The sequence below is a fragment of the Solanum dulcamara genome, chromosome 5 (assembly GCF_947179165.1).
Source record: "Solanum dulcamara chromosome 5, daSolDulc1.2, whole genome shotgun sequence".
NCBI classification, from domain to species: domain Eukaryota; kingdom Viridiplantae; phylum Streptophyta; class Magnoliopsida; order Solanales; family Solanaceae; genus Solanum; species Solanum dulcamara.
Window position 1 is genome coordinate 33,053,576 of NC_077241.1, and position 72,089 is coordinate 33,125,664.

The following is a 72,089-nucleotide window of genomic DNA, read 5'->3' on the forward strand; positions in this document are numbered from 1 at the left end:
AAATATTTCTTTCCTTTTGCTATGAATGAATCGGGTCCTATTATTAACCATCTATCTTATGAATATGACATTGTAATCTTCACTAGTGGCAACACTAAATTTATCCAGATGGTGATGAAGCAAATTCATTGGTCTGAAAGAAGCTCGAAATAAAAAATGAATAACAACAAATGCTTCTTCCTCACTACACCAAGAACTAGCCCAACCAAAATTAATAAGTTTAGAATGTCAACTAGTTTTATGGACAAGCAATTCCCTTTTGAATATTGGGGATGTCCCATATATATTGGAAAGAAGAAATGTGAATATTTTAAAATATTATTGTCTAAGATCATCAAAAGACTCAATGGATGGCAAAGTAAAATGGTTATCCTTGGGGGGGGTGTTCTTATTAAGCATGCCCTTCGGTCACTTCCAATATATTCTATGACAGCTCTTAGTACTCCCAAAGGTATTATCAAGCATATTGAGAGACACTTTGTTAATTTTTTCTGGGATCTAGTAATGCAAAAAAAATTATCACTGGAGTTTTTGGGAGAACTTGTGCTTCCCCAAAGAACAAGGTTGTGTGGGAATTAGGAATATGGCAGACATCTACAAAACTCTTAATATTAAGAAATGGAGGAGATTCAAATGTCAGGACACTCTATGGGCAAGATTTACTAAAGTAAATTATTGCATTAGAGCTCACCCAGTCAACAAAGTATGGGTCTTTGGAAATTCTCGTATTTGGAAGACTTTGACTAAGGTTAGAAGCAAAGCTGAGCCTAATATGATCTGAAAATTTCATAATGAAAGGAATAGTTTTTGGTGAGATAATTGGACTGGACTTAGGGCAATTGCTAACCATTGACCAGGACAGATTCATCCTACCATAACTATGATTAATAACTATATTAAAGATCAAATATGGAATATGGAGAGGCTAGGCAGAATCCTTCCAGATTGGATATATCAACATATTCAACACATCAACATAGGTGATCTAGAAAAAAAGTGATTATCTTACATAGAAGTTAGCTGCAGATGCAACTTTCTCTAACAAAGAAGTATGGAATGGGATCATAACTCAAAGACAATCTGATCATATGATCAACAGAGTTTGGCATAAAAATATCCCTTTTAAATTATCTTTTCTCTTTTAGAGATTAATTAAGAGTAAACTACCTTTTGTTAATAACTCTGTTTGCAGGTACGTTGAAAATATACCAACTGATTGTATTTGTTGTGTTGATCATGTGATAGAAACCATTCAACAGGTCTTCTTTGAAAGTGAAACTACACAAACTCTATGGAAGTTTTTTGGGCATCCCCTAGGCATCAAATATCATAGAAATTAGGCCTGAGTCTTCTTGCAAGATTAATGGCAGACTCCGATTAAGAATACAGTCCACAAAATGGTTGTCTAAGTATTACCATTTATTATATGTTGGGAATTATGGAGGGCCAGTTGCGCCTGCAGATATGGGAGGTAAAATAGATTCTACACAAGAAAAATAAAGCAACAAATACAATGGAATGTAAAAGCAACCATGAATCAATTTTTCCCTACTTGCAAATTGGATTATCATTGGCTACAACTATGTGATGTGATAGAAAATCTTAGGGAAAAAGTAATCTACAAGGCGATGACTTAGAGGTTGCCTCAAATAGGATCGATAAAGTTCAACATAGATAGCATCTCTATGAAGGAGACAGGAAAGCAGGCATTAGTGGTGTGGCCAGAGATGAACATGGAAATATTTTGTATGTATTTGTTGTTCCTGTTAAATATAATAACCATAATATTTCCGAAGTTATGGCTACTAGATATGCTGGACAATGGATCAAGAACAATAATGTCGGAAAATGCATCATTGAACTGGACTTTATTGTAACCACTGATATGCTGCAAGTAAAACAACTAGCAACCTTACTCTCAAGCCTTTCATTGAGTATACCATTGCATTTGTAGAGCACAGGGAAGTAACTATTACTCACTGCTATAGGGAAGCAAACATGGTGGCAGATTAATTAGCCAAGTTAGCCATTACTTTGGATAATCAACTTTGAATTCATAATATTAGTCAATTGCCAAGAGGTGCATTAGGATCTTATTTTTTTGGATAGAAGGAAAATTCCTAATGTGAGGCTACGATATGACAAATCCAACGTTTTTGTTAGCTAGAGTTATATTTCATTATAGTTAGAGAGGGTGTGAACACCTACCGTTAGACACTCATCTTTTTACCTTGATTGCTTGAAATTCTGTGATTGTATATCTGGGATAAGTTCTAGTCTCCCCCCCAACCGTCTTTTGTGCTCTCCATAAAATGATATATAATCCACCCAGGAATCTTCTTGAAATTTAAAAAAAAAATTATGCATTAATAAAACTAGCTTTGTTGGTTGTTAAAAATAAATCATCAAATTTAGTAGTTTAGAAGCATTAGTAGCATCATGATTGTCCTGTGTGATTATTTTTTATGAATTTTATGGTAATTTTTTAGTCATATATTTATCTCTATACTTGTTATCGCCTTATTGTTAGACAAGTACTTCAGTTTTCTAAAGACTTATCCCAAAAGTAAGTTGAGAGAAAGATATATGAACTTGTAGATTTTTTAATTCACACTTAATATTTTGTGTAGGACTTGGTGAAGGTGATCTACTTATCAATATGTGATATCCATTCCTATCTAGCAAAGGTGAACCACCACTCATAAGTGGATGTCATCTACCATCTTCCTTTCTATATTATTTTTGTTTTCGAGGTGTGTCTCATATTTTGTACTTAGATATTAATAGTTCCATGACTTAGCATACTTTGGGGTGTTATGGGTTATTTTTCACATTAAAAATCAACTTTGTTTCCACTCTTGTATCATATTAGACTACTTTAGCATTTCTTTTACCTAATTTATTTAATCGTTATGTCTATTGCTTAAAAGGGTTCGCCTAATAAAGGTAGTAGGTCATTTCACGACTTAAGTTGTAGATTTGGTTCATAATAATTCTACTATGTTCAAGAATTGATAAATTCATTATAAAATATATAAGTTACCTATTTTTATACTAACTAGTATTAGCCTATCTTTAACCCGATAAAAGAAACTATCTATATTATTATTTACACCAAATCAATGGTAGCATAACATGCATTTTTACATATTTTTATTATATAAATATGATTAATTAATGTTCAATTTTGCTTAATTATCATCAACAACAATAATATGCTCAATATAATCTCACAAAGTGGGGTCTGATAAAAGTAGAGCATATGTAGACCTCTAACTCATATAAAAAGGGTTTTTTTAATAGACACTTGATTTAAGATATAAAAAAAGAGTCCAAATAGATCATAAAATGAAGTTATATTGTAACAATCCTTCCTGTCATTACGGGTGAGCCAATGGTAAAAAGAATTGGGTTAGAAAACTTTTGTCGTAGTCGGTTGAAAATTTCAGGCTAGGCTTGGTTCAAACAACGTCTAAGAAAGATAAAGAGGACAATTGGGAAGGGATTGAGGATAATTTCTAAGCTTGAATTAGTTTTTCTATTAGCTACAACATTAAGGAGTCCATAGGACTTTTCAAAATTGGATTCGGGTGAGTAGAACTCCTGATATCGAACTTGGCATGAAAGGGTTGGTTCGGAATATCAAGGTTCAAGGTTTGTTGTGAAATAGACACTTTTTGGGAGATTTTCAATTTTATGTCCCATGCAAGATGCGATAGAAAGGGAATTAATTCCCTCTATAGCGGATAGTTCCGTTATAGGGATGCCGCTATAGCAAGATTAGTCGCAATTAATGTAGAAAAACCCCAAAATTGGTCATTATTCAATAGTTGCATTTTAGGGAACAGTAAGGGCGACTAGGGCGAAAACCATAAATTCTTCAGCAAAATCATTCGTAAAGATAAGCAAATCGCTCCCCTAACTTGGTACTTCGAATTCTAGGCCTTAGAGGTTGTAATTATGGTCTATGGGAGGGTTTATGTTCATCATAAGATGGGAAAATTTTGGTATAATGATATTTTTTGAGTAAAAGACCTTGGATTGTTTTTAAGAATGATTGTTCTTGATTCATTTACCATAATTCACTAGTGTAACATGAGATTGGTAGTTCTAGGTGACTTAATGGTAGGATAACCCTGAATTAGGCCGAAAAATCATGAGTTTGACCTGGGTTTGGAATTAAGTTATAATTCAGAAATAATTAGGTCAATTGTGATTTATTTTGTACTTGTAATTTTATGTTAGACCAAGAACAAACTAAAACTTCACAAAAAGAGTCAAAGGTTCGTGATCAGACTTCTGGAGTGACGGATTGGCTTCTAGCCATGCAAGGCTAAAATAAGTAGTTATACCTACATCTATTTCATAATATGCTTGTAGATTGATGAAAGAATTCATGCTTAGGCCTAAGGGCATGAAATCTGGATGATTAAAGTTGTTGATATTGTTGTTTAAGGCAAAAATAGATAATGACTAGTGGGTGGTTCTCTAGTTCTTGATTGTTAGCCTTAAACATTTTTGTTGACATGGTTTAGCGATAATTGTAAGGTCAAGTGTTGGGAAATTGTTGGGTTATAGCAAATTTCTGAGACTTTTGATAACCAAAGGGGAGCATAATGAACGCAAATAGTATTAATTCATGGGTTTAGAAAGGTAATTCGCGAGAATGAATGTGTACTCATAATGAGGTCCAATATTTAGCTATTGATGTATACATATGTGTGTGTGTGTATACATGTATATGTGTGTTCATGTTGACTATTTTATGTGAAATGTTAGTATAAATGCATGTCTATGGATTAAGGGATGAATGTGAATAGTATCTCATTGTCAATCTCATGCAGTGAACTTATATTGATTGATTATAGCTTACAAGTATGGTTGTATTCATAGTAATTGTGATTGTGTATGATATCTGTGATTGTTGGTTGGCTCGGGTACTATGCCTGGTATATATTATCTCTTGGCTCGGGAACCACGCCTGCTACAAAATATCTCTTTGTTAGCTCGCGTATCACATTTAGTGCATATTATCTGTTGGTTCGGGTACCACGCCTAGTAAAGAATATTTATTAGTTGACTCGGGTACCATGGTTAATACATATTATCAGTTGGCTCTAGTACCATGACTGATATGAGATATCTATTAATTGGCTCGAATACCACGCATGGCATAAATAACTCATTGATTGGCTTGGGTACTACACCTGATAAATTTTTGATTATCTTTATGTGTGTTGGTTCCTTGAGTGGACCAGATTGTTCTTGTGATGTGTTGGTCATGTTGATTTATGAGTGGATGGGTTGTTGTGTTTAAATTCTGGGATGATTTTTGCATAGACCTGAATTTGCATGTGAAATGTCATAGGCTATGTATTAAGGATCCTAAAGTGGTTCAAAATACTTGAAAGGTGAGTAGGACTTAGCTATGAATGAATGTGATGGTCTATTTATGTCTCATATGATGATTAAGTCACGTTGATGACTGGGGAATCTTATTCATATGTTAGTTACTTGAATTTTATATACCTAGTAGGTGTTTTAGAATATAGTTTGGCATAAATGGACAAACTTGGGAAGCCTTAAGTCGATGTAAAGGGTTAGGGTTGGAAAGCCTTGATGTGGTATAAGGGGTAGACTTGGAAAATACTTAGTATGATAGATGCTCAGGTTGATATCAGATACGAAGGGTGGGTTTCATATTTTATTTCTTGTTGTACATTTTTATGGTATTATGTGATGGATTCGGGTTGCCGATGATGTCTATCAGTTCATGTTGTTTGTATTGATACTATTCTTCCTGTGCTACTTGACATATTTCTTGATATGTCACTTGGCATAGTCTGATTGCAGAGTAAGTGATATTTCCTAGGTGAATACAATGATGATCTCCAACAGCTTTTACCTCTTTCTGCCTATGGTGAAAAGTTTTGTCTATTTTCTTTTATGTCATTTTATTCTTATAAGCTCTTGTACCTATTTTAAACTAGTTCCTTGGGAGGGTTTTCTTGGAATTCCAAAAATGATTTCATTAACTTATAAAAGATTTTCTATTGAAATTAATGTTGAAATCTATTCTTTATTTGTTAAAAAGGTGAAATATGGTGTTTTTATTTATTGTCGCATTAACTGTTTAGACCGGCTATGTTATATGGGGCGGAGTGTTGGCCAGTTAAGGTATCTCACGTTCAAAAGATGAAAGTTGCCGAGATGATAATGTTGAGATGGATGTGTGGGTATACCAGGAGAGACAAGATTAGAAATGAGGCTATTCGGGACAAGATAGGAGTGGCCTCGATGGAAGACAAGATGTGGGAAATGAGGCTAAGATAGTTTGGGCATGTGAAGAGGAGAGACAGAGATGCTCCAGTGCGGAGGTGTAATACCCCTTATTTTTCATTTGTTAACGTTTTAGTATATTGTACTCAGTGTGGAATATTCATACATATATGAGAAACCATGACTTGTAGGTGAATGTATTCGTTGGAAATGGATTGAAAGTGTGGCAATGGTTTGAAATTTTAAAAGGTGTCATGTGATTTTTTTTTAATTCTAAGAGGAGTAGTAAGTTGAGGTAAGAGGTATTAAGATTTGGACATGGTGTAAATTTAATGGTTGGTTATATGGTACTATTCAGCTAAGTAATGACTTATTATTGGGTCAATATAAGTGAATTGTGGAAAAACCCAATTCTGAAATTTTTCTGGCAGCCCATTATTGGTGAAATGGATGAGGATTTTGGGCTACCAAACTTCAATAATTTTTTTGGGACAAAAGCCTACTGTGTTTTCATCATAATAAACCATTTTAGTCCAAAAATTAACCCAGAAATTGATCCAAAAGAGCTCAATTAAAAGGGATAAAGATCAGACAATTTTCAGCATTTACACTTCACAAATATTTTTAGAATTCTCTCCCACTTCTCCCTTATCTCAAAACCTATCCAATAACGTCCCAACACTCTTTGAACTTCAAAAATCTCTCTAAGGTTAAGTTAAGGTTATTATTTATTGTTTTAACTTGATTATTCCATGGAATTCATTGGAATCATGCTATAGATGTTGGAAACATAAATCTGAAATTTTTGAAAAGTTGTCCAAAAATTTTGGTTTCTAATTTTTGAGAATTACTTTGATCTTTGGTATGTTTTGAGAAGAATGATTTATGATATTGTTGTATAAGTCTAAATAAGGGAATTAAAGATGTTAAAGGAAGGTTTATTGCTCATTTTTGGTATTTTTAAAGACGGAATTGAGAAGAGGTTTTATATGTTTTTGGTGTAAGGACTTTTGAGTTCAAATATTCTATTGTGTTGTGAAGTTATGTTGGGGCTGTTAGATGTTGTTTTTATGCATGATATGGTTAAGGTGTGTTTAAGGTGTAAACTACAAAGGATGTGTAAAATTTGGTTGAAGTAGAATAACATATTTGTATGGGTTAAATTGAAGTAATTACAAGAACTAATTGGAGATAGAAATCTGTCCGCTAATATTATTGTCGACATATATTGGTTGTGGGCTGTTTTAAGGTCATTTTTGAAGCAGTTGTGCAGGGATTTATTGGTATATAACTTGTGAATAAGGTGGTTGTTGTTGATAAGTAAATAGTGCTGAATATATGCATTGTTTGGGCTGTTTTGGAGTTAATCCAGAAGTACGAATTGTAGGAAAAATGCTGCCCAATTTTCGTTAGAATTCCTAATTATAGTGCTACTCTCTTATTTGTAGACTTATAAACATAAAGAGTATCCATAGCCGCTGGACATTAGTTAGATATCCAGGTATATAAAGCTAACCTTTCTTTCTTTTGTCATGATCTTATGTAACAAACAGACGACAAATGTATAGAATTTCAACGAAGCTCTTATTCTTAGAGATACTAGAATGGCGAATGTTCTTAATTTTCAGAATTTATATCGTTATGCCTTGACTCATATGTATGATTCCATCCACCCTAGTTGGTATAAGTCATATTTTAGTACAAGTCATACTTCGGTATAATTCATATTTGGCATAATTTATAATGGTAACCGAAGGTTACTTGAAATGACTACCATCTTAATTTTCAAATAATGGTTCATTTTGAGTATTTTATTAAGTCTTAAATAATGATTTAAATGCATATGGTTACTCACTATCAGGATAATTTCTTCCTAACAGGATTGTTATGTTTACAGAGATGCCTCCGAGGAAAGTGACAGCGGCCCAGAAGGGCAAGTCAGTAGCAGGGGAAACCAGCCAGACCTTGAGAGTTATGAGGGCCCGTGCCTAGTCTACGCCCGAGATTGTGCTCTAGTCGGCGAGCTCCACTACGTCGCCACCCCTAGAGGAGCTTATAGAAGCTACAGATCTTGAGGCCCCAGTACCTAAGCCTCCATCTCCCCGGCTAGGGGCGGAGGATTGGGCCATGAGAGATGCTGTTCAATTACTGACCAGATTAGCAGAAACACAGGCTCGCAGGAATGGATTAGGGGTTGATTATGCAGACAGACATGATAGTTTAAGGGTTCGTGACTTCTTGACTTGTAACCCCCCAGAGTTCTATGGGTAAAGCCCATGGAGGATCCGCAAGAGTTTATCCGACAGGTGCAGCATACGTTGAGGATAATTAGGGCTTTTGAAACTAAGTCTGTGGAGTAAGCTTTATATCGATTGCGTGATGTAGTTGTTAATTGGTATGAGTCTTGGGAGTTGTGTAGGGGTGAGGGTGCACCTCCAATGGTGTGGAACGAGTTTGTGGAGGCCTTCCTTGGCCACTTTCTACCTCCGGAGATGAGAAGAGCTAGAGTAGGTAGAATCTTACATTTAAGGCAGAATGGCAGAAGTGTTAAAGATTATAGCCTTGAGTTTGATTCATTGGCGAGACATGCGCCCACTATTATAGCTAATATGGTTGATAGGGTGCATCGTTATGTGATAGGGCTAGATCGTTATTTGATTTATAACTCTATGGCAATGGCTTCTCAGCCAGGTATGGATATTGCTCGGGTATAGGCATATGCACAAGGGGGTAGAGAATCGGCACAGAGGGCGTTAGCCCAATAGAGATCATGACCGAGGCTAGCGTAAGAGAGCTAGATCGGCTGGTTATTCTAGTGAGTTTTGAGGAGGGCAGCCTCAGCATTATAGTAGGTATCCTTCTCAGCCATCTCGAAGTACACCCCCACAGTTCACAGGTAAGAGATTTGATAGCACAGGGGATTTAGGAGCCGGTCAAAGCTCCAAGACATCAGGTTCACAGATGCCTAAGGGTTCAATTCGGTCGAGGCCACCTTTGCCTCGGTGTTCTCGGTGTGATAGGCCCCATTCTGGGGAGTGCCATCTCGCTACTGGTGCTTGTTTTTCTTATGGTCGTCAAGGTCATATTATGAGGGATTGTCCATTTAGGGGTAATCTAAGTAGTACAGCTCAGCCTACTGGGCCAGTTGTTGGTTCATCTTCTTTTGTAGCTATGCGCCCTGTGGGGCAGGGTATCTTGATATCAGCAGGTCATGGAAGAGACCACGGCAGAGTTTCTAGTTCTAGCAATCCTTCAAACTGCATATATGCATTAGCTAGTAGACAGGACCGGGAGCCGTCACCAAATGTAGTTACAAGTATACTATCGATCCTATCTCGAGATGTATATGCATTGATAGATCCAGGCTCCACCTTATTATATATATCTTCCTTTGTTGCTAATAGAATCGGAATAAAACCTAAATTGATAGAACCATTTGAGGTAGCTACACCGGTAGGAGATTTTATTATAGCCAAGCAAGTATATAGAGATTATTCAATGATATATATAGTTGTCATACCAAGGCCGATTTGATAGAGTTAGATATGATGGAATTTGATGTTAATATGTGTATGGATTGGTTAGCTTCTTGTTATGCTAATGTTGATTGTAGAGGAAAAGTAGTTCAATTTCAATTTCCAGGAGAGCCAATCATAGAATGGGTGGGCAACACAGCACCGCTGAGGGGTAAGTTTATTTCATACCTCAAGGCAAGGAAGATGGTTAGAAAGGGTTATATTTATCATCTGGTTTGTGTGCATGATTTCAAAGCAGAAGAACTGACTCTTCAGTCAATTCTAGTAGTTAATGAATTTTCAGATGTATTCCCAAATGAACTTCCAGGTCTTCCTCCTGAGCGGGAGATAGAGTCACTATAGATGTATTGCCAGATACTCAGCCCATATCCATTCCCCCTTACAGAATGGCACCCACGGAGTTAAAGGAGTTGAAGGAAAAACTGCGAGAGTTATTAGAAAAAATTTTCATTAGGCCTAGCACATCACCTTGGGGAGCACCGATATTATTTGTGAGAAAGAAAGATGGGTCACTGCGAATGTGTATTGATTATAGACAGCGGAACAAGGTGACAATAAAGAATAAGTATCCCCTCCCCAGGATTGATGATTTGTTTGACCAATTACAGGGTGCTAGGTGTTTTTCCAAGATAGACCTACGATCAGGTTATCACTAGGTGCGGGTAAAGGAGGCGGATATTCCAAAGACAGCATTCAGGACCCGATATGGGCATTATGAATTCAGAGTGATGTCATCTGGGCTAACTAATGCTCCAGCAGTGTTCATGGATCTAATGAACGGAGTGTTCAATCCATTCCTATACCTGTTCGTGATTGTATTTATTGATGATATTCTGATCTACTCACGATCGAAAGGGGAGCACATAGATTATTTGAGGACGGTAGTTGAGGCACTCCAGCACCAGAAGTTGTATGCTAAGTTCTCTAAATGTGAATTCTGGTTAACTTCAGTAGCATTCTTAGGGCATATTATTAGAGCTGATGGTATTCGAGTAGATGCATAGAAAATTGAAACCGTAAAGGCGTGGCCTAGACCTAGGACACCTACTGATGTACGTAGTTTTCTAGGGCTAGCAAGATATTACAAGAGATTCATAGAGAAGTTTGCTTCGATTTCAGCACCTTTAATAAGGCTAACTCAGAAGGAATTTAAGTTCCAGTAGACCGATGCTTATGAAAGAAGCTTTCAGTTACTGAAAGAAAAGTTGACTACGGCCCTAGTTCTAACTCTTCCTGAAAGACCAGATGGCTACGTTATTTATTGTGATGTTTCTAGTGTTGGTATAGGTTGTGTATTGATACAGCATGGTAGGGTCATAGCATATGCCTCCAGGCAGCTAAGAAAGCACGAAAGAAACTATCCAACTCATGATCTGGAGTTAGCAGCAGTAATTCATGCTTTAAAAATATGGAGGCATTATTTATATGGCGTACATGTTGATATCTATACGGATCACAAAAGTCTCCAATACCTTTTTAAATAGAAGGAGTTGAATTTGCATTAGAAAAGATGGCTAGAGTTGCTGAAAGATTATGATGTTGATATTCTATACCACCTAGAAAAAGCAAATATTATGGCAGATGCACTTAGCCATAAATCCATGGGTAGCTTAGCAGATGTACAACCAGAATGGGAAAACATAGTTTGTGAGATTTTCCAGTTAGTTAACCTTAGAGTCCGATTGGCTGATTCTAGTAATGGTGGAGTTTTTATTTGAGGAGTTGCTGAATCCTCTATCATGGAAAAGGTAAAGCAACGCTAGTATGAAGATCCTATTCTAGCATAGTACAGAGATGCAGTCCTTCAGAAGGAAAAGATCCCATTCGAGCTCACACCTGATGGAGTGCTAAGATATAAAGGAAGATTATGTGTACCTGGTATTGCAGGGCTACGGCAACAGGTTATGGGAGAGGCACACTATGTCCAATATTCTATTCATCCAGGGTCAACAAAGATGTATCATGACCTTAGATGTTTATACTGGTGGAATGGCATGAAGAAGGACATAGCAGAGTTTGTAGCCCAGTGCCCAAATTGCCAATAAGTTAAGATTGAGCATCAGAAGCCTGCAGACTATTATAGGATATAGAGATCCTGACTTGGAAATGGGAATCCATTAATATGGATTTCATTACAGGCTTACCTCGCACTCCACAGAAGTATGATTCCATATGGATTATTATAGATAGGCTAACAAAATCAGCCCATTTTCTTCCGGTCAGAACTATATACTCAGCTGAGGATTATGCCATAGTATATATCAAGGAGATAGTAAGACTTCATGGGGTCCCCACATCTATTCTTTCAGATAGAGGATCTCAATTTATAGCTAACTTCTGGAGATCATTCTAGAAGGGGCTAGGAACACAAGTGAATCTTAGTACGGCATTTCATCCTTAAACTGATGGACAAGCTGAGCGTATCATCCAGACACTAGAAGATATGCTACGTGATTGTATTATTGATTTCAAAGGTAGCTGGGATGATCATTTACCACTTATTGAATTTGCTTATAATAACAGCTACCATTCGAGTATACGGATGGCACTATATGAAGCTTTATATGGAAGAAAGTGTAAGTCACCTATTGGTTGGTTTGATATCGGTGAGACTAAACTAATATGCCCAGATATGATTCAGCAAGCTGTGGATAAAGTAAATCTCATTCAGGAGAGATTGTTAGCAGCCTAGAGTCGACATAAATCATATGCAGATAATCGACGTCGACCTTTAGAGTTTCAGGTTGATGATTGGGTATTCTTGAAGGTGTCACCCATGAAGGGGGTAATGAGATTAGGCAACAAAGGGAAGCTTAGCTCGAGATACATTGGCCCTTATCAGATTATTCGTAGAATAGGCAAGGTTGCCTATGAGTTAGACCTACCATCCAATTTGGAAGCAGTACATCTAGTTTTTCACATGTCAATGCTTCGCAAATGTATAGGCGACCCTTCCAGAATATTTCCCGTAGATGATGTCTAGGTAATAGAAGAGTTATCCTACTGGGAGAAACCTATCGACATCCTAGATCGACAGATTAGGAGGTTGCATACTAAGGACGTGACTTCCGTCAAAGTGTTGTGGAGAAATAATAATAGAGAAGATATGACCTGAAAAGCCGAGGAGGAGATGAAGAAAAAGAACCCTTACTTGTTCCATTGACCAACAGGTAACTTAAATTTTTAATTGGCTGAATTCGTAGAGAAATGAAATTTTCATATTGAATTTAACATTCGAGGACGAATGTTCTTATGGGGGGAGGATGTAATACTCCATATTTTTTATTTGCTAACATTTTAGTATGTTGTAGTCAGTGTGGAATATTCATACATATATGAGAAACCATGACTTGTAGGTGAATGTATTGGTAGGAAATGGATTGAAAGTGTGGCAATGGTTTGAAATTTTAAAAGGTGGCATGTGATTTCTTTTAATTCTAAGAGGAGTAGTAAGTTGAACTAAGAGGTATTAACATTTGGACATGATGTAAATTTAATGGTTGGTTATATGGTACTATTAAGCTAAGTAATGACTTATTGTTGGGCCAATATAAGTGAATTGTGGGAAAATCCAATTCTGAAATTTTTATGGCAGCCCATTGTTGGTGGAATGGATGAGGATTTTGGGCTACCAAACTTCAATAATTTTTTTGGGACAAAGGCCTAATATGTTTTCATCATAATAAACCATTTTTGGTCCAAAAGTTAACCCAAAAACCAATCCAAAAGAGCCCAATTAAAATGGACAAAGATCAGGCAATTTTCAGCATTACACTTCACAAACAATTTTAGAATTCTCTCCCACTTCTCCCTTATCTCAAAACCTATCCAATAACGTCCCAACACTCTTTGAACTTCAAAAATCTCTCCAAGGTTAAGTTAAGTTTATTATTTATTGTTTTAACTTGATTATTCCATGGAATTCATTGGAATCATGCTATAGATGTTGGAAACATAAATCTGAAATTTTTAGAAAGTTGTCCAAATATTTTAGTTTCTAACTTTTGAGAATTACTTTGATCTTTGGTATGTTTTGAGAAGAATGATTTATGATATTGTTGTATAAGTCTAAATAAGGGGATTAAAGATGTTAAAGTAAGGTATATTGCTCATTTTTGGTGTTTTTAAAGACGGAATTGAGAAGAGGTTTTATATGTTTTTCGTATAAGGACTTTTGAGTTCAAATATTCTATTATGTTGTGAAGTTATGTTAGGGCTGTTAGATGTTGTTTTTATGCATGATATGGTTAAGGTATGTTTAAGGTGTAAACTACAAAGGATGTGTAAAATTTGGTTGAAGTAGAATAACATATTTGTATGGGTTAAATTGAAGTAATTACAAGAACTAATTGGAGATAGAAATCTGTCCGCTAATATTATTGTCGACATGTATTGGTTGTGGGCTGTTTTAAGGTCATTTTTGAAGCAGTTGTGCAGGGATTTATTGGTATATAACTTGTGAATAAGGTGGTTGTTGTTGATAAGTAAATGTGCTGAATATATGCATTGTTTGGGCTGTTTTGGAGTTAATCCAGAAGTACGAATTGTAGGGAAAATGCTGCCCAATTTTCGTTAGAATTCCTAATTATAGTGCTACTCTCTTATTTGTAGACTTATAAACATAAAGAGTATCCATAGCCACTGGACATTAGTTAGATATCCAGGTATATAAAGCTAACCTTTCTTTCTTTTGTCATGATCTTATGTAAAAAACGGACGACAAATGTATAGAATTTCAACGAAGCTCTTATTCTTAGAGATACTAGAATGGCGAATGTTCTTAATTTTCAGAATTTATATCGTTATGCCTTGACTCATATGTATGATTCCAGCCACCCTAGTTGGTATAAGTCATATTTTAGTACAATTCATACTTCAGTATAATTCATATTTGGCATAATTTATAATGGTAACCAAAGGTTACTTGAAATGACTACCATCTTATTTTTTAAACAATGATTCATTTTGAGTATTACATTAAGTCTTAAATGATGATTTAAATTCATATGGTTACTCACTACTCTACTCGTGCATGTATTAATGTATCTTTCACCGAGTCCCGAGCCGGGTATGTATTCGTGCACAATTTCACTACATTGTTCGCTGAGTCCCTCACTAGAGGGCCGAGTATGATATATATATATATATGATGCTATGACCTGAGGACATGATGATGGCGCCGGGCCCATGATGGGCTGAATATGATATATATATATATATATATATATATATATATATATATATATATATATATATATGATGGATTCACCGAGTCCCTAAAGGGCCGAATATGATATATGATATAAGCATGCATGACTTTATTTCATAAGGCACAGGTACAGTGACTTCTTGAGTATCATACTTGTCTTTTGAAACCTCTACTTTAGCTATGATTTTTCTTACTGTATTTTATGCTTATATACTCAGTACATATGTCGTACTGACTCCTTTTTTATTCGGAGGGAGGGGGGCTGCGTTTCATACTCGCAAGTACAGATACTCATTTTGGAGAGCCGTTAGCTTAGAATTCTACTCAATAGGTTTGAAGTGCTCTATTGTCTCGGAGCCTAAGCTCTTGGTACCAATCTTTATAATGTATATATTTGTGTATTTAGGGGTACGCAGGGCCTTGTCCCGTCATATGTTTTTGTTAATTCTCTTAGAGGTCTATAGACACATGCATGGGTTGTATATAAATATCATTCAGCTACACTAGTACGGCTTATGTTTTGGGACGTTTCCATTTGGATTGGCAGCCTCATCGGCTTGCGTATGTAAATGTTAATTTTAGGATGTGTTATGTTGTGCAACCTTGTTTTCTTGTATATTATGCTATCTTATCTTTGAAAATTTTAACTCCTTAGGAGACAGGTAATATCAGTATATATACAAGTGACAGTTTTGAGACAAAGTGCTGCCCATATAAAGCCCACATCATGTTCAGTTGCCGATTGATTATAGATAATAGGCGTGTATACGAGTGTTCAATTCGGACACTAGTCATGGACCACGGGGTTGGTTCATGACAGGAGGTGTGAGAGATTGGCCATGGATGGTTTCAGAAGAGGTAGGGGTAGGCCGAAGAAATATTTGGGAGAGGTGATTAGACAGGACATGGCATAATTACAGCTTACCGGGGACATGACCTTAGATAGAAGGGTGTGGAGTGTTACACCCCGTACTTTTGTACCTTGAAAGACTTTTGTATCTTGAGAGGTTTTTGAGTTTGTTGGAAGGTTCTCAAGCTTCTTAAGCTTCTTAAGTTTCTTGAATCTCTTAAGCTTCTTAAGTTTTTATTTAAGCTTCTTAAGATTCTTGAAAGGATTGTAAGCTTCTTATAAGTTGTCATGTGAGCCGTATAATCTATGACGCTATCAAACAACTCTAAACAAGGGAGAATGTGGCACCCCATAGAAGGGAAGATTGGAAATGTGGTTATGAGAATCCGGAAGGAATTGGAGGCCAAGTAATAAGTTATAGGACTCGACTTACTTACGTAAGCTACCAATTTGAAAATATTACATACTTAAGCTACTTGAGCACATACCAAGGTTACGTAGTAAGAATTACATAAGTTCGTAAAGCAAGACAAGATTACGAACCCACGAGAAAGGAAAACAAGCAATACGTGGAAGCCCATGAGAGAGTGCCATATGGCAGCATGAGGGAGTGCCACGTGGTAGCAACTGCAGTAAGGGGGTGGGCCCCACATGCCATATGGCATCCCTTAAATAGAGGGGGGTGATGCATTGGCCCTATAAAGGCTTGAAACGTGTCACCACTTAGGGGTTGACACGTGTCACCCCTTAAGGTGGTCTATATATAGATGTGTTTGAAGACCTTTAAGTCATCCTTATCCTTTAAGTTTCTTTTTATCCAAAAAATTCAAGAAAAGTCTAGAAGAAAAGAGTAGAGAAACTTGAGCTAGAGAGAAGAGAGAGCTTCGGTTTTGGAGGATAAAAAAAGGTAAGTCTCCGATTTTATTCCGTGAATTAATTACCTAGGGTGCACCATGATGTTATGAAGGTGTTAGTAATGAAAATTTATGGTTTGGAGAATCCCAAAATGTTATCAAACAGCCACGAAGTTTTAGGCGCGCTAAAGGAACTTTCGAGGCAAGTTTTGGCGAGTTTCTGACAAGGTAAGGCTTTTCCTTTCAAATTGAAGTTTATGATGTTGTTATGGGGTATATTACATGTCTCAAATGAGGCTGAAAGTGGAAGAATTGCATAAGGATGTTTGATGTTAGAAACAAACTAAATTGATGTCGCTAGCGTTAAATCGAAGTCGAGTAGTGGGTTGTCATTGTGGTGCTGCGGGTGCTGCAGGTGCAGCTGGTTGGGTTGCGTGTTGAAGGGCTTCAAAGTGTTTTAACAAGGTTATAGGTTCTTCTAGTTGCAGCCACACGACCCTCTGTTTGGTATGGTTAAAGATTTTGTGAAACAAAGATTAAAAACTATATTTTTGTGTCGTAGTTTGGAGCTAGTTGTTTGGAGCTTGTATTGTGTAAGGTTGAAGTGATTTACTTATAAATATGCTAGTAGTTGTTGCTGTTGGTATGGTTGTTGACATTGTGGCTGAGTTAAAATCTCGGGGATGTTAAAGTTATAGGGAAGATGTTGCCCGATTTTCGATAGGTTCGGAAGTAGTAACAAACTAGTCGAGGGTAATGGATAAGGAAATAACTCCTACGAGTACTTGGGTGTAGAGTTGAAAATTGAAAAGTGAAAGGTAATTAACCTTAGTATTACTTTCATGTTAAATAGGTTCAAAAGACGACGAGGCGAACGTGGTTAAGAGTAGTCCCTAAGAGGTATGTGAAGCTTACCCTTTTTTTCTTTTAGCATATCTTAGCCTTAAGTGATTGATATACGAAATGTGGGGATAATTCCATTCATAGAACCCCAAGTATGACTCATAAGTCTTATTCACTTCTCGATGGTAGAATTCCTATACTAGTTGAGTTATTGTCTCTCAAGGCTTCTATATGATGGAGATAGTAAGTATGTGAAGTTATCTCCTTTCTCTTGGCATGTTTTGGCATAAGTACGCAGAGCTACCCTTTCTTCTCTTGATATGTCTTTGGCATAAGTATGAAGCCCTTTGTTCTCTTGATATGTCTTTGGCATAAGTATGAAGCCCTTTCTTCTCTTGTCATGTCTTCGGCATAAGTATGTGAAGCTATCTCCTTTCTCTTGGCATGTCTTCGGCATGAGTAAATAGAGCTATCCTTCTTTCCTCTTGGTATGTTGTCGACATAAGTATGACGCTATTATGCTATAATTATTCACCGAGCCTCATCATGGGCCGGGTACGTTATATGGTGATATGGTAATGCATAAGAAAGTTATGATACCGAGCCCATGACGGGCCGGGTATGATATATGTATACGATGATTCCATGAAGGAAAGTAGAGAGTATGTAAAGCTTATTCTTCCTCTTCCTTTGGTATGTCCTAGATGTAAGTAAAAGGTGATATGAGCTCTGGGTAACTCCACTCTTAAGTCCTAAATGTAATTCGTATCTCCGATTCACTTCTGAATGTCAAACTCTTGTAGTAAATTGAACTACTTTCCTTAAACTCTATATGCTGAGAAGTACTGGATGCATAAGCTCCTAGTCCTAAGGACTATATGACGACGGGTATCCCTGGTTCTATAAACTATCAGTATTGCTTTAGTGCATGTCATGGCTACACCACTACCCTGGTCCTCAAACGATAGCTTAATCTTCTTACATGGTCGAGTCTCTGATAATGATTTAAATTGCATATGGTTACTCACTACTCTACTCGTGTATACTGTAATATATCTTCCACCGAGTCCCATAAAAGGTAGGGTACGGCCGAGTCCCATAAAGATCCGGGTACGATATAAGATGATATAAGTATTCACCGAGTCCCATAAAGGGCCGGGTATGATCGAGTCCCATAAAGGGCCTGGTACGACCGAGTCCCATAAAGGGTCGGGTACGATATATGATGACATGATTATTCACTGAGTCCCATAAAAGGCTAGGTACGACCGAGTCCCATAAAGGGTCGGGTATGATATATGATGGTATGATTATTATGATAGTATGATTATTTACCGAGTCCCACAACGGGCTGGGTACGAAATACGACTCTGAGATGCATGACTTCATTTTATAATATGCAGGTATAGGGTTTTATGAGTTGTTATATTGTTCCCTGCATTTCTATATCAACTATACTCCCTTTGCGGTATTTTATGCTTTACATACTCAGTACACATATCGTACTGACCCCCTTTCTTCGGGGGCTACATTTCATGCCCGCAGGTACAGACGCACAGTTTGGAGACCCACCAGCTTAGGACTCCTATCAGCAAGTTCGGGAGAGCTCCATTGTATCGGAGCTTAGCTGTGGTACTGGTCCCTTGACGTATATATTTGTTTTGTTCATTCAGGGGTACGGCGGGGGGCCTATCCCACCTTATGTTACTGTTCGAATGTGGATTGTATATGTATGTATGTGTAGTTGTGTCTATCAGACTGATGTGTTGGGACGTTCCCTTTGTCATGGAAGCCTTGTCGGCTCGCGTGGGTTTTATTATGGGACGACCCTATATGTTACGATAGCCTCGTCGGCTTATATGTTATTGTGCATGTTGATACATTATGACTCAAACAGGGGACAGGTTTATTTATCGTTAGCAGGGGTGTATGTGAGCGTCCAGTTCGGACACTCGTCGCAGCCTATGGGGTTGGGTCATGACATGGAGGACCCATATTAGGGTAAATGGCTAGTACATAGTCTCGTTATTCTTCCTTATTAGTAGGCGCTTTAGCGCACTATAATTTCTTGTGCTATGATTTCTGTTATTATCTATTTTATCTGTGTCGCTTTTGTTATTTGTTTTCCCATATCGCTTTGAACTTCTTAGCCTTATCTGACCTCTTTTTATGCTTCTATTGAGCCGAGAGTCTCTCGGAAACAATCGTCCTACCTTGGTAGGAGTAAGGTTTGCGTACACTTTATCCTCCCTAGACCCCACATTGTAAAATTTCACTAGGTTGTTGTTGTTGTTGTACATGTTTAAAATCACGGAGTAAGGGTTCTCCTATCTAGATTTTAGAGTAGGTGCCTACACTGCCCGATGGGTTGGGTCGTGACATGTATTTTGTATAACTACTAGTATAGATCGATAACAAGACAAAGAAATGCAATCTACTTAGCCCACTACCCTAAGTTGTATCTTCTACATCGATTCTATCTAAGGTCAAGTCCTCAATAAGTTGAAACTGTTCATGTCCTATATGTCCCCAATAATTCTTCTGTCTACCTCTACCTCTACCTCTCTTAAAATCATTCATAGTGAGCGTCTCACACCTCTGTACTGAAGCATCCGAACATTTCATCTTCACATATTCGAACTATCTCAATCTCGCATTTCGCATTTTATTTTCCACCAAAACCACTCTCGCCTTCTAATTTGGTGCTTTCTGATCCCTTGACCCAAATGTTCTCATTCCACATACAATTATCATCAGTTATGGTAAATTATATAAATAGAATTAAAATAAAATTCCTATTCTTTTTCCACTTTTGTTGCCAAAAAGAATGGACACTTTGCTTTATTTGTAAGCAGAAAACGATAAGTATCACATCACTTACTGCGCACCCACCACAAGTAAAGGGATCATTAGAAGCATGGAGCTAACAGCAGATGAGCTGAAGGCATATGACGGGACAGATCCATCAAAGCCAATTTACGTGGCGATCAAAGGGCGCATCTTCGATGTGAGCGCCGGTAATTCGTTCTATGGTCCCGGTGGCGCCTACTGTATGTTCGCCGGAAAAGATGCAAGCAGAGCACTTGCAAAGATGAGCAAGAACGAAGAAGATGTTTCCCCATCTCTTGATGGTCTCTCCGACAAAGAAATGGGTGTTCTCAATGATTGGGAGAAGAAATTCGAAGCTAAGTACTCAATTGTTGGAACTGTGATTTCTTAATCACTTTTGGATCTTGTGCAATTATGAATAAATAAATAAATATAGGGAGGGTTTCCTGGTGAATGTATTGCGCATCTCCTGTGGATCTATTTGTGTAAAGATGAAATTAACTTCGAATAATTTTACTCTTGAGATTGCTCTTGTGTTTTGTGTCAGACAAGTTAACACCAAATGAAGCAAAGTATATTTGGTAATCGATTGATGTTTGGGATTTGAAAACTCTGTGTATTTGAAGTACAAACACCATTTTTGGATGTGATTGCTTAATTATTTTTATTTGTTGGTTAATTGCTAATCTCTATGTCGTTATATATGAATAACCCAGGCTATGTAATTTAAATTTGAGTTTTCGAAAGGGTTAGACTTACGAAAGTAGAAATTGAAATTTATGGGGAGACGTTGCTTTCTATTTCACATTTGTTCAACATTGTTGACTTTAAAACGCTGCGGGAATCCTTTCTTTGGTGATTCTAAACTCTCTCACTTTTGGGTATCTAATTAATTGTGAATTCCTTGTCATGAATCAAATGCACTGCATCAAGTTTGATGGATCTTACAAATTACGTTGCTTGTCCAGCAATTTTGTGATCAGCAAAAAAGATGCAAGATGGATCAAATCAGGTTATATAGGAGGGAGTTGATCTAATAGTAATGTCAAAATAGATATGTTCTTTTGTTTTTGGTTAACAAGGGAATTCATAGTCACTATCCTTCGGGTTCATGTGTGTAGAAAATAATTCATGCTTCAATGTAATAGCCCACAAATTACATTAAAGAGGTAAAATTAAGCAAGTCATCTGTTACGAGCTAGACCGAGAAAGCATGGTAAGAATTTTAAATGTATGATCTCCATGTGGGATATCATTATCTCAACCAACTCGGCCACTTGCGGGCATCATTAAACAAGAAATAATTAACTCAAAATTTTGAATGTCAAATCACCAATCGCTTTATGAATAATTTCATAATCAAAAAGTACATGTGAGCTCTCTATAAAATATAAGTATAAATATAAATAAGAGAAATGTTATAGAAAAGAAGAGTTCCACTCACCATCAATATACAAAATAATGCAAGCCATTTCTATGAGGGATGATTCAGGCCATTTACCCTCCTAATCGTTTTAAAAGCAGTATTACACCATTCTTCCTCTATATATCCCTAAATGCTCCATTGGACAGATGACAAGACTCAGGAGTTTATTATTTTACTATGATCAGAAACGGACAAATATGATTAACAAAAACAAACAATGCATTTTTCACAAATCTATTGGAGAGAAAAGCGGCGCTCATTTAGTCAAACTTTAGATTCCCAATTTCATAATAAAAAGTCGCAGGCAATGGTGTACATTTCCTTCATACCTAAAGTATTATTCTTTTGCCCGCTATTCTCAACCTATTTCTTTTTATTTTTCCTTGCTGTACAAATGGAAAGAAAGTTAGATACACAAATAAAACAAAATAATATATTCCTCTTCTTAGAATCCATTATTACTGCTTTATTTTCGCACAAGTTAAAAACTGCAAATTTTATGAAATTACGTCAGCTACATTTTACTTTCCGTTATCCTAAAAAGACCGAAACTTCTGTGAAAGGTGTCACTCGACTTCCATTGCCTCCTCTCCTCCATCAATGGCTCTAACCACCAACGTATCGGTCACGGGAAGTAAGCTTTTAAACTTTGCTGACAGAGCAATCGATTGCAAAATAAGCTTAGTCAAATTCAATGTCTCAACATATCTTGAGTTGAGAGGTGTGATGTATCTTACATTCAACTTCAGATTATAGCGGTTTCTTTCTCCTCCTTCCTCTTTGTTGTTCTTTTATTGATACGAAAGGGCTTAACAGGTAGATCTATAAATTGTACAAGTGAATCAAAAAGAAATCACGTGTAGCATTACAAAGTCACATACCAACCAATCTATGTTAGTACTGAGGGTGACCTGTCCCTCTTCTCTGATCATTAGTATATAAGAATATGATCACGGCAAGGAAAAAAGTTCCACTAATTTAATCAGTTTGTCAAAAGATATCACAAATATTTCCATCTTTAAGAAACTAAAGTTCTCCAAGATTTACATTCTCTAGTCCAATAGTAGTGTACATATCCTATAAAAGATTTTTTTGCCCACTCCAAGTATATAATAGCTGATTTACGTCAGCAAGAATGGCAATGCTACCTGAGGCAGAAACAGGATGTTCACATATGCTCCAAGAAACTAATGGAAAGTTGTCACAGCAAGATGGGATGGAATGGCATCATTCCTGTTCAAGCCAATGAGCACACCTTGTCTGGAAAACAGAGAGTTCTGAGATTTTAACACATTGAATAGAATGGCAAACATTACATGACATATATAACTCAATCTAGAAAAAGCAGAAATTGTACAAAAGAGATGGAGAGAAATAATTTTGGTCTCAATCCTTTTTTCTCACAGGATCCTTTTACTATCCCTATACATAGAACTAGTCATTGTTGAGGCTCCTTACCTTCTGCTTTTGTGATTGTTTCTCTATTTCCCTCAATTATATCTAGGGTTTCATGCACACTCAGTCAACAAAAACATTGTCAAGAATAATATCTAAGGATCACAAGCCAAAAGACTAAAACCTGATTCATATCAGCATAAATAAGACTAACTGCTTACCTTGGCCGGAGGTGCTACAACATAGGTGGCTGTCATCTGTGTAAGTTGTCTGAAGACCCATCATCCATGATCCAATTGATATATCCTCATGTGCATAACACTTCAATGATGCACTGCAGAACAGAAAAAATTGAACACTTCTAAACAAATACAAGACACTAGAACCAGTAAGTTTTCATCAACTCAAAACATCAAATAAGAAGAACAACCAGTGTTATGGACGGCGAAAGGTGACAAAATGCGATAAGGGTCTGCCTCGCCACGCGGTGAGGCACTTGCCTTTTTGAATTGAGGCGCCAATTAATACCAAAAACTTAAAATATTTAATTGCATATATAAATATCCAAAATCCCAATAGCAATAACATATATTAGCAAATATTTCAATTCAAAAACTAATAGTAAATAAATAATATATTAATATGTATAAACTAAATTAGAATTTTTTTTTTGTAAATATAGGCAGATTGTAGTCAGTAGCTCCGGAAATAAAAAAACAAAGCACACTGCACACTGCTGTGCTGACTGCATACGAAAGAAGAAGAAGAAAAGAAGAAGTAAAAAAAGAGAGCTGAAAACGTACCTATTGAGGTCTCGAATTGAAGAACTGAAGAAGAAAGAAGAAGAGAGAAGAAGTACCTGCTGAGTGCTAACTGCGAATAGGAGAAAGAGAGTCGCAAAGGAGAAGAGGGTCTCGAAGCTCGCTACTGGAGAGAAAAAAGGGAGTCAAGAGTCGTAGGTTTGCCAAAACTCCAAACAAACCCTAATATTGCTTTTTAATTATTAAATCAGAGGCCTTTCAAAAACAAAAAAAAAAGGTGGCGCCTTTAGCCCTCGCCTCGCCACTCACATGTCGCCATTTCCTTGCCTTGACTCGCCTTTTCAATGTCGCCTCGCCTTGCCAGTAATAGGCGAGAGGGTTGCGCCTCGCCTCGCCATTCGCCAAAGGCGCTCGCCTTTGAGAACACTGGAACAACTCAACCAAGAATTTCCATATATAGGAGAATGATATCAAATGCTTAGGTAATTTAGAAGTCTCGGCCAAGCCCTTCCACTATTACTTGGCACTTATCAAATATTCAAAGTCTCTTGACCCATTTGGTCATGAGAATTTCACTTTTTTCCGTTTTTTCACTTTTATTTGAAATCCAGCATTTGGCCATGAACTTTCACTATATTTCTCTCTTATTTAGGGCTAATACTTTTGAGCCGAGGGTCTTCCGGAACTAGCCTCTCTATCTCCATGAGGTAGTGGTAAGATCTGCGTACACCCTACCCTCCCCGGACTCCACTTGTGGGATTTCATTGGGTATGTTGTTGTTAGGACAAGTACATTCAAACAACCAAATATTATCTGCATAAAATTATATCCAAACACAACTCAAACTTCAAAAATTTCAAATACAATGAAATAATTTTGTATGGGATTTAATCCATGACATTATGTGACTATTACTCTTTTAGAACAAATTTGATGGGATGTTTCAGGTAAATTAGTCAAGTTAGATGAGTTTGCTCATTTTTAGAAATCAGGGGGTATAAACAACATTTTTATAAAAAGTACATTCAAATTCTAAATATTCTTTGCAAAATGCCTGGCCAAACACAACTCCAACCCCAACTTCATAAGTTCCAAGTAATGTGAAATATTTTTGGTTTTCATGGCCCAACGCCCATTTGAGTTCTTAAAATCTTCTTCAGTGTTTTCTGTTATCAACCTATAGTAATGCTAATTTTTGTTTTGATAAATATCTACAGTAATGCAATAATGATAATTTTAAGGGCATTTTTCACTTTTCTTGTGCTGGTGGACTAATTCCAATTTTTTTGTACCTCGTTGTAGTTTAACCATGTTTTCTTAAATAGACTGAAAAGCTACATTAAGCCCTTCCCTCTAAGGGTGTTGTAGGTAAACTTAAGTAGGCCCTTCTAAAGATGTTTTAGGTAAACCTAAGCTTAGATTCCGATAGAATGTTCCATTTTTTTTCCACATTGGTTAAGTTGTACTCTTCAGCATCAAGAACATGCTGGTCACGTTCAAAAATTTCCAACCCTAACCAAAATTATGAGCTCCCTATTAATTCTATAATTTGATCTACATCTTCTATACAAAGTTGTTTACACCAAAAAAGTAAAAATACTAAACAATTCCATTTTACTTTGTGACTGGAATTAGTTCTATCTTCAAAACATCTTCCATTTCTTTCTTTCCATACTGACCACCATATGCATGATGTATTAGCTTCCACCACTTCTTTTGAGTATTGCTACCCCCCCCCCCCCCCCCCTTCTGATCCATCAACTAAAACGGTCAGAAGTGTGTTCTGGCATAGTGCAGCTGGAGCTTGTGATGTTGAGAAAAAGCTCCCAGATCTGTGTAGTGAATTTGCAGTGTAGGAATAGATGTTTGATTGTATCCTCTGTCAAAATGCATAGGAAACATCTAGGGACTAGTTGGATTCCTTTCTTCTGTAGGACTTCTTGAGTTAAGCAGGCTCTTTTGATGACTAACCATGTGAAGCATTTCACTTTGGTGGGGATCAGTCCTCTCCAAATACTCTTCCAGTGATGATGGTAGCCTCCAACCCCAACTTGTATTCCTTTATTGTAAGCATTGTTTACAGTGAAGTTACCATCCTTGTTGTGCTTCCATATAACTCTATCTGGTGCATTTGTGAATAGGTTGGTCCCTCAATCTTTCCAATAGAGAAGCCACTCTATCAACTTCCCAATCATTCAATAGCCTCCTGAAAGACAGGTCTCAGCCTTGAGTTGTCCAGCATTCACATACTCTGGATTCAGGATTGTTGCAGATTGAATAAAGATCTGGGAATGACTCACTTAGAGGAATTTGATCAATCCATCCTCTCTCCAGAACTTAATCTCGTTGCCATTTCCAACTTTGAGAAACACATTTTCTTCCATAGAGTTCCAGGAACACATTTTCTTCCATACTCCCCATCCATAGGGTTTTGAAACTACCTCTGTACACCATGGGATTAATTTCCCATACTTTGCCACTATCACCTCCTTCCATAGTGTTCTTTCCTAAATAGTATACCTCCGCAACCACTTCATTAAATGGCTGTGCTTTTGGATTCCCAAATTTCTAATATCCAGTCCCCCTCTTTCCATGCTCAGCAATTCAGGAGTGTTCGAACGAGACCGAAAAACCGATCCGAACCGATAAACCAAGTCAAACCAATTTAATAAACCGAAAACCGGCTCGGTTTGGTTTGGTTTGGTTTTATATTTTTAAAAACCGATAACATTTGGTTTGATTTGGTGTTACCCATAAAGAAAACCAAACTAAACCGAACCGAACCGATAAATATGTACATATTTAAAATATTATATATGTTTATTAAACTTTATCTATTTTTTAACTTCTTCATAATTTAGGACCATTCCAAGAAAAAAGTCTAGCCCATGTTCCCCAAGCCCATTTACGTTTAAAGTAAAATAAATAAAACCTTACTGAATAGTTAGCATAAATAATTTTTTCCCTCGTTAAATTTTCAGTTTCCTCTTATTTCCTCCCAAACCCTGTAGACCTCTATTCTACTCTCAGTCTCTCACGATAACAATTGAGTGCAAGAAGCTTTAATCCCTGTAACTCTATAACTTTTTCTTCCTTTTACTTTTTTGGTTACTTTTTGTATGTTTCCTACTCTTTGTTTGTGTAATTAATTTTGTCTTAGAAGTTTTACTTGAATGAATTGCTTCTCTAGTCTTTCATCTTGTATGTGTTTTTTATTTTATTTCTCTGTTATTTTAGATTTTCTCCACTGATTTAGGTTTTTTCTGTTGATTTAGTTTTTATCTAATGATTTTGGATTTCTCTATTTATTTAGATTTGCGGATACTTTTTTTCAGATGGAAACTACAACTACTCAAAAAGAGGTGGAGCCAATGGAGGTAACCAACAAAGTATCTCCAACTACTTTGCTGGAACCTGAGCTTGACGGTGATAAAACTCGTGATATTACTCTCAATCATGCTAAAAAGCGGAAACAAACAACTCTTTGTAACCCTGATCGTAGCCTTGTGAGTAGTGACAGGAGAACATCCGGCGTTTGGAAACACTATACTGAATATCTTGATAAATGGGGTAAGAAAAGGGTGAAATGTAACTACTGTACTAAGCAACTTTGCTTCTGAAAGTACGAATGGGACTTCAACGCTATGGAGACATTTAAATGAGGTTTGTCCTAATTACCCTCTTAGAATTATTGACAGAAATCAATCAAGAATCAAGGTAGTTAAAAAAGGGGAACAAGCATATAATACGTGTACAGTAGAAAAGGTTGTGATTAACGTTAATGAGATTAGGAGAGCCATTGCTGAGTTTGTCATTATTGACGAACAACCTTTTAAAGTTGTTGAAGGGGAAGGTTTTGGGAGATTAATGGCAGTTGTTTTGCCTAATTTTCAATTACATTCTCGCTTGACTGTTGCTAGACAATGTGTGAAAATATATCAAGAAGAGAAAAAAAAGCTTAAAAAGCTTATTCATAATCAACGTGTATGTGTTACTAGTGATACATGGACATCACTTCAAAATCTAACTTATATGGTTGTCACTGTCCATTAGATCGATGATGAGTGGAATCTGAAAAAGAAAATTCTCAACTTTTTCCAAACATCAGATCATAAGGGTGAAACAATTGCTAAGGGGATTGAGGTGTGCTTATTTGATTGGAAAATTGATAACATATTCACGGTGACCTTAGATAATGCAACTGCTAAGATTCTGCCATTAAACACTTGAAGAGAAGAATTGAAGATTGAAAAGGAGGCATCTTAGGAAATGAGTTCTTACATGTTAGATGTAATGCTCATATTCTAAATTTGATCGTGAAAGAAGGACTTGGTAAACAAAATGAGTCTATTTCCCGGGTAAGAAATGCTATCAAATATGTTAAGTCCTCAACTGGAAGGTTTGATTCCTTTAAGTCATTTGTCGAGAAGGTTAAGATTGACACTCATGGTCTTTTGACTTTAGCTATTGAGACTAGGTGGAACTCTACATATATGATACTAGATACAGCTGCAAAATTTGAAAGGGCATTTTCAAGAATGTATGATGATGATCACAAGTACCTCATGTATTGTTTAAAAACAAATAATGTGGGAGGGCATCTATCGATAGATGATTGGAAGAATGTTTAAGTTTTCATTAAGTTCCTTGAGATTTTCTACCAGATAACTTTGAAATTCTCAGGAACTTCATATGTTACTTCTAATTCTTTCTTCTATGAGATCTTTAATCTTCAAAAGATAATTTACAAATATGTTCGTAGTGAAGATTCTATTTTGAGTGGCATGGCTAAAAAGATAGAGCTTAAATTTAACAAATACTGGGGTACTTTTGTAAGTATGAACAAGTTATTATTCATTGTTGTTGTTTTGGATCCTCGATACAAATTGAAATATGTGGAACATCTGTTTAAAAACTCTTATGGTTGTTTGGTGGGAGCCGGAAAATCGAAAAAGGTGATGGATACTTTGAGTCGCTTGTATGATTACTACATGAGTTCTTTTTGTGGGATTCATACCGATAAAATTGGTGGTCAAACAAGCTTGAATGATGAATTGATACCATGCATAGTGACGAGATATGGCAATCACAATGGGAGAAATATTTGGCAGATGAAGACAATACTAAAAATAAATCAGAACTTGAGAAGTACTTGGTAGATGATTTGGAAAAGACCAAAGAGTTAGATATTTTGGCTTGGTGGAAAGTTCTTCGGCTAGATATCCAATTATTTCTAGGATGGCAAGAGATGTTCTTTCTATTCCTTTCTACTGTTGCTTCTGAATCAGCTTTTAGCACCGGTGGTCGGATTCTTGACTCTTATCGAAGTTCTTTATCTCCAAAGAAAGTAGAAGCTCTTATTTGCACTCAACAATGGTTAAGATCAACTTCCAAAGAATGCAAGCTTGAAGATCTTTTAAAAGAAATTCAGAAACTTGAGATAGTTGAAAAAGGTAAATTTGCACATTTAACTCTTTATGAATGTCTTTTATGTTTTAAAAAGTTTTAACGCCTACTTTGTTGAACTTTCTTCTTTCTTTTTTCAGAATATGCTGGCACAACCTTGAGCATTGATTAGTTTGGATGTTGCAATTGAAATTCGTAGTGCAATTGTTTTTCTATTTGGTAGTTAATTTTTAGGTTTTTGCTGCTGCTTCACTTGATGTACTTTTGGATTATGCTATTGACTTGTTTTTTGTATTTAATCACACTTTTATGCAAGCAATTAAGTGATCTTTCTCTGGTGACAGTTGGGTATATGGTTCTTTTGTGTTGAATGTTGATCATTCGGAGGACTGTTTAAAGACCTTGTTATTTTTCTCAACTTGATTAATGAAAAAGTAATGTATATAATTAACCTTTTATGGGCTAGCCTTCTTAATTTTATTCTTGTGGAGGTTGTACTACTATGCAGTAGTTGTTATCTTCCTCGTGGTGAAAATTTTGTAATTTCTTTCGAGGCTATTTTTGCATATGATGCTGTGCTGATCCGTGCTTTCAGTTTTCTTTCAAATAGTTTCATTTTGGAGAAAGGTAAAGTAGCAAGTGTTCTATTGGCCACGGCTGGAATGCTTCAATTACTTCATGCAATAGTGAAAAAAATGATGCTTGTTGAAGGACTTCTTTTTGTTCTGGTGGTTCCTCTTCTCTGATTCGGTATCGAACTTGGACAGTCAAAAAAAGCTGTCAATTCTTTATTTTTGAAGTCATTTCCTTCGTGGACCGTAGGATTTGAACAATCCACCAACTTATGAATTTATGTTGCTGATATTTTGCCCTTTTTAGAGCTTATCATTTTAGCTTATATACTTTACAAGAACATCAGACATAGTTCCAATCAGGATATATTCAAGTTTGTTATTATTGGAACCATATTTGCTTCTCTCTTATAGCTCTAGCTTGGACTTTAAATGGTAACTTATTTAGCTTATATACTTTTCTTCTGTCCTCACTATCTCTGAACGAGTTCAGGTATCTTTGAAGATTAATGGCAGTTGTTTTGAAATTCTATTGATTTACAGTATGAAGGTAGTAAATAAGTTTGTCAATTTTTTTGCATTATAAAATATATTATTTCAACCCGTAAAAAATGAACCAAACCGACAAAATCGATAAAACTGAAACCGATAGAATTGATACTATAATGGTTTGGTTTGGTTTGGTTTGAATATTAAAAAACACGCCTTAATTGGTTTGGTTTAGTTTTAGCCAAAAACCGAGTCAAATCGGACCATGAACACCCGTACTCAGCATCACAATATTCCATTTCACTAGAAAGTAGCCCTTGCCCTCTCCCTCTTTGCCTCCTTTCCGGAGGAAGTTTCTTCGAAGTTTGTCCGGTTTTCTAACAACTTTTGGAGGAATTGAAAATAGTGACATAACATAAGTAGGTAGTGAATCTAAAACAGAGTTTATCAAGATCACTCTAAGACCCAAGGATGGATATGGAGCCTTCCATCTTGACAACTTCTTTTCTACTTTTTCCAAAATTCCATCGCATATCTCCAAAGCTTTATGTTTGCTCCCTAGTGGCACTCCCAGGTAGGTTGTTGGCAATTTCTCTACTTTACACCCCAGAATGCTTGTCAATCCTTGAATCTGAGGCACCTCCTTGACTGGGATCAGACTGCTTTTTTCCCACTTAACCTTTAAACCTGATATTGCTTCAAATAAGATCAGAATCAACCTGATGTAGTTCAGTTGTTCACCTTCTGGCTCACATAGAATGATAGTATCATCTGCATATAGCAAAGGACAAACGTCCTTTCTACTCCCTATTCTGTCTCCTACATGGAAACCCTGGATCCACCTATTCTCTGTAAGCTATTCTCACCATGCTGTCAAAACCTTCCGTTGTTAGAATAAAGAGAAAGGTGATAGTGGATCACCTTCTCTCAATCCCTTTTCTGATGCAAAGAAGCCAACAGGTTCACCATTTACCAGTACTGAGAACCTAACTGTTTTAATGCACACTTCTATCCATTTCATCCACTTACTGCCAAAGCCCATTTGTGTCAAAACATTCCATAGAAATGCCCAATTTACATGATCATAGGCTTTCTGGATGTCTAAGTTGCATAATAAACCTGTATCTCCACCTTTCATAATTGAATCTATGCACTCACTGGCTATCAATGCAGCATCCATGATTTTTCACCTTTTTATGAAAACCATCTGATTTTCATTGACCAATTTGATCACCACCTTCTTTAGTTTTTCTTCCTGTAATTTAGCTATAATTTTGTAAACCCTTCCTATGAGACTGATTGGCCTATAATCATTTAACTCTGAAGCTCCAAACTTTTTAGGAATTCGAACTATGAATATTGAATTGAAGCTCTTCTCAAAATTCTGATTGGAGTGGAAATGTGATAAAAGTGTATGTTATGTCTTCCTTCAAAACCTCCCAAAAAGTCAGGAAGAAAATCATTGGGAAGCCATCCGGTTCATGTGCCTTCTCCTTAGCGCACATCCTAATACTTACAAGGATTTATTCTTCCTCAAAAGGTCCTTGCAATCATATAATTGGTCTTCTCTAGTTATCATAGTAAGATTTTGAATGCTCAAATCAGGTCTCCAACGTTCAGATTCTTTGTATAAGTCTATGTAGAAGTTTTAGACAACCTCCGTGATCAAAGATGGATCTTTCACAATGTTACCTACAATCTCAAGCTGTTCCATAGTATTGAACCTCTTATGAGAGTGGCAATTCTGTGGAAGAACTTTGTATTATTGTCTCAATGTTTCAACCATTGTACCCTGGACCTTTGTTTACATGTTATCTCCTGATTCTTGTCTATCTCTTCAAAATCCATGACCAAATTTGCCTTCTGTTAAAATTTCATCATCAGTAAGCACTAAGCATCTTGTGTTCCTGTATTATCTCTCATTTTTCTATCTGGCTTAAAATGTCTTCTTTTCTTTGCTTCTCATTACCTTTGGTTTCTTTGCTCCATTCTTTCATCTTTACCTTTAACAATTTCATTTTCTCAGCTAATATATATCCTGCTCTCCACTCAACTTTTAAAGAGTTCCACCACCGAGATTGAAAATAGATTTTTTTTCATTCCCAACAACCACATGTTAGGATTATAGGATTATGATCAGATGCTATTTTTGGTAGCAGATTTTGTTTAATGTGAATGAAGCATTCCCCCAATTGTGCACAATGAAGAAATCTATCAATTCTTGAAGCACTCCTGACTGTCCTCTCTTCTCCAAGTATAAGATCCTCCAAATAAAGAAGGATCAATCAGCTTCAGATCCTCAATACAAGAGGAGAAAGCTGTCATAGCACCACTAAGTCTTGAGGCAGTTTGTTGACTTGTTCTCTCTGATGGATATCTAGTAACAATAAAGTCTCCGCAAACTATCCCTATAAACCTTCTGACTGACCTCTCTACTACAATCAACACATGCTGCAGTTATGTGCCAACTGAAGTCTTCACTTACCACTGTGAATTTTCTAGTTAGGCTTTGCCTGCCAATCTCCACCAATTCCCTTCCACACCCTTTTATCCCACAACATTGCAATTCCACCACTGCTCTCCATTGCTTCCTTATGAACTTCTCCCATCCATTTATTGTCCCATATGTTCAGTATTAATCCATCAACAGTACCCTCCAGCTTTACTCAACTAATACCTAAATATATGCCCACCACTGATGTAATAATTTCCTTACAATATCCCTTTTATCACTCCCATTCAGCACAATCACATTACAACAACAACAAGCCCAGTATAATCCTACAATGTGGGGTCTGGGGAAGGTAGAGTGTACGCAGACCTAACCCCCACCTTGAAAGGTAGGGCGGCTGTTTCCGAAAGACCCTCGGCTTAAGAGAGAAGAACAAGAGAGGAAAAATAAGTAAACAAGACATAGGTCAGATAGAACCAAGCATATCGAAAACAATATAAAAATATGAATAATGAGAGCGAGAAAGTTAGGGTAGGACAGGCCGGAAAAAAAGGAGCATTAACTACTATAGATAAATAGGATACCCAAAGTATACCGGACCAACAAATGTAAGCAGTAATCAAATGCAGAAATCAAATGTTAATAAACAAATGAAAAAAATTACGACTACTATGGTGAAAAGATAAGCCACCTAGCCCACTATCTTAATCTGAGTCCTCCACAGCCTCCTATCTAAGGTCATATCCTCGGTGAGCACAATCACATTCCATGAGATTATTTTCACTCTCATTTATTGGTTAGAGCTAAAACCCTCCCACTAGATCTTGGTTCTCCGTCTTTGAAATTCATATCAAAGAACAAGTTTCTCACCTCTTTTTGGGACAACATTGTTACAGTTTACTGTCTTCATCTTCCCCCCTTTTCCAGTCTCCTTTTCCCTCCTTTGATCTAGCTTGATTAGCATGATGTAGGCTTTCTTTTGCATCCTTTGAAATCGACACCAAATTGTTGACCCAATTATATCATGTTTGCTTGGACCCATTCCGTGGCATTTGCAGCTAAGTCCTCCTCCTGTGCGCTATTGTCAACTGTAAAGGTTCTGATTCTGTGTACATAACCAAGAGAGAATTTGAAAAATCCATCTCTCCTTCTCCATTAATTTGAATTGGATTGTTCTCCCTTATTGATCCCCCTTACTCCTGAATTATTGCAGGTAGTTGTAACTGATTATCCTGCTCTTTCTCTCCTTTTTCCTTTCTTGTTTCTCCTATCGCACCAAGTTCTCCCTCACCTTCGAATCCAACGAAGTTCGAACAATTGCATGCCTCTAAGTTTGACAGATTAATGAGCTCAATGAAAGGCTCTGTGAAGAGTTTTTGTTTTTGTTCTAGGCCCAATTCTTTTGAATCTATTTTATCCTATGTTGCTTGGATTCTCCAAAATTGTTGTCGCATCCGTGTCAGATTCTCCAAAATGCACTACTTTTGGAGTATCCGACACGCACCCGTCAACATTTTTAAAAGTCCGAGCAACGTAGATTTTATCCTTCAGTTTATTTTATTTAAAAGGAATGGGCTTTCCACCATCTAGTCCATCACTTCAATAAACTGTCAAGGTCTTTTCTCTTTCTTTTCTTACTCCTTCCCGTTGTCCGCTACTGGGACCCCCAACCCGCTTCAATCTCTCTCTTGAAAGGGTCCCAACTGTGGACACATGCCTTCTCAGGAAAGGACACCCCTTTCTGTATACATCTATATCCGATATATATATATATATATATACATACACACACACATCATCTCTTCCATTTTGGTGAATAGCCTCTGTAGATCTAGTTGTACTAGGGCTTGACCTCTCTCCTTGGCTGTTGGCTCCAACAGTCATCTTCTTCAGTATCTTTTTCTGGTAGGTTGTCAGGTCTTCACAACATATCGGCATTAAAAAAACTAGGTTTTCGCCCTCAACTTCTATGGAAGGCGGGACTTTTTTCTCTAGGCCCTATTACTCTGATTCTGGCCCATCGTAAGTGGTTTTTGTGCTCCATTTCTTCTCCATTGTCCAGCCACCATCCACATTTGTCTCCTATCTTTCTCATCGTTTCCAAGTTCCACAGTTGCAAAGGAAGCCCCAAGACCCTGATCCAATACCAATCAAATTTTTTGTATCAGGAAAAGCTCCCTTTGTTGAATGCCATGAGTCCAGTTTGAGGATTTGGTCTTGTCACTTCCATTCTCCCATCAGAATGTGCTCTGCCGCTCTTCTTGACTGAAACTCAAAAAGGAAGTTGAACCATCTATGTCATACACCTGGATGTTTGGTACTCTCCTTTCCACGTCGGAATCGCCCATCTTCCAATGTCGTTGCGTGTTGGAGCCTCTTCTCCACCAATGAATCTCCCAACCAGACGTCTTCTTAGCTGAGCATTATCCTCCTGACTGACGGATTATACCTTGTTCATGGGTTCTTTTCTTGCTTCAAGCATCCGCTGCTCCCATTTAAGCGTTGCCCCCCCCCTCCCAAACCCCTTATTTTGTTCCACCTTGTATCACCTTTGTAATAAATATTCCCTGTGTATTTGACATTTATTAATAAAATCTTCAATTTTGTGAACCAGTCTCCCCCACAACTCATTAAATTGGTTCTCGAGAAGAATGATAATTGTTCTGTTCTGGCCCTTAACAGCTATAATTGAGATGTAGCAGCCAATTTATTGAACTTTTGTGTGAGAAATATAGGGGGGAAATATTATTGGATTGTGTATCTACATTATTACATAGAGACCCTATTAATAGTCACTACAATACAATTTTTTACCAAGTAGGATACTACTTACTATTTCTATTCCTATTAATATTCCTATTTCTATTCCTACTCTAAGTAGGATTGTATATACATTTCTTATTCTAACACTCCCCCTCAAGCTAGCACATACAAGTCATATATCCCTAGCTTGTTACAAATGTAATTAACACGAGGATCAAAAAAGGCGGACATATGTTATTTTAGCCACGAGAGAGAAAATATCACTGTAATCCAGCCCAATATCTGAGTATACCTCTTTTTCTTCTTTTTATTTGGCAAAAGTAAACCTGAAACAGAAAGAACTCAGATCTCTCAAAAACAATGCAATGGCGCTGGAAAGTGCTCGAAATCTGGTATAAAATATATGGAACGTCTCGAAATCAAGAAATAAGTAGATCTTAAATAAGAAAGTCATTGTTGGTCGGAACATGTGCATGCGCTGGATTATTAGATTTGATGGCTGAAAGTGGTCACAATCTGAGAAATAAAATTATATGGGTAGGGTCGGAATGATGGCATGACCCTATTGAGAAAGAGAATGATATGGGTAGGTCAGAATGAGGGCACGACCCTACTGGAAAATAGAAATTATATGGGTAAGGGTCGAAATGATGGCAAGTCCCCACCCAAATAAGAAAGTAGTTACCGAAAAGATAGCACGGTGCTACGGAAATCGAATATGAAAAAGTAATCACCAAAAAGATAGCATGATGCTACACCAATCAGATATGAGAAAGTAGTCACCGGAAAGATGGCACGGTACTACACAAATAAGATATGAATAAGTAGTCACTAGAATGATGCACGGTGCTACACAAATCAGATGTGAATAAGTAGTCACTAGAATGATGCACGGTGCTACACAAATCAGATATGAGAAAGTAGTCATAGGAAAAATGCACAGTGCTACGCAAATTAAATATGAGAAAACAATCATCGAAAAGATACATGGTGACCCTGACTTTTGTTAACATAATCATTAGCTAGACTACAATAGCCGCCCGCCGCAGCGGAAGCTCTTTGATTCTCTACCAAGATTGTAGGCTCTGATACCATGTGAGAAATATAAGGGGAAAATATTATTGAATTGTGTATCTACATTATTACACAGAGACCCTATTTATACACTACAATACAATCATTTACCAAGTAAGATACTACTTATTATTTCTATTCCTATTAATATTCCTATTTTTATTCCTCCTCTAAGTAGGATTGTATATACCTATTCCTATTCTAACACTTTTGATTGCAATAAATGTAGGTTGTCCTGTCTCTGCATCTCCACGATTTAAGGATTTTTCCCTCATTATTAGAGGCTTCTTGCATACTTTTGCACAGCCATAAAAGAACTCCCCTGCTAATTGTCACCCTCCTCACTGAGAGTAGCAATCTCTCAAACCAATTGAACCGAGCCTCTGTGCCTAAGAAGGAGGTTGTGATATCAAAAGACTTTGACCCCATTCTGAAAACAAGTTCGATTATCCATCTCTGGAAGAAAGGAAAGAGATTTGTAGAGGTTTTAGAAGAAAAAGTGGAGTCACTGATGGTGGAAGACCACCAGAGAGGAGTTCAAAACCCTAGGGTGACTTCTGAAAGTGTGCATAGGTAAGTGTGCCTGAGAGCTTTTTTTCCTTTTTTGTCTACTAGCAATGTCCCATTCTTATTTGCTATTTTGGCTGCCAAAAAACTTATTTAAGAGAGAGAGAGAGAGTGCGCATTGGTTAGCTAAGTAGGCGCGAAACTACTATTGTGTATGGAATAAATGCTCTTAAATTTCTGAAAAATATAGATGATGAAAGTGATTTTTCCACCCTAACATAGTGGCTAAAATGCTTACTTGTGATGGAAACTAGTATAAGACCTGGTAGTGTATTTCTTAAATAGTTTTGGGGTACTTAGCTAAAAAGAGTATGAGTATTGTGAAAAATATTGGAGAAGAACATTATTGAATTGTGTATCTACATTATTACACAGAGACCCTATTTATAGACACTACAATACAATCGTTTACTAAGTAGGATGTTATTTATTGTTCCTATTCCTATTCTTATTTCTATTCTAAGTATGATTGTATATACCTATTTTTATTCTAAAACTCCCCCTCAAGCTAGTGCATACAAGTCATATGTACCTAGCTTGTTAAAAATGTAATTAATACGAGGACCGATAAAGGGCTTGGTGAGATATCTGCAAGTTGATCACTCGACTTCACAAAATTGACAATCAATCTCAATGTATTTAGTCTTCTCATGATACACTGAATTTGATGCATAAAGCCAGTCAATCTCAATATGCTTAGTCCTCTCATGAAATACTAAATTTAATGCATAATGTCGATAAAACACAAAGAGAAAAAATTACAATGTTGAACTTCCTGAGCCTGAGAAGACTCCCCTTGAGCAACAAAACCAAGTGGTTGCTCCATATAGACTTATTCCTCGAGATCACTGTGGAGAAAAACATTTGTAATGTCCAACTGATTAAAAGGCCAATGGAGAATGACAACCATAGATACAAAAAGGTGCACATTTGCTATTTTAGCCACAGGAGAGAAAATATCAATGTAATCCAGCCCAAATACCTGAGTATACCTCCTTCTACTTTTTTTTCTTGTTTTTGGCAAAAGTAAATCTGAAACAGAAAGAAAACATAGTGCTCGAAATCTAGTATAAAATATATGGATCATCTCAAAATTAAGAAATGAGTGATCTTAAACAAGAAAGCCACCGTAAAATTGGTCGGAACATGCTCATACGCCAGATTATTAGATTTGATGATTGAAAGTGGTAAGAATCTAAGAAATAAAATTATATAGGTAGGGTCAGAGTGATGATATGACCCTACACAAATAAGAAAGTAGTCACCAAAAAATGGCACGGTGCTACGCAAATCAGATATGAAAAAATAATCACCGAAAAAATGACATGGTACTACACAAATCGGATATGAGAAAGTAGTCACCGAAAAGATGACACGATGCTACACAAATAAGATATGAGAAAGTAACCATCGAAATGATGCACGGTGCTACATAAATCGAATATGAGAAAGTAGTCGCAAATTAAATATGAAAAAGTAGTCACCGGAAAGATGCAGGGTGCTACGCAAATTAGATATGAAAAAATAGCCACCGGAAAGATACACGATGACCAAACTTTTGCTAACATAATCATTGGCCAGGCGGGCGTCATATATGGGTAATAGCCGCCTGCCGACAGCGAAAGCTATTTGATTCTCTACCAAATCCCAAGATGGTGGAGACTCTAATACCATGAGAGAACTATTGGAGAAGAATATTATTGAATTATGTATCTACATTATTACACAGAGACTATTTATAGACACTACAATACAATCCTTTAATAAATAGGATACTATTTATTATTCTTATTCCTATTTTTATTCCTATTCTAAGAAAGATTGTCTATACATATTCCTATTCTAACAAGTATCCTTAAGGTTTTCTACATAGATTACAGACCCCAAAAAGGTCTCTATATTTTTTTGTGCAATATCCCACACTGGACCCAAACTTCTGCAAGCAATTAGCTGCAACATCTGGTTGACCATTCCATTATGCATACCATGGACAATCTGGATTGAGAGGAATAGGAGATGTTTTAATGGAAAAAGGAGCAACATCAACTAGTGAAATATAGATGCTTTGAGAATATGTATTACTGGACAAATGCAAAACTCTGTTATCAATTTCCAGGGTATGCTAGACTAGTTAAGTTTTATAGGGATATAACGTAATCAAGTATAGCTTTTTTGTATTTTGCTGCAGCACCTCTTGGTGCTGCTTTTAATAAAATGATGCTCAAGTTGGTGTGGAAACTACGAAACAACTTCACCTAAAACTTAGGTAGACACTAATATATCATATTTATAGCCCATTCAATGCATCCAAAATAATTTGCATGCTCCTTCTAGAAATCCCCAAATTAAAACAGCAAGAAGACGATTTAAATATAAAGACTACAAATACAAGATAGCGAAGGCATGGATATGCAGGTTACTCACATGTACTTTGCAAATCTCTATCAAATTGTCCTACAAAAGTGACTATCCTCATTGATTTATGGGTAAAAGCAAACATCCCTTTGAGTTTTTGTGAATTGAAGAATATATGTGTTCCTTTATATATGTATTATATTAGTTCCAATTTATTTGTGTACAAACAATGCTAGACTGTTATTTAAGATCATTACTTATGGTTCGAATTCTAGTACTACCAAAATGCAGAGGTAGGAGAGGGGTTAATGCCACATTTGTTTGCACTTAATGGGGTCTGAATCTGAATGATCCAGACATTACACCATTAAGTGTATTGGTTTTCATTAAGATTTAAGCATTTAATGGGTCTGAATAGGTCTTAATCATTAAGATCTAGAACAGTCTTAATATCATTAAGATGTATTCTTGTGTGGATAATATTTACCATCACTCTTATTACATCTCACACCTTTGCGCATTCGGAAAGAGGAAAAAATATTTTTGGCTTGCAAAGAATGAGGTTGTGAATTATTTTATTTATTTTAATTAGTATCAGTGTGATGTTCATGGAAAAATTGGTGTGGAAATACGGAGGAAGGCCGAGGGCAAAATTGGGAATTTTGGAAAACTAGTTTTGTGAATTACTACTAAGACTTATAGTTTTGGGCTCAAAAAAAAAGGATAATAATAATAGGAGAAGTTGAGGCCCAAAGCAAGGAAGGCCCATTACCCATATATTATCTATATAGATATATCATCTAGATCACTAGAAGCTTCAAGAAAAATCAAAGTCATCAAAACTAAAGAGAGAGTGAGATTAGGGCCGAACTTGAGGGAAAAAAAGGGGAAAAATTTTCAAGTTCTTCAACTTTGATCCAAAAATCTCGTCTTTCTCAAATTCTTGCTAAGTTCAAGCTCCTCTTCAACGTGGTATAATTGGGTAAGCGAGAAAAACTAGGATTGTGGCAAGTCGAAATTTGAAGAATAAGGTAAGAATTCTATCTTCTCATGTTATGGAAGAAGTGGGTGTGTTGTAGCTAGTAGAATTAAGTGAAAATCATGTAATTGTGATGTATGTGTGTGTGACCATGTGGGTGTGCAAGTGGGTATGTGTGGCCGTGTGGGGTGATGGTTGGGAGAAGAGGAATTGAACTTTATTTAGCTTGTTAGTGGTGTCGTTATGGCGGTTATGGTGTAATTAATAGTTTCATGATTCGAGACGACCTCAAAATTGGTTACAAGTTGTTATAGGGGATTATGTGATTTTAGTATGTTTATATGTAATTATGGAAGTAGAATTCTATTATGGAAATTATTGTCATCCTTAACGAATTTGGAAGAAGGTAATGTGATTTTGTAGTTTCCTTGTGTTCGTAGAAGTTTTGGATGGATTATGGTTTTGGTGGAATTTTTGGTATATTGTATGGAATAATGTAAATTTCTTTTGAGTTATGTCTAAATGGTTTCAAATTAGTTAGTGAGTGAATATGAAATATTGATATTAGTGGCAAGGTGTGAAGTTGGAGTAGAAATTATTGCTTTATGTAACAAAAAGAAAGAAGAGAAAGAAGAAAGAAGAAGAAGAAGAAAGACTACTAATGTTACAATGTATTTTGTAGTGATTGTTGATGTTGTCGGTATTGTTGTGGTTGTTGTTGTTGATATTTCGGCCGAGTTAGATTCTCGGGGATGTTGAATGTATAGAGGAGGTGCTGTCCAAATTTCTGTAGACAAGTGAGGATTAAAATTGAACTCTTAAAGGCGTATAACTTACATTTGGTAATCGTGACCATTTGTAGATTTTGGAGAAAACGGGAGTTGAGTTGGAGTGAGCGTAAGAAGCGGATAAGGTATGTAAAGCTCTTCCTTTTCTTCTTTTGGCATATCCTAAGTGTAGTAGGTTGTAATTTGAGTCTCGGGAAAAATTCTGCTCATAGGAATCCGAGCTTGAATTTCCTATAAATCCATTCAGTGAAATTGAGTTAAAAACTCATGTATGTTGGAAAGAAATGTGCAAATATCCATAACTTCTAATTATGAGACCGGATCATCCTATACCCTCGATAGATGACTCCGTAAAGCCAAATGTTTGAAATTCACGTACGTCACCTCGGCTTGGCCGGAGGTGGGCCCACTAACTCCAAAACTCACCTATGTTTTCCTATTTAGTTTATTCTTGTATAACATAAAGGGGTAACTTTTGTCTATGATTTTCCCTACTAAAAAATAATGTCCAAATCGTTCCATTATGATCTAATACCCATTTTGGGGCCACCAATATGATTTTAGAATGCTTTATATCTATATGTGTTGCATTTATTCCTCACTACTCCGCTCGTGCATATTACTATGATATCGTTCGCCAGAACCCGGGCCGGCTTTATGATCGTGCGCTCTATAATGTGTTTGGCAGGATGATGTGTTACAGGTCTCGAGACCTCGCCATAGGGCCGAGTACCATTTACAGTGTTATGATGTGATATGGCATATGATATGTTCTGACGATATGGTATGTTGTGATGATATGATATGTTCGGGGTTTGTACGGAGATTTGTAACCTTTTGGAGTATGATGTGTTGTGGTACCAGCGTCGGGGTGGTGACCACGTTCCTGAACCTTATGCATGTTTTTTTTGTTTGCAATTTGTATATACATTTCAATACAGATTTTGGATGTCCTAGTTTGGTAAGTGCTCCTCGTACTTTTCCTCTTAGCTACGGTTTGAGTTCTATATACTTCACGCTTTACATACTCAGTATACATTTCGTACTGACACCCTTTTTTTGGGGACTGCGTTTTATGCCCGCAGGTACAGACGTTCAGGATCCGTCAACGTAGGCTACATACTTTCTGCTACTACAGAGTGCTACTTTGACTCGGAGCCCGCATTTTGGTATATGTCTTTCCGATGTACCCACTCTTGTATATTTGACCATTGGGTACGGTGGGGCCCTGTCCTGTCATATGTTTCCGTTATGTTTTGGTAGAGGCCTGTAGACATCAGTGTGGGTCATGGGTCGTGTATGTTCGTTTGTTTATGACTTTTGTTTTAATACGGTCCCTTCCGTTATAATGGCCAACCAGCCCATATGTTTGTATATATGCTCATATCCGGCGATACGTGTTCCATCGCCCCTTTTGGTTTGATATGATATTTTCTGCACGCGCGACCGCTTAAAATAAAAATTGCCTTCTGTTCTGATAAAAAAAAAGAAAAAAAAACTAAACCGGAATTCTCTTGTGATATGACGATTTAGTATGTAAGTTCGTTTGGGTGTCCAAATAAGGCACCAATCGCGGCCCCGGAGTTGGGTCGTGACAACTCTATCCACAATCACCTGCCGCCACCACTAACCACCTCTGTCGCCGCCACCACCATCATTGTCAACTACCATTACCATCGACTACCACCAACTACCTCTGTCATCACAACCACCAACGTTGCTAATTAACTACTATTATTAGCTGCTACCAAACTTAACTCCTCCACCATTATAATTGCATCTATTGCCGCCACCACCCCCGTCTTTGTAGCAACCGCCGCCTCCACCACCACTATCAACTATTATCACCACTATAGTCAATTTCTACTACCAACAAACTCTGTCATCACAACGAGCACTACGGTCAAATACCACTATACATTCTTTGATCACCACCACCACCTCCACCACTACTACACTACCAGCACTGTGGTCAATCTCTACTATTAAACACCTCCATCATCATAACTAGCATTGCCGCCAACTACCACAAACACATCACCAACAACCACACATTCTTTAGCCATCACTATCAACCCCGCCAAATACTGACATCAAACAACTTCATCATTACAACCATCAACACCACCACCAAATCGTCACCATTATGATAGTCACCACAACACTCCACCGTCACAACTATCACCACCATCATTACTAGCCACTAACAACAACTATTACCATCACCACCACCACTAGAAACTAGCTCCATCATCACTAGCAAGTATAAGTGTTTCATTTTTTTAATCAAATCATGATTTTATTTTATTAATTTTTATTTGAATTGTTTATTTATTATGTACATATAAATAAATTGTGTACATTCAGATGTTGAGAAACAAACCGTCTTAATCATTCAATATTAAGATCTAGAGACAATATGTTAATCATTCAGATGTGCATTCAGATTCAGACGTCTAAATCTTAATGAAAACAAATGAGACCTAAGGCATCCTTAAGAATCCTGGCAAATAAAGCTAATAAATACTGATGATGTGGACAATGGGGTTTTGCTATTGCAGGGTATAGAGAGGCCACAACACACCTACCCACAAATTCGGAGAATCAGTTGGTAGCTGCCACTGAAACACATTAGCATTCAAACAAAACCAAAGCAGGTTGTACATGTATGGCCAACCTTTTTTTTTCAAGAAACTATAGCTAACCTGTTTATGTTAATATACTGCGCCAAATTTTTAGAAAGCACCAGAACTGAACCAGCAGCATGTCGGAAGTACCTGAAAAGAAATTCATGTCATTTTAGAGTAGAGAGGTGTGAAAGGAACCAAGAAATTCGGCAAGGTACATTGACAATGTGGAAGATGGAAATTTGGCCAAAACCACCAGTTGAGAGTTTCAATTGGAAAGAGGAATATAATCATTCTAATAAGCATGCACACAAAAAACACCCAAAACCACAGCAACTAAGGAAAATGCAAATAGTAACTGAAAAACAATTCAGCATGCTGCCAAAATTAGTGAATGTTAGTGTTAACCCTATTCAATTGAGGAATAATTTAACAAAATAATCTAACTAGATGTCAGATATGATAAATCAGTTTCAAGATCTGCCACTTCATAGGAAGATAGGCAGAAAGATAAAGTTTACTAACACAATATCCGGAAAAACTTGTACATTGGCTAGATAGATACATTCATGACACTTGAAGAATAAATTCAACCAAGTGAAATTCATTCCAATCAAAACATCTAGCAACTAAAATTACTATACATAATTTGAGATGTGAGAGAATATAAACCTGGTTTATTCCCCAGAAACAGACTTAAAGTCATTTGGACCCTATAAAGCATAAGCTAATATAAAAGCCAGAGTACCATATACAGCAACAAGGAGGCATCGCTTCCTAGGACTCAGTAATACTTACGATTTCTCATCTCCGAATTTCCACCATTCTGGTTCGTACCATGCCCTTCCCCTGGAAAAGGTGAAACTTTAATGTTTAATGTATTGCATACATGATATTAAGCTGAGCAAAATCTGAAAGACAATCTTACTCTTCCGAAACTACTTCTCCAGATTTCATGCATCCAATGTAAGAACTATCTTGACCACGACGGTTTTGGAGGAGCTCAATCAACCCATCTGATGGAATAAAGTTAAACAGAATGTTAGAAAAGCTCAAATATAGGGGCAATTAAACATAATTCTAGATTAAGGATAAGCAAGGATTTTACCAAGGTCAATATCAATGTTGTCATCAACTTTCACATAAAACTCTGCATCCCAAGTTTGTATTGCTGAACTAAAGAAATATTTAGCCTTCTTGGGCAGTTCCTCATGGGCTTCCTCATGACTTCCCTTTTAATAATGGGGAAAACATAGTTAAGCAAAAGTAAGCTGCATATGGAACAAGTTGTCATGACAGTAAAACAAAATTAGGAGAATGTGTGCAGACTAAGCTCTAATGATCATTTATGCACATGACTTTTATTATTAACATGTCATTTCCGTAACCAACATGTCTATGCAGCAACTATTTGGGTGGAGCCCAAGTAAAATTATGCCACAAAAAGATACAGATAGGTTAGACCAAAATGAATACAAACAAACTTACTAGAATCAAGAAATCTTTTGTTGCTCGATTTTCCTCATTAATATTGCGGTCCAAGCTATCACCTCTGTTGGGACTGCCAAGTCAAGTAATCCAGAGATGAACAAAGCCACTAAAAGGTCACATAAGCAGAAATGCATATTTCCAGTTTTCAGTATGTAGCGCAAACCTCCGACCAATTACAAATCGCACGACCACTCCTCTTTCTTCAAGTTTTGACAAAGCATCAACTGTCACGGAAAAGAAAATATAGATGTATCAGATGCACCAGCAATACCAGAAATTTTAAAAGGAAAATCTCCAGATTTGCCTTTGTGCTATTTGGAATTGCTCAAATTTGCCCTCCGTTACACTTTTGGTCCAATATACCCTTGTCGTTAGCAAATCGTATTTCTTTGGCCTTGTCGTTAAGGGAGCCCAAGCAAGAAATGGGTAGACTCCACATGTCCAAATTCTTTGAGAAAAAATGTCCAAATTTACCCATCAACATTTGACTAAGGTTTAAAATGAACCTCATATTGGAGCTTCCTTAGAGGTCAAGGTTAAAAATGAGATTTTTACCCAAGACGGGGAATAAACACAAGCAAAATTGCTCAATTTCAGCGCTAGTACAAAAAAAAATTGACGCTTTCCCCTTTTCATAATTGATCCAGTAACATGAGAAACTTATGAATATAGGTAGAAAATGGGCCAGTTGAGCTGAATGATGGGCTGAGTTAATAAATAGGCGGATTATTGATCCGTCCAAAAGTTACTTGAGCTGAATGGGCTAAAATGCGGGTCAAAACCCAACCCGCCCAATTCATACTAAGTTTTAATTGCTTTTCTATATTTTTTAGTACCTAATAAAAAATTTTAATATGGCTAGATATACTAAAACAACAACATTCCCAATGTAGTCCCACAAAGTGGGTCTGGGGAGAGTAGATTGTACGCAGACGTTAGCTCTACCTCAGAAGTAGAGAGGTTGTTTTTGATACACCATCGCCTCTATGGCTATATAACATATCAAATAAAAAAATGCCTTTTCAAAAATATTTTGACAAAATTTCTCAGGATCAATTTAGGCTAGCTATCAGTCCAAATTTTGACAACATTTGCCACCTCTACTTGCGAGCAACCAAAGCCATGACTTCAAGCAAAGTTTCAACATAAAAGAAAATAAGCACAATCAATGATATTTTCAGAATTATTAGTTATGGTAGTCGGCTCAAAAGAAATTTTGCCTCAATTTCAGCTAATCCAAATATTTCTAGCTCAAAATTTACTTGCACAGTCAGGCCAATAACTCTATTTGTCATTAAAAATGAAAAGAAAGAATTGCAAAACGAGTGTATGGGTGTTAAAGCAAAAAGCTAGATGTGAAGCATATGTTTCTTTGAAATGGAGTGCTTAATTTACGAGAAATTAAAAAATATTAAACAATTAGAAATTTAGTACAATAATAATTAAACTTCACTTTTCAAGTAAAATAACTAATTTCAGCATCTAATATACAACATTTTCCAAGTTAATCCAACTACTCAAAGTTGAGATCCAAAGAAGTGACTTTGTGTGTAATTGTTTGAAGCACACGACTTCACCCAAGAAGCGATAAACCATCATGTCTCATCTTGCCTCGCTTTAAACGACAAAGCAATAGCTTTTAATAACATTGATCTATCGTAATATCATGTCATCTACAAAGATAACTACACTTAAATGACTTGAAAAAAAGAACATTTCCATCTTCATAGGGTCAGTAAAACCACCTTCCATTACTTATCAAAAGGCATTATTTGAGGGTTTTGAGCGCATAGAACTATGCATATTTTGACCACTTAAACCATGCACAAATAGACATCAAATGGACTAATATCATTAATTTGGTAAGGTGAATGATATTTTTGATGTAGCCATGTTGGGAAAATCCCTGCATACAAGCCTTAAGTCAGAAAGTAGAGAACCTACAATAAAATTTAGATCTCTACAAAAGTCACTCAACACCTATACAATCAGGGACATCAGGGGTGCACCAAAAAAAAATCTAGAGACAAGAGGTGATTCCTCAGATGTACATAAACATTTTCAACCCCTTAAAACGCTATCATATTTCTCTCCTCCATTTTGTTTATGGTTAAGGGCCTATTTCTCGTTAGATATAACCCACATAAGAGCTAGAGGGGAAACATTCAATATGAGATTATCCAGGAGAAGGTGGGAGTGGCCTTCGTAGCGGACAAGATGAGGGAAACGAGACTGAGCTGGTTTGGGCATGTGTAGAGGAGATGCACAAACGATCCAATGAGGAGGTGCAAGAAGCTGGTTGTAGGAGTTACGCAGAGTGGCAGAGATAGGCCGAAAAAGTATTGGGGAGAGGTGACTAGACTACATATAGTGCAGCTTCATATTACCAAAGTCATGACTCTAGATAGGAAGGAGTGGAGATCGCGTATTAGGGCAAAAGGTTTGTAGGGGTATAGTGTTGTCTTACATGCGAGGGTTTAGGCTTGTTAGTGCTTGTCGCAGTACTAGTCATACACTTGTACTTCTTGCTTTTGGTGTCTATCATCATATGTTATTTATTGTGTTTTGATTATCACACTATTTTGTTGTTGTTATTGCTTCTTTTGTCGACTGTACACTGCTTTTCTTATTTCACTGCTACACTTTCTTCATTGCCTTCTTCATCATTTTCTTCTTCTATTACTTGGATTTGACGCACTTAAGCCGAAGTTCTTCGAAAATAGTCTCTCTACCTCCATGAGGTAGTGGTAAGGTCTGCATACACTCTACCCTCTCCAGACCCCACTTAGTGCGATTTCACTGGTATGTTGTTGTTGTTGTTCTCTTCTTTCTTCAGAAAGCCTAGCTAAAATGGACTAATATCACAATAACAAGCTATGACAAATTTGAAGACACCATATACATTAACAATATGGCTAACTAGTAGTGACTTTGAAAATGTAAAATAGTTGAAAACCTATTATAGAGAATGTTAACTTTGAAAAAAAATCTCCCTCCATTCACATTTACTTATCCACTATACTAAAAATAGATGTCCATTTTTACTTATTTATTTTAAAAATCAAGAGATAATTTATCACTTAATTCCTAATTTATCCTTATTATTAACTATAGTCATTTCCCAATGCATTTTCCAAAACAATGAATTTATTATATTTAAAGGGTGATATTGTAAAATTATCATTTTATTTATTGCTCCTTACAGGGGTGTGCCAAGTCAATTCTGGACAAGTACAAATGGAGGGAGGGAGTAATTAATAACCTCTTGGGAATCGAAAAGTTCATTTATTTTGGGCAAGAGAGAATGTGTAAGAAATTTATTTATTTGGAATGGACGGAGTAACTTAAACTATCCTATTAACTTGACTGTTTGAGCTACTTTTGCAGTTTCATGTACTATCAAAAGTTTGACGTGCTTTCTCTTACATATTATTGTTTAACAAACTCTACACAATAGCGGTAGAATGAAGTATTGTAATATTGGGTGAACCTATTAAAATAAATTTATAATTTGGTACGAAACATCACTTGGAAGCTAAGATAAAAAAAAAATCTTATTCAAAAATGTTATTCAGGATTGGCAGCATTTTGAAGATAATTTTTCCATAATCTGATGGTATATGTATAATGTTTTATATTACTTTTACCCTATAAGTTATCAGATTTATTAGATTATAGTTTTGTGTGAAATAATACTATCCTGTTACATAATCTATATTTATTATATGTAAAAAAGGGCTAAACGCGAGAAATGTCCTCCAACATATTGATCTTATAAAAATAGATTTCATATTGTATGAATTGTCATTAAATTATCTTCTTAAAATTTAAGTTGGTTCAAACAAAGAAAATCAAGAGCTAGATGACTATAAAATCACATCAAGGAGCCCCTACCCTAATTATCAACCAAACTTTTCTGCACAATGAGCTCTACAATCTCCAATTGCCCATGGTGCTCACAAAGAGCTGTTTTTCTAATCTTGGTATATATAAATTATCCGTATATATTGTACATCAAGTATATTGTTAATTGTATTTATATATGTGTAAAGCGCGTACTGTAAGACTAGTCATCCATCAAAGATGGAGTATCATTATACTTATACATATGTTTCAGGGGAAAAAATCCATGCTCAAAGCAAAATGAATATAGAGACTGACCATTTGGAAACCAAGACCCTCTGATCACATTTCTCCTCAATCGACCTCCAAATCCCGTATAAATTCCTATAACAGCCAGAAGTTGTTTGCCTGAAGATGAACCACTCTGTTTCAACTGATTCTTCAGGTAACCTTGACTCTTAGCCACTGTTAATTCCATTTCAACTTCAACTATTCTCCTCTCCAGATGCCTGGAGAACATACAGGATGTCTAAGTCAGCTCAAATGCAATGGTCTGCACATGCTTGTATATGCATTTATATTAAGACAAAGAACAGAGGAATCTGAGAAGCGTACTTGCATCCTAAAACCATTAGCTTGTCTTCCACTGTCAGCATCTTTGGTCTCTGCCATATGAATACAAAGCAATATTAAGAAGAAATAACCAGGCAAAAGAACTAGCTAAATAAGTAATATCCGGTGCTTTAAAGCACATAAGTGTTGAAACCAACACCATTCGAAAATGCGAACAACATTAGCATTAACAATTTAAAAGCAGCAGGTACTAATTTGGAAGTACGATAGTGTATAGAACTCTTCATGGCACTATTATACGTGAGTCAAAGATCCAATCTTCAAGTCACTGCTTAGATCATTAGTATTTTGTGAACATGTAAGGAAAAACTTCTACCATCTAGAGAACATTACCCTTTACTGGAGTTCATCTGATAGTCCATCTGAGAGATAATGAGGAAAAAAAATCGTTGCAGTACTCCTATATTATATAGATCAAACGGGCTGCTACCACTAGGATCATTTCATTTTCCTATATAAATCCCATCAATAGATAATCCGTAGTGTAACCTCCAGAGCATTTCCAAATACAGTAACAATTGGGTCTTCTCTATCATTGAAACACCACAATAGCACTTCACAGTACTCAAAGACTTTCCTTTCCCAAATTTCTTGGAGCACAAAGAAAATCATTCTAAGAAATTAGAAAATACTCCATGTGTCCTGATTTATATAAAACTAGTACTCTCTCACTTCCAGTTTATCCGACCCTATTATTTTTTAAGTCAGTTCCAAAAAAGATGACCTAGTTCAAAATTCGAAAATAATTAAATTTAAACCTTCCATTTTTTCCTTAGTGACAAGCTTTTATAACTACACAAATGATGTTTAAGATTGCAAGTATATAAAGTCTTATAATCACATATGTTATGGCACGTTTAAGACTACAAAAATGAGAAGTTTTCAATTTATTTTAAAGGCCGAACACATAGATAGGCCCTTGAACTTGGTTGGTTTTTCCTCTCAGGCACCTCAACTATAATGCCTTCTTATTGAAGGCATGAACCATACATAATTTGTACCTTTTAAACATTCATTGCTGACATTGCATAAAATGTTATCACATTTGAAGAACGCATGAAAAGGATTTAAAGGAACTGATGTGGAATCTATTTTGGGATCTAAGGGGCTGATGTGGAATTCATTAAACGTGTTATCACATTTGAAGAGCACGTGAAAAGGAAGACCGTTACATCCCAAAATGGATTCCAAAAGGTACAAATTATGTATGGTTCAGGGTTCAATAGGAAGGGCAGCATAGTTGAGGTGGCCTATCTTTCAGCCTATTTTAAAACTTGGTGTCCAATCAAATAGGTTCACATAAATTGAAACAGTATATTTGGAGAGTCAAGTGAATAGTACTTTGACTTCAAACATTTGTTTTATTTTATTTTATTTTTTAAAAAGAAAAGATTGTGATTTGTATTAAATTTAATGTAGTATTTTTGTAAAAATGTAAACTTTATTTGTAAAATGTATGGGAATGAGGTGATGTAGATTCTCAAGTATAGAAAAGAAAGAAGAAGAAACCTGACCTGCTGTGAATTCTTGTTGAAAAGAGTAGCTAATAACACTCTGTTCTCTGCATCTTGCCATAACCTAAAAAACAACAATCCCAACAGATTATTAAACTTTATAAGGAGTAGTCACTAATCAAAGCATTGGAGAGTGTGACGAAAAGGTACCTTCCAGCAACATATAACCAAGCGAAGCACGATATTAACGCCATTACTAGTGAAGGTTTAGATGATGTTTGAGTAGACTTTGATTTTGAACGCCGTTCTGATTTTGACGAAGAAGAAGAAGAAGAGAACGACGTCGTTGGCAAGATGCTCTCCATGTCTTCCCCAACTAGAGAAGAGATCAAGCATTCCTCGATTCACAAATAAATTACGGAGATCTCAAGATTGCTTCAAAAAATGAGTTTCCCTTTTCTACCACAGCGCCAGCGGTTGGTTGCCAAGTAAAAAAAAATTGAGGTCCTCTATTTTCATTTTCACTTGCTTTGGCCCCACATCGCCAGCGGTTGGTTGCCAAGTAAAAAAATTGAGGTCCTCTATTTTCATTTTCACTTGCTTTGGCCCCCTTAATTCCTTCCTAGTTGCCACTTGGCAGTTGCTACATTAAGACCTCATTTATTGATTAAAATCGTCTGAATTTAAATATATTTTTGTTAGAAATGTGGATGTCCATTTATCATGTGGGATCCATCCACTTAGAAAATGAGTGGACTAACCACTTGGGCAAATTGCCCATTTACTAGCTCCCTAAATCTTCCTATATAAAGATCAGTGTAACGGAAAAATAATACACACACAGATAAAGAATAAGAAAACTTACTGCTCCTTGTTCTCCTCTTTTCTTTTCTCCTTCTTTTATATTTGTCAAGTTATTTTATATTATAACACGTTATCAGCACGAGGCTCCGGCTAATTTTCAAGGTAACAAAAGTGGTAAGAGTTTTATTTAATTTTATTTTTATAAAATGGCAAATATTTCCAAAATTGAATTTGTTGCTTTGGATATCTCTGGAAAAGATTACTCCTCATGGGCACTAGATGCCGAAATTCATCTTGAATCGATGGGTCTGGCAGACACCATCAAAGATGATAACACGGCATCTAGTCAAGACCGTGCAAAATCTATGATTTTCCTCCGCCACCATCTTGACGAGGGTCTTAAATTACAATATCTTACATTAAAAGATCCCTTGAAATTGTGGAAAAATTTAAAAGAAAGGTATGACCACCTGAAGTTGGTCATGCTTCCACAAGCACGTTATGACTGGTTAAATCTGAGACTGATGGACTTTAAAAATATAACTGAATATAATTCTGCTTTATTTAGAATTATAGCTCAGTTAACTTTATGCGGAGATGAAATCACGGAACAAGATAAACTTGAAAAAATATACTCCACATTTCCACCCGCGAATATGCTCCTGCAGCAGCAATATCGCGAAAAAGGCTTTAAAAAATATTCTGAATTACTTTCTCACCTTCTTATTGCTGAAAGACATAATGAACTATTAATGAAAAATCATGATAGTCGGCCAGTTGGTTCTTTGCCACTCCCTGAAGTGAATCAGGCAAATTCTAACCAACGAGAAAGAGGCCATGGCCCCAATCGTGGTCGTGGTCGTAGTCAAAGAAGAAATTTTAATCATGATGCTCGGCTGACACCGAGAAATAATCAGCAATATAAAAGGCAGGGTAAAAAGCCAGAAGCTTTACCGAAGAATAATTCAGAAACAATATGTCATAGATGTGGAGGTGTGGGGCACTGGTCGCGGATTTGTCGGTCATCAAAACGCTTGGTTCAGCTATATCAGGCATCGTTAAAGAGGGCAGAAAATAATCCAGAGACAAATTTTATCTCTGAGGACAATATTGAGCCCATGCATCTGGATGTAGCTGATTTCTTTAATTTTCCAGAAGTAAATATGAATGTTGATAAGCCCGATAATATTTAAACAATTCTCTTTATTGTTGTATGTATTAAATATTATGTTTATATTTTTCTAGATCCATGTAATAAAATAAAATTTTGTATAATAAATTATGTATTAATTATAATATTTACTTTCTTTCTTTGTGAAGAAAATATGGAAATGCCTCAAATCTTGTTTGGATCAATGATAAATCACGAAGATATTTGTGTAATTGATAGTGGAACAACTCATGCTATTTTACATGCAGCAGCACTTGTACGTCTCAGACCGACACATTATAATAAATATTCTCCGTCACAATTAGTATTTGGTCATGAACCAAATATAGCCCATTTAAGAATTTTTGGTTGTACGGTATACGTGCCTGTAGCACCACCACAACGTACAAAAATGGGACCTCAACGAAGGTTGGGCATATATGTTGGGTTTGACTCACCCTCTATAATTCGATACCTTGAACCGTTGACTGGAGATTTATTCACTGCTCGATTTGCAGATTGTCGGTTTGATGAAACAATTTTCCCGCCATTAGGGGGAGAGAAAAAGAAACCCGAAAAAGAAAAAGAAATTGCGTGAAAAGTTTTATCACTATCACATTTTGATCCACGCACTCGCACATGTGAGCAGGAGGTCTAGAAGATCATCCACTTACAGAAAATAGCAAATCAAATGCCAGATGCATTTACTGATTTGAAACGGATAACTAAGTCACATATCCCTGCAGTGAATGTACCTATCCGAATTGATGTCCCAAAAGGACCATCTACAAGTATCATAGCTTCTGAATCCCAAACACGCCAGAAGCGTGGTAGACCGATGGGTTCAAAGGATAAAAATCCTAGAAAAAGAAGCGTAAGAAATAATAAAGATGATACTACACACGAACTTCCTGAAGAAGGTCAAGGTTTGAGTAATCCTAATATTCCTGAAGAAATCAGTGAACCCGAGACTCAAGTGAATGAAGAACTTTCAATAAGTTCTACCGGTGATGAGATAAATTTAGATCGATCAAAAATTACGGTGGATAATGTTTTTGCATATAATGTTGCAATTAACCTCATACAAGATAGTGAAAGTCTTGAACCTAAATCCGTCGAAGATTATCGACGTAGATATGATTGGCCAGAATGGCAAAAGGCAATTCAATCAGAATTAGACTCACTTGCTAAACGTGAGGTTTTTGGACCTGTAGTCCAAACCCCTGAAGGTGTAAAACCAGTTGGTTATAAATGGGTTTTTGTTAGAAAACGAAATGAGAGAAATGAAATTGTAAGATATAAGGCGCGCCTTGTTGCACAAGGATTCTCTCAAAGACCCGGAGTCAACTATGAAGAAACATATTCACCGGTTATGGATGGAATAACATTTCGATATCTCATCAGTTTAGCTGTACATAAAAATCTTGAAATACACCTAATGGATGTGGTTACAGCTTACCTTTATGGTTCACTTGATAATGAAATTTACATGAAAATCCCAGAAGGATTAAAATTGCCTGAAGCGTGTAAAAAGTCTCGGGAAGTATACTCAATAAAACTCCAAAGATCATTATATGGTCTAAAACAATCAGGACGCATGTGGTATAATCGTCTAAGTGAGTATTTAATAAATGAAGGCTATATTAATGATGTTATTTGTCCATGTGTTTTTATTAAGAAAACGGAATCAGAGTTTGTTATACTCGCCGTTTATGTTGATGACATAAATCTCATTGGAACCCCTGAAGAGGTCCAAAAGGCAATTGAATATCTAAAGAAAGAATTTGAAATGAAAGACCTTGAAAAGACAAAAATTTGTCTAGGTCTGCAAATTGAACATTTAGCAGACGGAGTTTTTGTCCATCAATCTGCCTACACTGAGAAAATCTTAAAAAGATTTTACATGGACAAAGCACATCCATTAAGTACTCCAATGGTTGTTCGATCACTTGAAGTGGAAAAAGATCAATTTCGACCTCCAGAAGAGGATGAAGAAATTCTTGGTCCTGAAGTACCATATCTCAGTGCTATTGGTGCACTTATGTATCTTGCTAACGCAACTAGACCTGACATAACATTTTCTGTTAATTTGCTAGCAAGGTATAGTTCATCCCCAACGCGAAGGCATTGGAACGGTATCAAACATATTTTGCGATACCTGAAGGGTACTATTGATATGGGTTTGTTTTATACTAACAAAGGTTGCGCAGACCTTATTGGTTATGTAGATGCAGGTTATTTATCAGACCCACATAAAGCTCGATCTCAGACAGGTTATTTATTTACACACGGAGGGACTACTATATCATGGCGATCTACAAAACAGTCCATTGTTGCTACTTCTTCAAATCATGCTGAAATAATAGCAATTCATGAAGCAAGTAGAGAATGTGTGTGGTTGAGATCGATGATACAGTTCATTAAAGAAAGATGTGGTCTAGAAAATAATGTTAAAATACCCACAATTATATTCGAAGACAATGCCGCGTGCATAGCTCAATTGAAAGGTGACTTCATAAAAGGAGACAGAACGAAACACATTTCACCAAAATTATTCTTCACACATGATCTTCAGAAGAATGGTGAAATTGATGTACAACAAGTTCGTTCAAGTGATAATCTTGCAGATTTAATCACAAAGACATTACCAACATCAACTTTTGAGAAGCTAAGGCATAAGGTTGGAATGCGCCGTCTCCAAAATATCAAATGAAGCTTTCATCAGGGGGAGTAAATACGCGCTGCACTTTTTTTTCCTTAACCAAGGTTTTGTCCCACTGGGTTTTCCTGATAAGGTTTTTAATGAGGCAGCACTCAAGGCGTATTACCAGATATATGTACTATTTTTTTTACTAGGCTTTTTCCACTGGGTTTTTCCTAGTAAAGTCTTAACGGGACACAATATCTATGGGTGTTCAAAATAACTATGTATATTGTTTCTTGTAACGTTTTTGTTTACACATGAACATCCAAGGGGGAGTGTTAGAAATGTGGATGTCCCTTTATCATGTGGGACCCACCCACTTAGAAAATGAGTGGACTAACCACTTGGGCAAATTGCCCATTTACTAGCTCCCTAAATCTTCCTATATAAAGATCAGTGTAACGGAAAAATAATACACACACAGATAAAGAATAAAAAAACTTACTGCTCCTTGTTCTCCTCTTTTCTTTTCTCCTTCTTTTATATTTGTCAAGTTATTTTATATTATAACAATTTTTTATATATATAATATTGTAAAATGATTGTCCATGTGTATCTTAATGACCAAGTAAGAATATTCATATGGCACCTTAATGACCAAGTAAGGAAGGGTATTCATATGGCACTTTAATGTCCAAGTAAATTATCATATTGGTGTATATAATTGACTGAAATAAAATTTTCAGGTAGCAATAACTATGACATATTCACTTTGAAATTTGTGATTTTCTATCACTCTCTTTTAAGATATATTTTTTCTTTATGCTATATTTTGGCTCAACTACATATAAAATAAAAATTAAAATAAATATTTAATTATTTGAGCTTTAGATCTCCACTTTAATCTACAAGAAGATAAAGTGGAATTGTTGACATGTTATGTGCAAATAAAGAAATATATATATATATATATATATATATATATATATATATATATATATATATATATATATTGCCATCATAAAGTATTCATCTACACTTGTTTGAAATTTCATTTCTAACACGAAAGCATCATGTCACTGATACAAAAAAAATAGTTTAGCACCCTAAAAGGATTTTATTTCATTTGTCACTGTGTTTCAGAAAGAATTAGGATATTGGGTTTCCTTTCATTAGAAATATGTATTTAAATGATTTCTAATCTTGGAAAGTTAGAAGAATTTTGCTATTATATATAAGTTATTATGTCAATTTTTAAGCAATAATCTTTACAATTATAAATGAGTTTGGATATATCTTGAATCATAAAATAAGACAATTTATCTCATGAACCAAATAATTATTCTCATAAGTTGGATTTTAAGGTCTCATTTTGTTTATTGTGATGATTATGTTTACCTCTAGTTGTTTTATCTTTGAATTGCAACTTAAGAAAGAATTTTTCTTAATTGACAATTAGTGAAGTTAATATTGAAAAGACTCAAGGGTGAATTTTACTTTATGTTAGATTATATATAATGTCATTGATTGAGAGTAAAACGGTGGATCCAAGTTTCATCACACCAAAAAGGTAAGACATTGATTAAAGTCTTGATGCACCATAATGATAAGATTTTGGATTCAAATGACATCATATTTTGGCCTAATACGCCTTTATATGAATAAGTCATTGGGTTAAAGTCCTAATGCAATGTATTTATGATATAATGATGACTGAGCAAATTGATATGTTCTTGATAAAAATTGTGAAGCTTGTCTTATTAAATATGCTCCATTTTTAGAAGAGAATGTGGTAGCAATAGATTAAAAGTATGAAAGATGACATAATAATTTTATGATTGAACATATGAATATAAGCATGAAAGGACAAAATAATAATATTCATCATTGTGATGATTATAAAAGAAAGAACAATATGAGTTCTCAAAATGATCCTTCAACAAGTAAAGGTAATTTTTGTCATCAAAATGGTATGAAAGGTCATTAGACACATGGTTGTTGTGCGACCTAATAATTTGATAAGTTTATAAATCCTCCATCAAAGAAAAGAAAGATAAAGTGGTGGTATACTTGACTTTCAAAAGGTGATATTAAGGTGTGTCATATGAATATGCTAAATGTCAAGATATGACAACAAACTTCTAATGAAAAAAAAATTATGATGCATGTACATATTATTATAGTCAATTTTTAAAGAGAATGCGACTTGTGATAAACATCATGAATGCTCGATCATTCTCGAAAGTGAATGTGTCAAGAGATGATAAAAGTTATGAATAATGATGTGCGATTGAATAAATGTCACAACTCACCTCTACGGGATGTTTGATAGAAATAAAAAAAAAATACTATAATATAAATGGTCATTGGTCAAGTACGTTAAGTACATTACAAATGTTGTTGTATGTTTTATTATGAACTACCAAAAGGACAAAGGAAATAATTATTTCTTGTCTATAAAGTTGTGGCCATGACCAAAAATAAAAATTATTGCTTGCACAAAATTGTCATTGATTATGTATCTATGTATGTCAAAAAAAAATTGCCAAGTATTATATACATAAAAGAAAGATATTAATGGATGAAATAAATCAAGAAATAAGTTTTACTTGTAATGATTTTGACCATGATAATGATGATATAAATTTCTTCTTGAAGGAGATATCCCCCATATAGACAATGTTATGAAATATGTGGTAGTATCCAAAGTTAATAGCTTTGGTGACCTAATGTGCTACTACACAAAGAAATAAAATTATTTATGATTATAAAATTGTAGTAAGTCTCGAAAGAAACTTTTTTAGTTTCAAAAAAAGCATCAGAAAGAAAATAAATTGAGACTATAAAATTTGAGAAGATTTAAGATATTCATATTAATTACTATAATCAAAAGTGGGTTATAAATAATTGCATGAAATATTACCCATTTTTATATGTTGTCTGTGGTACATAAATATGGACATGATGATGAAATCACATAAAAAAGTAAACTAGATGTTTATTGAAATAAATATAAGTTGGCATGACTGGTTGACCATTCCGGATCAAATATAATGCGAAAATAATTGAGTGGTTATACTTTGAAGAAATAATAAACTCTTCAAGAATTCTCTTGTGTTGTTTGTTTTCATGATAAAATTATCATTGTACCAGCTAAGATTGAGATTGTATCTCCTGAATTTTTGAAATGTATAAAAAGGTGAATATGGGCCCATTCACCTGCCATGTGGACCGTTATTGTATATGATTTTAATAAATGTATCTATGTTATGGTCACATGTGCTTTGCTATCAACTTGCAATTTAATTTTTGCAAGGTTGTTGCTCGCCTTGTTAAAGCAAGAGCACATTTCAAATTATAAATTATATTGATGATGCTGGTTTATATTGAAGTGGGTTTTATCATAAATTGTATGCCTCAATTTATAGCTAAACAATTGGTTATGAGAACAAAAAACCCCAAAAGAAATTTGGTATGAGATATGTTATTTAAAATATAGCAACAGTTATACGTATCGAGCCAACAAGATTCCCTATCATAATTGGTTCAGGATTAGGACCCAAATAAGGTGGGGCGAATGTTAGATTTTCTAACATTAGGGGGAGGGATGATAAGCAACTGGAAAATAAGTTATATACATATAAATTATTATTGATATGATCCTCGTTCAAAAGATAATATAAGTCAATTGTCATACGCATTTATTGACCCTATGTTATAATCCTGTTATAGATGCTCCAATAAAAGATCATTGAAGAACATAATTTATGGCACGCCCAAAGCGTGATTGATAAATCGATTTGAAAGATAAAACTTCTTGAATAAGAAGAGTACCAAGTGATCAAGATGGTCATAATAATGAGACAAGTACTTTAGAAAAAGCACCATGACATAACACTTCCTAAAACCTTGGCAAAGGTTTAGGTGCTTGAAAATGATGAAAAATTAAGAGAGATCAACAAGTTATGTCTTATCAGAATCGATATCAAATAATCGTCGACGATATATTTAATATAATATAGAGCTCAAAATTATAAATGATGACAAGGATCTTGAAAGTGGTGGTTAGACCGACTCTATAGTACGGGACAGAGTGTTGGTCAATCAAGAAACTTCATGTCCAGAAGATGAAAGTCGCAGAAATACGAATGCTGCGGTGGATGTGTGGGCACACTAGGATGGATAGAATTAGGAATGAAAATATCCGAGACAAGGTGGGAGTGGCATTGGTGGAGGACAAGATGCGGGAAGCGAGACTAAGATGGTTTGGGCATGTGAAGAGGAGAGACACAGATGCTCCAATGTCGAGGTGCGAGAGGTTGGCTATGGACGGTTTCAGGAGGGGCAAAGGGAGGCCGAAGAAGTATTGGGAAGAGGTGATTAGACATGATATGGCACGGTTGCAGCTCACCGAGGACATGACCTTAGATAGGAGGCTGTGGAGGACTCAGACTAAGATAGTGGGCTAGGTGGCTTATCTTTTCTCCATAGTAGTCGTAGTTTGCTCATTTGTTTATTAACATTTGATTTCTCCATTTGATTACTACTTATATTTGTTGGTCCGGTTTACTTTGGGTATCCTATTTATCTATAGTAGTTAATGCTCCTTTCTTTCCGGTCTTTTCTACCCTGACTTTCTCGCTCTCATTTCTCATATTTTTATATTGTTTTCGATATGCTTGGCTCTACTGACCTATGTCTTGTTTTTCTTGTTTCTCCTCTCTTGTTCTTCTCTTTTAAGCCGAGGGTCTTTCGGAAACAACCGCCCTACCTTTCAAGGTGGAAGTTAGGTCTGCGTATACTCTATCTTCCCAGACCCCACATGGTGGGACTATACTGGGCTATTTGTTGTTGTTGTTGACAAGGATCTTGAATTCAAATCTGTCAAATAGTATCGATAGATTAATGATTGGCTAAAGAAAATATGCAATTCAAATATATTATATTTCACTTGGAAAAGTGATGTTCTGAGCTAATAGTCCATATACCAAGATATAATGTCAGTGAGGTACAAATGGATGATTATGATAAAAAATAAAACTAAAATCATAAAATATAAAGTAGGGCTTGCGCCTTGGTGAATAAAGACTTTTTGGAAAAGTCCCGACATTATTGTATGGAGATGTATTCTCTGGTGGTGGATGCAATGAGACTTCTTTTAGTCTGACAATATATGAAGAACTTGAATACGCATAATAAATGATTAACATGTCTAGCTAGACAGTAAATATTATATGAAAATTAATGAAGGATTAAAAGGTTTTAATGTGATTCTACTAAGTACCCCGATAGTTATAAGATCACTTAACAAAAATAAAGATCACTTTCAGTCTTATTAAAAATGGTAAGAAAATACCATGTTATAGTGCAAATTGTGCACCTATGTATCCTGCTATTACCATTCATGATATTATAATTTTATGTGCATAAAAAATATAACATCACTCTTATTGATGGAGATATCAAAGTAAATCAAATAATGATTTATAAATTTATTTATTCTAACCAACCGTGTCAAGGTTTATTGGTTATGAAATTGCATGAAAATTATTTGATTAATATGAAGTTTGATCTCAAGAAAATTATCTGCTTTTATGTGAAAATACTATCAATCATGTTATTCTACAAGACAGTAAATTATTGTCATGAAAGTCTCCGTCACTTGACTATTACTACAAACAAGTCGAATAAGCAATTCGTCTACATCGACGAGGTCATAAATTAAGTAATTTTCAAGAATGTATTTGGCTGAACTCAAAGACTCAACACATCTAAGAGACAAGAAAATGATATATCAGGATATGTTCAAGGATGCAACATATTCATGAATATGATTTGGTCACAAAGATACATTCAATATCAATATCTAGAAAACTAAGTACAAGATTGAGGGGCATCCTATACAAGAATTAAGTGATGTTTTAATCAGGCGGAGTATAATGCGCGCTGTACTCTTTTTTCCTTAGCCGAGGTTTTGTCCCACTAAATTTTCCTTTTATGTGTACTTTTTTCCCCTCATTAGGACTTTTTTCCACAGAGTTTTTTTTCTAGTAAGGTTTTAACGAGTTACATTATCTATTGATGGATTCCAATTAAGAAGGCAACAGCAAGTAGCTCAAGCAAAGAGGTTTCAAATAGCTCAAATAAGCAACTTGCAGAAAATTCTTGTAGTAATTTCCTCATGCTTGCAATTACCAAAGTTATTATTCATACATGATGCCAGAAGAATGGTCATTTTGGTGTACAACAAATTTGTCCAATTGATAATCCAACAAATTTATTCACAAAATCCTTATCAACTTTGACTTTTGAGAAGCTGATACACAAAATGGAATGCAAAGACTAAACAAATAAATTATGGTCTTCATCATGAATGTAATGAGACAACAAACAAAGCGTATTACTACAATTTTCTTTCACTAAATCTTTTGTTTTACATAAACATCCAAGGAGGAGTGTTATAAAATGGTTGTCCATGTAGTACCTTAATGACCAAGGGTATCCATGTGAAACCTTAATGACCAACTAACTGTGTTCATGTGACATTTTAATGTCCAAGTAAATTATCATATTTGTCATAAAGAAAAAGGAGGAGGGGCTTATAAATAACCCTCTTTATAATGAAAAATATACACCAAAAATAAAATAAACATTACTACTCTTTGTTTTTTGTTATTTAACTAGTAATATATTATTTTTATTTCATAACAATATTTATATAATAAAGGAGAATAGTTTGCAATGTGGTTAAATTAAGTGGCAAGATATTGATAATACACTTGGTATTTTTAGGAAAAAATAATTTATGTTGTAATAATTTTTAATTATTTCAAAGATTAAAAGTATTTAAATTTTAGAAAAAAAATGATTGGCTTAAAAGTAGAAACACATGGCTGTAGAATTCTAAACAATTCTAACTATTTAATAAGCTTATCCTTTCAAATATTATAAAATGTATTTGAATATATTTAATTTAAATATTAAATAATATTTATATATAAAATAAAAGAGAGTAGTTTGCAATTGGTTAAGCCAAGTGGCAAGCTATTGATAATCTACTAGGCATTTTTAGGTCAAAGTTAATATACTTTGTAATAATTTTCTAATTATTTCAAAGATTAAAAGTCTTTCAATTTTAAAATATTAGAATTTTAGAAAAAAAAGAAAAATATTTGGTTAGCTCAAAAGTAGAATCTCGTGTCTAAGGAATTCTAAATCAATTCTAACTATTTCATAAATTTATCCTTTCAAATATTATAAACTGTATTTGAATATAATTAATTTAAATATTAAATAAAATTAAAAATATAATGATAATAAATAAATAAGTATAGCAGTAGTATTAGCAGCAGCAACAACAACAACAACAACAACAATAATAATTTAAAAAATTGATTAGCTTTTAAACGTAGAAACCCATGCCTGAATAGGTCGAAATGTAGGTTCATTTCCTATCTTAGGGCAAGAAAGATGATTACTAAGGGTTATATTTATCATTTTGTTCAAGCTTGGGATATGAATGTATAACCACTACACTCTCTAGTTTATTTCGGTGGTCAATGAGTTTTCTGATGTATTTCTAAACGAGCATTTTGGTATTTTCCTAGAACGAGAAATCAATTTTACAATTGATATATTACCTGATATACAACTCATATCTATCACTTCTTATAAAATGGCTCTTGCTAAGCTAAAAGAGCTGAATGATCAACTAAAAGACTTGTTGGATAAAGGTTTTATCATGCCTAGTGCTTCATCGTGAGGTGCACCAGTATTATTTGTGAGAAAGAAATATGGCTCACTAAGGATGTGTATTTGATTACCGATAGTTGATCAAGATAACTATAAAGATTAAGTATCCTCTTTCGAGGATTGATGACTTGTTTGATCAACTACAGGGTGATAAGGCCTCATTTGTTTGCACTTAATAGAGGTCTGAATCTTAATTGTTAAGATCCCAGACCATTAAGTGTGTTTTTTTGTTAAGATTTCACCACTTATTCGGTCAGGTCCATGAACAAGTCCTAAAAGCATTCAAACATCAATTAGTGCACATTTGTTAATTAGAGTTTTTGTACTTAGTACCTTATAAAAATGTCTTCCTCTACAAACTTGTAAGTTGATTTCTTTCGCATCCCTCTTTACCACTATTTGTTCTCTTTTTTGAAATAACGTATCAAATCTTATACCTTCTTTAAATTTTGTGTGTCTAATATAATATTTAATTATTATATTATTTAAATTTTATCTTGTGGGACGATATTAGTTATGTTGTTGTTATATTAGTTTAAATTTAATACTTATTAATTCTCAATTCGATATAGACATTGTTAAGAATAACAATTACAGTCTTAATCATTTAGTGCTCAAATTATTACTGTTGCCAACTACTATTGTCAGTCGCTACCACATGACCTATCAACTCCATCATTACAATTACATCCATTACCACCTCACCTTCATTATCAGTCACTATCATCTCACCATCACTATCAATCACTACTGCCATTATGGTAAATTTATACTACAAACCTTCACCATCACAAATAGCACTTTCGCCAACTATCACCACCATATATTCTTCAGCCGCCGCCGCCACCACTTCAAATCATATCCACCATCACTAGCAAACATGAATTTTTATTATTTTTTTGCTCAAATACTAATTTTATTTTATAAAAATTATATATTTCTAATATTTAATTATTGTTATATTTCAATTGCATATTTATTATCTTTATAAATAAAGAAATTATGCACATTCCTATGTTAAAAAAAATAAATCTTAATCATTCAGTATTCCTATCTACAGACGATATCTTAATCATTCAGATGTTCATTCAAATTCAGACGTCTTAATCTTAATAAAAAACAAATGAGGCCTAAGAATTTCGCAAAGGTTGATTTGCGATTAAGGTACCGTCATGTCACAACGCGAGGCTACCCTCTAATTGCGACACAATTCTTAGAGCCACAAATGACTCCAAGCTAACCTCATGGCATGGCATACACTAACATAACAAAATTAACAATAAGCGATAACTGAAGTGTGGAAGACAACATGAATAGTCTGATAATAGTCTCACATAACAAAGACAATATCTGAGAACACATAAGCAAAAATCTAATTTTCTGTCTGAAAGCATCTACTAGAAAATATGATTTCCTAGGACAAACCCCTACCTAACTCCAAATATCTGAAACTGGAAGAAAATACCAAGATGTCAAAAGATAAAATCTTCCTTGGAACATGAGGATTCACCAATTATAGACTACAATGTTGATTAGAAGTAGTACTAACTGTGGCCCAAATGTTGAACGTACAAACATATATTATCAAATAATATAGGCAGAAAGTACGCGGTTAATACTTTGAAAGTAATGAGAATAAGGAATATGCATAATAAATATGATAAGTGAACATGATATAAAACATGTTGATGTAATGATCAAGTAAATAACATGATAACTGATAAGCTGAGCTGGAATAACAGAATAAATTGAAAACTTAATCATGAAATAACTGAAAGACGGACTAACTATGGGAGATACCAAAACCGACATATAACCATATGAGCTACAAAATAGAGTCTGGTGTGTTGCCCCACCAAAAGAGTCCAATATACTTGCCAAGGTATAAAGGCTAAATTAGAGCTAATATGGATCCACTAAGCTAATGCCTACCTGAGACAAATTCTACGGTGATAGTAGTTCTGGGAATTAGAAATTGCTACTAGAGGACCACAGACATTGACTGAAATCCTTCGTTCCTGAGCGGGTGCTAAGTATTACTTTCATGCAAATCATGCATATAACTAATACAATAATAATCTGATAATATTGTAATTTTGATAATCTGATAAACAAAATGAGTACCTCCTAAATCATGATATCTGACCATGCATTAAAAGATACTTTATCTGAAAGCATCATAAATCATGAAAACTGATAATATGAAATCATGCTTTCGAAATTACATAGTTTATAATCATGAAAATACATATATACCGATGGTTCATGTAAAATACCATTGAAAGCATGGAATTATAATTAAAATCATGCAATTGAAGATCATACTTGAAGAAGAACTAAAGTTCTATAAGAACCTATGAAAATCATAGAAACCCTAGGTTTGTAGGAATCATAAAGTGAAAAATTGAGGTTTTCGTATGTCACGATCCAAGCCTAAGGCCTAGACGTGATACGACGAATGAGAAACTCGGAGGTACCTCAACCAAGCATCTTAGCATTCAATACTAGCCTCTCATAGGTAATGACATCAAACAACAAGCAGAAGTAAGAGGGAGAACGAGACTAAGGGAGCATGTCATAGAATAAAAGTCATCATCAACCTTAGATCATCATATATTTGTATCTAAACATACCTCTACTAATAGATTTGACGGGCCTAAGACATGTCCCTAGCTCACCCTCAAGATAAGTGTTAAGAAATACCATAATAGAAGTCTTAACGGTCTATATAACATAAGCTAGAATAAAAAAGATGTTGTTCCCGAAACATAAGAACTCACCAAAATAGTAGCCTTCAACGAACTCAACTAGCCATATGGAGGTGAATGTGGAGCAACACCAGTCCCTACATGGTGATATCATGTAGGCAAAAAAGTATGCGTTAGTACTTTGAATGTACTAAGTATGTAGGCATGCAATTTAATGAAAAACATTAAAGCATTATAAGTCAAAGTATATGAGTAGATGCATGATGAGCAATCAATATGAAAAACATTTGAAATGTTCATTTTATAGGAAGATGAACATAACCGATATTTAAGACCATTCGAGCTATTACATGGAATCCAACGTAACCCCCACATTGGAAAGGGGGAGAATACTTGCAAAAGTAGAACTCCGTCAGATTTTACATTTATTCTTTAACTTTAACTTTAAGGGCTTTTGTGGATCCACTAGCCTAAGCATACAAGGGATCCTATGTTGGTGCATAGTTAATAGAACATGAGACTTTACTTGAGTACCCCTTAGGTCGAGTCCCTATCTACATGCTACATTCGGTGCTATGTCAAATCCCACGGAATAGTTCATATAATAATAACATAATCATTTACATAACTTTAGATCATCAAAACATCATTCGGTAGAATTGCACATTAAAACCTTTCTTTGATTCAAATATGTGATAATTGTCCTTATCGCATAAAGAATCCATTCCTTGGATAAGAATCCCTTCCATCATCATTCAATCATTCTTTCATTTCATAAGACTCTTTAATCATAAATATTTAATTTCGTAAAATTTCATTTTGGAGTCAAAATTTTCAATTCAAACTTCATTGAGCATATAATGAAACTAGGTGGGTTTATCTCATTAAACCTTCAAATCATTTAAACTAATGCTAGCATGCATGAGAGTTATGAAATGCATCACTTAAGACAACTTTAAAACAACCCACCACTATACTTTAAAACTACCTTCATGCCTTCTTATAAGGACCTTGATAACTCATTCATTTCATTTAAGTAAGAGTCAATATAGGTAAATAAACTTCAATATTCAAGAAACTATGCGTTTGGAATCATAACATGAAAACCCATAAAATTCATCACTTGAAATTTAAATATTGACTTTAGAAATCACCTGGGCTTCATGGGTGGAAGAACCCATGAATGAGACCTACATACCTTGGGGAATAACACCCTAAATACGAGCTTTGAAATAATGGAGACTTGATCTTCTTGGAATAAAACCCTAGTTTTCTTGATGGAGAGGAAGACTTGAGAGAAACTCTAGAAGTTAGGGTTTTTGCTTGAGGGAGTTAGTGTGAGGAATGAGGGATTTGAAAGTTTAGGGTATTTTAGATAGATGAATTCAACCCTCAAAATGACCTCACTTCATGTTACAACACAGGAAAAGACCAAATGCCCTTTTAAAAACTGACTAGATAGGGCTTCACGGGACCCTTCACTATCCATGGCGCTAACCACGGCCTGTGGTGGAGCCCCGTTGTGAATGACTTGGAGGGGAACATCTTGGGGTTGTAGGGAAAGTCTCTGAACTTCACCTATAAAGAACTTCATGGTTCGTGGAGGGCATCACGGTCCGTGAACCTCGGCCGTGGTGCAGGTCCTGCAGAAATAGCCACCACGGATCACACCATGGCCCGTGAATAGCTCTACGACCCATGATGGCCTCTCGTGGTCGACACCTAGTGCCATTTTCTGTATTTCTCTACAATTTTATTCTTTGTTCCTCGTATTATGACTTTCCAAATTTCTAGGGTTTTACAATATCTCTCCCTTATGAACATTCATTCTCGAATGAGAATCATGAGCATAGCAAATGACATGGAACGAGGACTAGAAACCCAACATGAATACAATGACACTTGAAAGACAATAAACATGAGATCTTTAAACTTAGAATAAAACATGACTTTAACATTCAACTTCATGAACATGTATTCATATGAAGGCTTAGGAAAAACTGAAACGTAGGAGTCTTAACCAATTTATGAACAACTTAGTATCCTTGGATTGAGTAGAGTGAAAGAGATGAGGGTACCACTTCATCATTTCCGCTTTTGCTTCCCATGTATCACTTTCAAATTGTTTATTTCTTCGAAGGACTTTAGTGGATGCAACTTTCTTGTTCCTCAATCCCTTGACTTGCTGGTCTAAAATTTCCCCTGGAACTTCTTCATAGGTCAAGTTTGCTTCAACATTCACTACTTCTAGTGGCACAATGGAACTAGGATCACCCGCACATTTTGTCACAAAGACGCATGGAACTCCGGTGAACCATGTCCATTTTCAAAGGCAACTCCAACTCATAAGCAACCTTGCCAACGCGTCTGAAGATTGAGATTCTATAAGCCCCTACATACCTAGGGATCATTTTCTCCTTCTTATAAAAAAAACTACACCCTTCATGGGTGAAACCTTCAAGTGAACCCAATCATTAACCTCAAATTCAAGTTCTCTCCTTCTTTTATCCGAATAGGATTTTTGTCGGCTTTAGGCTGTCTTCAACCTTTCCATTATAATCCTTATCTTCTCCATAGCATTTAATACTAGATCGGTACCAATCAATGCTAACTCACCCACTTCAAATCATCCTATCGGGGATCATCTTCTTCCATACAAGGCTTCAAACGGAGCCATTTAGATACTAGAGTGATAACTATTATTGTAGGAAAACTCAAACAATGACAAATGTTCATCCTAACTTGTTTTAATATCAACCACACACGTCCTTAAGAAGAGGTCATCAACAACCTATGACAATCACTCACATATTTACAACCATGCATTCAAGCCTATTATTTTAACTATTTCATGGCTTCTTTGAAGTCAATATAACTTATGAACTGTCATGTCTACCTTAGAATTTCTACATCCACATTTGCAATAATTCCTACTAAAGGACACATCAATATACTCTGACCTATCTATTTCACCCTACAAGATCCCATCTAGCTCTTCCTCTATATCAATAACCTTAAATGAAACAAGCATGCCAACATTATCATAATACGGAACAACCACTCTCTCTCTATTATCATGAGTCATCTACTATTATTAACATTAGAACACATAACTGACTTGGTAACTAAGCACTTCATCTCCCCCCTGTAATTGATTCAAACAAATCATTTATCCTAGGGATTGAGTATTTGTTCTTAATGGTTGCCTTGTTCAATTGCCTGTAGTCTATGCATGTTCGAAATGACTCATCCTTCTTTCTTACAACCAACACAGGAGCACTCCATAGTGAAATGGTTGGCCTTATGAACCCCTTTCTCCAACAAGTCCTTTAATTGCTCCTTTAACTCCTTTAATTTTCCAAGGCCATTCGGTTGGGAAAAATAGAGATAGGTGGGTATCGGGGAGAAGATCGATACCAAAACCAACTTTTCTTTTGGGAGGGGCATCGGGAAGATCATCGGGAAAGACATTAGGAAACTCATTGACCACGAGGACCAACTCAATAGAAGGACTTTTGGAGTAGACATCCCTAACCATCATAATGTGATAAATGCACCCCTTAGCAATCAACTTTTGGGCTTTAAGACAAGAAATGGACCTACCCCTGACTACTGAATCACGACCCTTCTATTCAAGAATAGACTCATTTGGAAATTGGAACTTGATTTGATGAGTCTTACAATCTATAGAGGCATCAGATGCACGCGACCAATCCTTCCCAAGAATAACGTCAAAGTCCACCATGTCAAGCTCTATGAGATTACAAGGAATAAATTTATGCAAAATAGTCATGAGACAACCCTTGTAGACTTTTCTAGCAATAATCGACTCATCTACTTGGGTAGACATCAAATAAGGCTAAATTTGCACCCAGATCTAACAATGCATACACATCAAAAGCAAAGACTTTTAACATACTGGATGAAGCAGCCCAAGCCACCTCCCTTCCCCTTCTTGTAGTCACCGAACAATCCCTTTTCTTATGTCTACTCTCGCCACAACTATAGAAATTACGTGTATCGGCCAGACACTTCCCTAAATGGTTCTTACCACACCAATATCATGAGAAGTAGAGCCTTTTCTTCCCATCACTCTTTATTTTATTCGATCTAGATGTTTCTTCTTTTCACATCCTCAGATGGTTAAAGTCTTTCCCCCACATAGCATTCCTTTGGCTCACCATTTCCTTTTCTTACCACTCGCATTCACATGAGTCACCTTTTGTTGGTTCAACTGAGCGGTCATAGATCAAGCCAATAACAAGATGACATCATGAAATTTTGCATTAGTCACTTATTCATCTAGAGGATTATTAAGGACTTATTCTCCATTAGCATCAACCCCTCTTTGAATTGGAGCCTCACGGACCGGAGGGACTGGGTCCTCGATAGCATCTATTGCTCTGGGTGGAGTTGCTCTTCTTGGAGGCATGATCTAGAGGACATAAAATGATTCGTTAGTTAGAGAAAGTCTTAGGATACTCTAGGGCACAATATGAATTTGAAAGAAGTGAAAACTTTCCTAAACATCCCATAGTCTCCTATTCATAGTTGTGGAAGGCTTTACAATCATGAATAAGACCCTATTCGATGTGGTATGTTGGACTCTAAGAACCATTTAAAACCTGGGGCTCTGATACCAAGTTTGTCATGACCTAAGCCTAGGTCCTAGATGTGACACGACGAATAAAAAACTCGAAGGTACCTCACTCAAGCCTCTTGGCATTTAATACTAGCCTCTCATAGGTAATGACATCGAACAATAAGCGGAAGTAAGAGGGAGAAAGGGACTAAGGGAGAATGTCATAGAATAAAAGTCGTCATTAACCTTAGGTTATCATACATTTGTGTCCAAACATACCTCTACTAATAGACTTGGCGGGGCCTAAGACATGTCCCTAGATCACCTCAAGATAAGTGTCAAGAAATGCCAAAATAGAAGTCTTAATGTTCTACATCACATAAGCTAGAATTAAAAGGATGTTGTTCACGAAATATGGGAACTTACCAAAATAGTAGACTTCAACCAACTCAACTAGCCACATAGAGGTGAATATGGAGCAATACCGGTCCATATATGGTGATATCATGTATGCAAAAGAATATGCGTTAGTACTTTAAATGTACTAAGTATGTCGACATGAAATTAAATGAAAAAGATTGAAGCATTATAAGTCAAAGTATATGAGTAGATGCATGGATGAGCAATCAACATCAAAAATATTTGAAACATTCATTTTGTAGGAAGATGACTATAACCGACATTTAAGTCCATAGAGATGTTACATGGAATCCAACATAACCCCACATTGGAAAGGGGGAGACTACTTGCCAAAGTAGATCTCCATCAAATTTTACATTTATTCTTTAACTTTAACTTTAAGGGTTTTTGTGGATCCACTAGCCTAAGCATACAAGGAATCCTATGTTGGTGCATAGTTAATGCAACATGAGACTTTACTTGAGTACCCCTTAGGTCGAGTCCCCATCTACATGCTACATTCGGTGCTATGTCAAATTCCACAAAATAGTTCATATAATAAGAACATAATCATT

General features: G+C 35.7%; 2 protein-coding genes across 4 annotated transcripts; one reads left to right on the plus strand and one right to left on the minus strand.

Annotated features, from left to right (window-relative positions):
• Positions 1–20,374: 20,374 nt before the first annotated feature.
• Positions 20,375–21,010, plus strand: LOC129890843 (probable steroid-binding protein 3). Its single transcript, XM_055966307.1, has one exon. The coding sequence runs from the start codon at positions 20,489–20,491 to the stop codon at positions 20,789–20,791; it is 303 nt and encodes a 100-aa protein (XP_055822282.1). The 5' UTR covers positions 20,375–20,488; the 3' UTR covers positions 20,792–21,010.
• Positions 21,011–22,773: 1,763 nt separating this feature from the next.
• Positions 22,774–52,025, minus strand: LOC129889125 (hydroxyproline O-galactosyltransferase HPGT3). 3 transcript variants are annotated; one of them, XR_008766804.1, is made up of 13 exons: positions 51,686–52,025; positions 51,536–51,599; positions 50,004–50,053; positions 49,707–49,897; positions 45,709–45,769; positions 45,543–45,615; positions 45,163–45,286; positions 44,983–45,070; positions 44,853–44,903; positions 44,133–44,204; positions 38,288–38,337; positions 38,068–38,153; positions 23,468–23,555 (listed from the first exon to the last, which is right to left on the minus strand). XR_008766804.1 is itself a non-coding variant. In XM_055964295.1 (12 exons), exons 1-12 carry the CDS (start codon positions 51,838–51,840, stop codon positions 23,064–23,066), a joined length of 1,065 nt encoding a protein of 354 aa, XP_055820270.1. In that variant the 5' UTR covers positions 51,841–52,021; the 3' UTR covers positions 22,774–23,063. The 3 variants fall into 3 exon arrangements, 2 of the variants coding, with proteins under 2 accessions (XP_055820270.1, XP_055820271.1); XM_055964295.1 differs by lacking the exons at positions 38,068–38,153; positions 38,288–38,337 and adding an exon at positions 22,774–23,086 and having other exon boundaries at positions 23,443–23,555; positions 51,686–52,021; XM_055964296.1 differs by lacking the exon at positions 38,068–38,153 and having other exon boundaries at positions 23,444–23,555.
• Positions 52,026–72,089: the final 20,064 nt, after the last annotated feature.

Bases quoted from the DNA above. Each gene is read 5' to 3' on its own strand.
- LOC129890843 (XM_055966307.1), top strand. From the start codon at position 20,489: ATGGAGCTAACAGCAGATGAGCTGAAGGCATATGACGGGACAGATCCA.
- LOC129889125 (XM_055964295.1), bottom strand. From the start codon at position 51,840: ATGGAGAGCATCTTGCCAACGACGTCGTTCTCTTCTTCTTCTTCTTCG. The intron at 51,600-51,685 runs GTACCTTTTCGT...GTTGTTTTTTAG, and splicing joins TGGTTATATGTTGCTGGAAG to GTTATGGCAAGATGCAGAGA. The intron at 23,087-23,442 runs GTAAGCAGTTAG...TCTGTTTTCCAG, and splicing joins TTGTAGCACCTCCGGCCAAG to ACAAGGTGTGCTCATTGGCT.